At 44.1% G+C, this 71,678-nt stretch overlaps 2 protein-coding genes across 2 annotated transcripts; both read right to left on the reverse strand.

Annotated features, from left to right (window-relative positions):
• Positions 1-23,928: 23,928 nt before the first annotated feature.
• Positions 23,929-35,809, reverse strand: Mmp27 (matrix metallopeptidase 27). Its single transcript, XM_051199228.1, has 10 exons — positions 35,693-35,809; positions 34,590-34,828; positions 32,871-33,019; positions 32,660-32,791; positions 29,031-29,192; positions 28,736-28,859; positions 27,921-28,051; positions 26,326-26,485; positions 25,509-25,612; positions 23,929-24,184 (listed from the first exon to the last, which is right to left on the reverse strand). Exons 1-10 carry the CDS (start codon positions 35,792-35,794, stop codon positions 23,949-23,951), a joined length of 1,539 nt encoding a protein of 512 aa, XP_051055185.1. The 5' UTR covers positions 35,795-35,809; the 3' UTR covers positions 23,929-23,948.
• Positions 35,810-38,170: 2,361 nt separating this feature from the next.
• Positions 38,171-49,590, reverse strand: Mmp8 (matrix metallopeptidase 8). Its single transcript, XM_051199238.1, has 10 exons — positions 49,366-49,590; positions 47,196-47,437; positions 46,437-46,585; positions 46,232-46,357; positions 44,073-44,234; positions 41,596-41,713; positions 40,971-41,104; positions 40,261-40,414; positions 39,300-39,403; positions 38,171-39,152 (listed from the first exon to the last, which is right to left on the reverse strand). Exons 1-10 carry the CDS (start codon positions 49,546-49,548, stop codon positions 39,043-39,045), a joined length of 1,482 nt encoding a protein of 493 aa, XP_051055195.1. The 5' UTR covers positions 49,549-49,590; the 3' UTR covers positions 38,171-39,042.
• Between the last annotated feature and the right edge of the window lie 22,088 nt (positions 49,591-71,678).

Raw genomic sequence — 71,678 nt, forward strand, 5'->3', positions numbered from 1 at the left:
ACGCAATTCCATGGCAGCATTCGAGCCAGGCGGTTGGGTATCGTTAGCATTTTGTTTGTCCTGGTGGAAGCCTTGGCCTGTGATGTAGCAATCAATCACCTGTGTGAGTGCTCGCTGTTGGGTAGGAAACACACTGGTAGCTGGCTGCACAGAGTGCACTGTGTGGAGGTCTGATTAGAGTGTATTCCCCATTGCCCAAACATTCATTGAGTCAGTTCAAATTATAGACCTATTTTGGTACGAGAATCAGCATTTCTGGAAGTTGGTGGTTTGCTCTTCAGCTTCTTTGGAAAGTGTCCCTGCCCCCGAGCTAAGCATTGTGAAGCCTATGACATACCTGCAGTGTGGTGGCCAGTGTCCCAGGGTGAGGCTGTTAGGACACAGGGACTTTGAGAGTTGATTTGATTACGAGGGCAGAGCCATTGTGAGTGGTATTGGGACCCTTACAAAAGGTCACAGAGAGAAGCTTTTCCTTCTCTCCCATGTGAGGACATATTGGAAGCAGCAGTCTATGAATGAGAAGTGATAAGCCACTCAGTTGTGGTATTTTGTCATAGCATCCCGAATAGACAAATCAACCCGAATGATCTCATGACGCCAGGTAGGAAGAAGGGAGCTTAGAGAATGAGGAAGGCATGCTGAAGGAACTCACACCCACTCATCGGAGCTCACCGGATGAAATACTAACTTATGAAGGCGCAGTTACAAACAGACAAACAGCAGTGTCGAGAAGAGAACCTTGGGGACAGCAGAGATCCAGTGAGTGGATATTTGCAGATAGCGATGGTTTTAGAAAATAAGAATTAAGAAACCATCTTAGTGGCAGCCGCGTCAGAGAAATGCTAAAAACAGCAGGTAAGTGGGAGAAAAGGGATCACATATGTCCAAAGTACAATCCCAGATAAACCAACAGTGATTCATATACTAAGTGGATGTCACCTTAAGGGATAAACAGACGGTGTGGCACCCAACATGTTGGGAAGAGAAAAAAAAAAAAAAACAAAACAAAACACAACAGGTTTTTGGGTCATATTCTGTACAAAAGTGAAAAAACCATGCTCAATCCTGAGATTATGGCACACAAATTCAAATCCAGGAACATTCTACAGAATAAGTGAGTTATGGTTTTAAAATGATCAAGTCAAGAATGGAGAATGGGAAGTTGTATGAGCTTACAAATTCTCAGGAAAAATTACAGTGGTCAGAAATATAGTATTACTGTAGATGTCATCTAGGTCTGGGAAGTTATATAACGGATCTGCTGCTCTGTGGATTATTGGATATCTAAAAAAAATGTTAGCATTAGGTAATAAAAACAAGCAAGGGATGAGTATGTTGAAAATTTAGTGTGTGGGTACAAGTTTGTGTGCAGACTTGTGCATATATGTGTGTGCGTGTGCAAGTGTGTGTTGGGATAACTCCTCAGTGTGAGGTGGCAGCATCCAGACATTAAACCACAGTGTTGACTCCACTTACAAAGTCTATGATCTAGGTGCCTGGGACTCTAGTAATACTGGATAAGAGTGAAGGTTCATTTCCCAAGACGCCTCCAGGCTTCTGAAGGTTGGAAGGAAACACAGGCAGCCTTTCCACTGAGCTCTAGGGAAGCATATCAATAGTAACAAAATCCTTCCATCAGCAACTAGCAGGCAGAGCTCTCTTCTCTTTGAGAGCATCCTGAAGGCAGAGTACCAGGAGCTACCCATGGACTTAAAATCCAGTTGGGCAGAGCACTGTGAGTCGGGCAGAAGGGAGCAGGGTTAAAAGATGTAAGGGACACCAGAACTCCGTGCAGAACTCAGAACTCCATGCAGAATTCACCGTGAACAGCAGAACTCTGCAGAACTCACCGTGAACACCAGAACTCTGTGCAGAACTCATCGTGAACAGCAGAACTCCGTGCAGAACTCACAGTGAACACCAGAACTCTGCAAAACTCACCATGAACACCAGAACTCCATGCAGAACTCACCGTGAACACCAGAACTCTTCAAAACTCACCATAAACACCAGAACTCCATGCAGAACTCACAGTGAACAGCAGAACTCCATGCAGAACTCACTGTGAACACCAGAACTCTGCAGAACTCACCGTGAACAGCAGAACTCCATGCAGAACTCACCGTGAACACCAGAACTCTGCAAAACTCACCATGAACACCAGAACTCCATGCAGAACTCACCGTGAACAGAGCTGAATTAAATCACAGGGGGCTGAGATGTACCCAGTTGGTGGTGAGTGCGTGTGGCAGCCATGAAAGCACACACTCCACCCCTAGCACTGAAGAACTCAGGCAAGGTGGAACACCTGCTCTCTCAGGCTTACCAAGTGGGGGAGAACAGAAGTTTAGTGTCACTCTTCCCTTTACAGCAAGGCCAGACTGGGCTCCATGAGCTCAATCAACCAACCAACTGGCAAAAATAAGAATTCTTGAGATAATTCAGGACTCACTTTTTAGTTTCATCAATGCCCATGATCGCATTTACTGTTCCTGTTTAGGAAAGTAAAATGCAAATTTCTCAAAACCGAGTTTTGAGAAAGCAATATTTCAAAATCATAAACTGTATTTCAGTGGACCTGAGAAGCAAGTGTGGTGGTATTCACTTTTAATCCTGCCAATTGGGAGATGGAAGTCAGAGGATCAAGAGTTCAAAGCCAATGAGTTCAAGGCCATTTTGGGCAGCAGGAGACCCCATCTCAAACAATAGAAAGTCAGGCAACATAAATATTTGCATTTCTAGATAGGTGTCTTCCGATGACGAATAAATGTGGGTAGTAATGGCTTAAGAGGAGTGTATTTAACCATGTAATCATACCATGTAATCATAGCCATTCATGAACACATGATGATATAACCCAGGAAATTCCTACCATTTGTTCCAAGCAAACAAAAATGTATTCTCCATACATCAAGCTTCTTACACAATTTTAATTTTATGAAGGTAGAACCATATATCTTCATAGTCTATAATCAGAAAGTAATCATGTCAATAAGTCTCAAGATTCAAATAATGGGTAGCTAAAACCAGTTTTGCATTGTAACCTGTGTTTACTAATAAATTAGAACAAATTTAAAGAAAACAATTCATTAGAATCCAAACTAGGGTAATAGCCCATTTGGGATAGAAATTATCAGTGTGTGCTTGAGGTGTGAGTGATGTTTTTATAACAACAGTTTCAGCAACCTCTCTCTAGACCATGTGGGCCACGGTTTAAGTAGACCGAGCTAGCAATCTCTTGGATTACTTATACCCACATGAGAAACAGACACCATAGCCACACAATCTCAGCTAAGTTGTCTGGCTTTTCTAAACTTCAGTTTTTGGTTTATGAAACGTGAATGCTGAAATCGACTCTACCGAGTCATGTGGATTGCATGAGAATGTGTGTGCAGATAGATGCTTAGCATACATACAGTCTGGAACATAGAAAGTAATGGAGAGCGCATTGTGATTATTGTATGAAGTTGTGTTCACATAAAACACAAAATTATAGTTTAACATCATATTAATTATTACAACCACAAAGTATGCGTCATCTACGGAGCTTTTCAACGTCTCTCCCCCTTGACCTGAGTCCACAAAACAGGCTGAGATCCAGTGGAAGTGTGTAGCTTCACTGGGTGCCTCTAAGAGTGGGCTCTGCCTTTTTGCTAATGCTTTCTCCTATCCCAATCTTCATTACTGTAAACTAATGTTCTCTGCCCAGCACCCAACTATTCCCATTAAAGGGCTTCCTGGGTCTCCTTCCTCCCTCCCCCTCTCCTCTTCCTTCTGTTCCCTCCTCCTCCTCCTCTTGGTTTTACTTACATCCACAAGAGAAACAGACTCCATGGCCAAGCGATCTCACACGTGTCACTAATTTCCGACTCCTCTCACTCACAAAATAATATAACCCTCAGAGAGCAATGAGCAAATACTCACTCTAGTAAAGGGTTGATAGCAGTGGTAAAAAATATTGGCCTGGAAGCAAAATCCTATTTTGCAATCATAAGTATTTGCTGCCCCACCTCCCCGCCCAAAAGCCCTAGGATTTTTTGGAAAATGCTAGTTTGCAGCCTCAAGCTGTTTAGGTGAAAAATACGAGCAACATCAGCAAAAGAGATGAAGCAGGCACTTTTAGAGATGATAATTACACGCGAGGCTGTCTTTATTATAGCCCTGCAGGTTTAATCATGCTCTAGAGTCCACAAAATGTCATAGAATCAGGGCTGAAAAGGGCTCCGATGCCCTTCAGTCACGGTGTCTAAGGAGGCGAGAGTCAGGACTTCTGCACGCACGTGCTTACCCTGTAGTTTTCTTTTAAAATACCCAAGAAAGAAAGGACACATACAGGTCCAAACAGTTTATTAAAAATCAGAACAGTTATGTGCCTGTTTGTGACTGTGACTCAGTAGTCTAGTTCCTCTTCTCCTTCCTTTTGGGATTTTTTTTCCTCTCTCTAATCTCTTTAAAAATGGAGCTTTGGATTGTTTATCTTTTTTAGTAGACCAAACAATTCAGAGACTCATTGGCGTGTGTTTGTCTGTGAGTGTGCCGTGTATGTGTGTGTGTGTAAAAGTATGCTTATGTTTATGTGCTGGCACATGTGTGGGTGTGGGTACATTTATGTGGAGAATACAACTTCAGCTTATTTCCCAGGAGCCATTCACCGTGATTGTTTGTTTGTTTGTTTGTGTAAGAAAAGGAAGTATATTCCAACAGCAGGCTGGCGGTTATTAGAGCAATGTTTGCTTTGAGATAGGCATTCATTGAACAGTTCTGCTGTGTAGATCATGCTGACCTCCACTCCCCATTAGTCACCTGCCTCTGTTTGCAGGGTGCTGAGTTTAAAGGAGTGTGCCGCCACATCCTGCTGGGCCACTTTGGTAGTTTTTGAAACATGAGCTTTCTGAGGCTCCCAGTCTGTCCAGGTGTCCTCGACTCCCTGCAGCGCTGGGATTTACCCCAGTGTGCCTGGCTTCTTCGTGGATGCTGCCATTTGAACCCGAGCACACGTTTATACAGCATGCCCTGTGCTTGCTTGTCCTGCATTTGCGCATGCGCTTGTAGGAGGTGGGCCAGACTGCTTGGCTAGAGTATTAACAAGGGTAGCGACTCCAGTTTGTAGTTCCTTCACCATAGGGAGCATTTTCCCAAACAGTGTTTTCCTTCTCTTTAGTTCTCTGTTCAGGTCAGCACCTATCATCTAGGGTCAGATCCAGAACTGATTATAGGGTTCTAAAAACAGTAAGGCCAGTCCAGATTGTAGCATTTACGGATTGTCGTCAGTGCTCCTGACTCGGGTGCAGAGCTGCCAGGTGCCACAGCTCACCGTGCAAGCTGGGTTTCGTCATCAGAGCGTTGCCTCCAGATTGTCTTGCAACTCTTCCTCCATACTTTTAGATGTCTGCCTCAGCCATTTTGTTCTGCTTGGGGCTGTTCTTTTGTTCATGACTCTTTATGGCCGAAGGGTTCTGGAACTTAGAGTTGTAGTGTATGCGGTGGCTGTCTCACTGAGTTCTCATTGGTCGGGCCAAGATGTCGGAGGTTTGCCCACTCTGATCATTGGGGTGGGGTTCCACCTTCTGTCACATGCGGACCTTGGGTAACTGTGACAGAGGAATGCTGTGAGGGCTGGAGGGACAGTATGGGCTGGAGGGACAGTATGGGATGGAGGGACAGTATGGGATGGAGGGACAGTATGGGATGGAGGGACAGTATGGGATGGAGGGACAGTATGGGATGGAGGGACAGTATGGGATGGAGGGACAGTATGGGCTGGAGGGACAGTATGGGATGGAGGGACAGTATGGGATGGAGGGACAGTATGGGATGGAGGGACAGTATGGGATGGAGGGACAGTATGGGATGGAGGGACAGTATGGGATGGAGGGACAGTATGGGATGGAGGGACAGTATGGGATGGAGGGATCAGTAGATGCCTCGGACACGGCAGGGTTTTCAGAAGAGGCAGTTTTTACACTGCATCCTAAAGCCAGAGCAGAAGACGCAGGGGACAGAGTTCCAGAAGGAAGCAGTATGTGCGAAGGCCCCGGGGTGGGGAGTGGGGAGGCCTGGAGGTGGGGGCGGTGGCCACGTTTGCCTAAGCATAGGGCTGGGAGCATGAAGGAGGAGGCAGCAGGGTAGAGACCTGTATGGTAGTTTTGTTTTTCTTCTTCTGTGTTGTAAGAAAATACCCGGAAAAGCCAACCTAAGGGGGGAAAGGTTTCTTTTGACTCAGGGTTTGAGGATAGGGTCCATGTGGTGAGGGAGGAGTGACCCAGCTGACCACACCACATCCAGTCAAGCAGCAGAAAGAGGAGATGCTTGTGTACCGATCCGAAAGCTGTGGTTCCCGTGCATCCGTGCAGAGGACCCGGTGCAGCCCGGGCAGGCCCTGTTCATGCTGTTCATTCTGCCTATGTTCGTGTGAGCTTTGCTCAGGTTGCTGTAGAGGGCCTTGTTCTCCTGGTTCTCCATCCCTCTGGCTCATATATATACTGTTCCTGCCTCCTCTTCTACGGGGTTCCTTGAGCTCTGAGGGAGGGATCTAATGGAGACAGCCCATCTAGAGCTATGTGTTCGAGGTCTCTCCCTCTGTTGTAATGTCTGGCTGTGGGTTCCCATCTGCTGCAGGAAGAAGCTTCTCTGACAATGGCTGACTAAAGTGCTGATCTATGATGATAGCAGCTTGTCATTGGAAGTCACTGTTGACTTTTAAAAGACAGGTAGTATTTAGTCTTACTCTAGGTCCCTGGGCTTTCTAGTCTCTGGTTTCTGTCACCAAAGCATTGTTAGGTGTGGGTTCCATCTCATAGCGTGGACCTTAAGTGAAATCAGACACGGGCTGTCTACTTCACCATTGCCCCAGCATGTAGCATAACATCACTGTAGACAGAGGGTTTGTGGTTGTGTTGGTGTTTGTTTTTCTTTCGATAGCTTTCGTTAGGAACTTCTAAAGTTCATAGTTCTAACTCTCTTCTTGGTGTGTGTGTGAGTGTCTCTGTGTGTGTCTGTGTGAGTGTGTATGTGAGTGTGTATGTGTGTTTGTGTGTCTGTGAGTGTGAGTATGAGTGTGTGTGAGTATGAGTGTGTGTGTCTGTGAGTGTGAGTATGAGTGTGTGTGAGTGTGTGTGTGTTTGTGTGTCTGTGAGTGTGAATATGAGTGTGTGTGTTTGTGTGTCTGTGAGTGTGAGTATGAGTGTGTGTGTCTGTGAGTGTGAGTATGAGTGTGTGTGTGTGAGTGTGTGTGAGTGAGTGTGTATGTGTGTGTTTGTGTGTCTGTGAGTGTGAGTATGAGTGTGTGTGAGTGTGTGTGAGTGAGTGTGTGTATGTGTTTGTGTGTCTGAGTGTGAGTATGAGTGTGTGTATGTGTTTGTGTGTCTGTGAGTGTGAGTATGAGTGTGTGTGAGTGTGTGTGGTCTGTCCCTGCTGTGAGTGTGTAGTGTTGGTGAGTGTACAAGTGTGTGTCTGTGTATATATGTGTATATTTGTGGTCTGTGTCTCCCTCAGTGTGTGTAATATACACTTCTTTTTAGTCCATAGAAACCATCTAAATCTTTTCTGTGTGTATGTGTGTGTGAGTGTGTGTATGTGTGTGTGTGAGTGTCTCTGTGTGTGTCTGTGTGAGTGTGTATGTGAGTGTGTGTGTGTGTGTGTGTGGTTTAGAGTGATGGAAGTTCAGTTATTTTTCTTCTAACACTGTGCTGTACCTCTTAGAAAAACCTATGTGTATATGTAACTGAAACATAAATTCCCAGCACCTATTTTGCTGATACCCTTGGAATATAAGTAAAGGGTATATAGATTCCTAACCTTATATTAACTAAGAATCAAGGTGAGCAAACATGCAGACAACCTTTCTTCAGCCCTCTGGACTGCATCTCTGCCATGTTATCTCTAAGGTACTTGAGCCCTAGCTTGTAAGGTATATTTTAAAATGGAAACATGGTTATTATATCTCATTTTCTGTCTCTCTCACTCCAGGCCCTCTAGTTATGTTAGGGTTCAGGCACTTACTTCTATTGAAACTGTACATTTCAATTCTTTTTTCCCTTTCTTAGTTTCTGCAAATAGAACCTATTACAATATGCTACGGTTGTCTTATTTTTTTCTCAGAGTACCTAGATATCAGAAGCAGCTAGCTTTGAATGCTCACTATCACTTTTTATTTTGTGCTTTTCCATATTTTGTAATTATATTGATCTCTCTGAGGCCTTTGGAAATGGCGATGGATGACATGGAGCTTGTGCCAAGTTACATGTCAATTTACAAACAAAATAGAAAGCTGAAGCCAAAGCGAGTGTGTGCAGGCCTGGTGAGATGGCTCCGCACTAAAGGATCTGCTGCAGAGCCTGGCGATCCGAGTTCCATCCCAGGACCATGCAATGGTGTGCACATGCACGTCTCACACACACACACACACACACACACACACACACACACACACACACACACACAGATAAATACCAGCTAACTTAAGAGATTAAAACACCATGGCCTTGGAGAGCAGCAGATGGTGATCACTTCTGGTACTTTTTATCCTTGATAAAATGCCTGCAGTGGGACTAGGAAGGTGCAGGTCAGTCGGGAGCTCCAACTGTTTCTACTTCACAGCTGGTTTCTGCAGGTGTTTTTCCTGCCCTGTTTGGTGTCACTTGTTCTTTTACTGGAAGTGGCACCTGGAGGACGCTCTGCTCTGCTCTGCATCAACCCTCAGTTGGGATGTGCAGCTGACTTGTGGGGGATACTTGCCTGGTCCTGTTCTGACACTGTAACTTTTTATTTGGTCTCTCAGTGGGGTAAGCAGTCATCTCTGCTGGCTTGACGATGCTCTGCCCTCTGCCACTCACTAGTTACTCTTTTGTCCATTGCTTTTCAGGGCTTAATAAACTCAGTCACTCAAGACTGAAAACACAGTTCGGTCGCAGCAACGGGGCGGGGAGGGCACACCGGGCCAGTCCTCTTGACACAAGATGGAAGTATCCAGAGTTCCATCCCTGCTGTAGTCACACGAGGTGTCTGTCAACCAGCCATGGGTTAAAATGACACACATGAACTAATGATGATCAAGAAAGGGACACAATATCTAGAATTTGTGTTTTTCCTTTTTGCTAGAGTCTGGCGTGACACTCTGTGCACAGCCTCTGCCTGGCATAAACCCACATCTGAGGGTTCCAGAAAGCAAGCAGGGGTTTAGAGTAAACCGTGTTGTTTTCACAAACTGTTCAGGCACAGTAGGCACAGCGAGTCGTTCTTAGTCACTAGTGAGGGAACCTTGCAGATTCTGGGTTTCTGGAGGTCAGCTAAAGTTCCATTTTATAAGCAGGATTTCTTTATTTTTAAAGAACATTGATTTTGCTTTAAATTGTGTGTATGTTTGAGGAGGTGTGTGTGCATGTGTGTGTGTGTGCGCACGCATGTGTGCATGTGTGTGTGTGTATGTGTACACATGTGTGTGTGCACATGTGTGCTTGTGTGTGTGCTGCGTGTGTTCATGAGTGTGTGCATGCATGTGCATGCATGCGTGTGTGTGCATGCACATGTATGTGCGTGTGCATGTGCGTGTGTTACAGATGCATAGGGTCCACAGAGGAACTGGAGTCGCAGGTGGCTGGGAGCTTCCCAGCACGGGTCCTAAGCACTGAACTAGGTGCTCTGTGGTGAGAGTGCACACTCCCAGCCCCCAGCCACCTCTCTAGACTCTGTAAGACTTCCTAAGGCAGCCAGCACCCCCTGGCCACTTGTGGACATTTGCTGCAAAGAGGCTAGTCTAGCCCATGGACGAAGGCCCCCTTTGCTGCTTTTGGAGAGAGCCTAACTGTTCTAGAATCACCATTCTGTCTAACCCTGGAAGGATAGGAAGAGCCACAGAGTTATAAGAATCCATAGTTATAATAAATTAAAACAATTCTTCAAATGGGTCAAATGAGCATCGTGTCCACAGGGGCACCACAACTTGACCCAAGTAAATAGGCATGAAAGATCCTTCACCACAACCTTCCATCTGCCTTGACTGCGTGTTGGAACACGCTCGTGCAGGGCCCGGGCACACACACAGAAGATCCTGTGGCTGCCAACCTGCCCAAGTGCTGACCTCAGATTTAATGCATAGTTATCACATCAAACAGTGTATGCTTGCCAAGTCTTCGTGGGTCTGGCTCTTGTGGCAGCTTCTGTTTCCCACCGCCTCACCCAGACGCCCTAGCCAGCACACTGTCAGCCTTTGAGCTGTCTCACTGAGAGCTGCGACATTAAGTGGGAAATCCTCCAGGAAACCCTGCGAAACTAATACCAACATCTTTCTCCAGTGAGGAGGCAATTATGTAAGCCCATGGTTAGCAGAGAGATTGGGTGTAGACATCTAGAATCTAGAGCCTTCAGTGCTTATACTGTCCTAAGGTTTTTTTTTTTTTTTTTTTTTTTTTTTTTTTTTTTGAGACAGGGTTTCTCTGTATTGCTTTGGAGCCTGTCCTGGAACTTGCTCTGTAGACCAGGATGGCCTCGAACTCACAGAGATCCACCTGCTTCTGCCTCCAAGTGCTGGGGTTAAAGGTGTGTGCCACCAACGCCCAGCCACTGTCGTAATTTATGAACCCTGTGCATCCCTGTAACTTTCCACTGTAAGCGGCAGGTGTGTAGCTCCTGACTGAGGTAGGCATGCAGGGTGAGCAGGGAATGTAGACACAGTTTCAGCTTTCCTGAGGCTTATATCCTGAGGCAGGTAGCTAAATGCATAAAGAACGAGCTCTGTGATCGCTCAAAGGAAAGGTTCCTGGAAGAAGCGACCTTGTTAAGTACAAAGGTTTTATGACAGCTACAAACTCCATTAAGTGAGCCTTTGTGGATGAAGTCACCATTGATCTTGTGAACCCTAGCTTTCCCTTGTCCTTGAATTGCATATGAGACCCCCAATTTCTGGGATACTAAGGAAACAACCTTTGCAGAACCCCACCATACTTGGGGAGCTCTTACCTGGAGATTTCAGGGCCTGCCTTAGCTCAAATGTCAGGGTGTGAGTGCCATCTAGTGGTGGAGTGAGGGAACACACTTTGCAACCTCAGAAACGGATTGCAGGTGCTTTTCAGCTGGGTTGAGAAGCACCTTACCTCCTTCCTCAGTGAGGTAAGTACTAGCATTCCTTCTGACTTGTGAGGTTTTGGCTACAGTAAGAGAAACTGAAACACCTCCATGTATTGTCCGTGTTTTTGATAACCTTATGTCTAACCGCTGAGAGCTTGGTAAAACATCTTTGGGCAGACTTGGTTAAATGAAATTTGGCTGGTGAGCTTCAATTGTCTCCACATAAACAATTGTATCTTTCTCAATGCTTAGGAACATTCTCTGCTATTGGAATTATCTTTCAACCTCTTTGGCTTCCTCATCTTCGACCCTAGTAACTCGAATGTTTATCCTTTTCAAACGTTTATTTTTAATCCTGTGTGTTGCTCCGTGGATACCCAAAGAAGGCGTCACATCCTCCTAGAGCTGCAGTGACAGTGAGTTCGAGATGTCTCATGTGTGTACTGAGACCTGCACTCAGGTCCTGTGAAACACTGGTACATGTTCTTAACTCTGAACATCTTTCTGGCTCTGAACATTTGTTCTTTTCACACTGTTCCAAAGTCGATGGAAAACCTTTCCCTCCACCTGCCCAGTGCTGGCGTTATTAGCTTGTGCCACCACACCTGGCTCTGAATTCACCAACACTTTCTTTTATTTAGCTTATCCCATTATAGGTATTTTCTATCAAGTTTTAAATTTAACTGAATACATTTTCTACCTTAATGATTTCTATTTTTTATTATTTGATGACTTCATATGTTTCTTCTAGTATTTAAGTCCCTGTGTTAAAAAGGAAACATGCAAAACACTGCTCCGTGGTGTCTGTATTCTCTGAAGAGTTTCATCCTATCTGTGATACCTGTGCATAGATGCTATTTCCCTCGTGAAGAGACAGAGCTGAGAGGCCATAAGGAATGATACCCTAACTTTTTGCCACAACGATACACTAAGGAGAGGCTCCCCCTTCCCCCTCCATCTCCCCCCAACCTTCACCCTTTCTCCTCTGCCTCTCTTCCTCTTCCTTGCCTGGCTTGCAGTGGAGCTGTCCCTTTATGGGCAGACAGAAAGCAGGCACAAAGGAGTCTGTTGCAGAAGTTGATTTAGCACTCTGAGCACAGCTGAGTCCAGGGGCCACTTGGGCACTTATTTGTCTGCTCAGGATGGCCTCATAATTAAATATTCCCACAGTGGGACAGGATGATTTAGCCAGGGGACACATCTGTCATGATGAGGGGAAGGGAAGACAGAGTTGTTCCAGGCCGTGCCTTGTAAACATTTCCCTGCCTTGCACACCTGGCCTGATGAACGTTACCTCCCTGGACTGGTAGGCAGGCGCTACTCTCCATCACAGTGTAATCCATATGTGCTGTGAGAAATCTCTGCTATGTGCTTCTTCACAAATTTGCTGAGCTAGTAATTTACTGAGACTGCTTTACATTGTATAAGTTTTCAGTAGAAGGACAACGTAAATATCAGCCCGCTATTACCATAAGCCCCTCTTCTGCACAAGTAGATACAGATCTAAATGAGAGAAGGTCTGTGGCAACAATTGGCATCTACTGAGTGTTAATCACCAGTGACCTAAACTCTAGGTTTCCCAGTTTGGTGGCTTTGTTCATGTCCTTTCTCTCTGCCATTATTAGGTCTGACCTCTTTAATCTTTAGAAATGTCCTCTGCTCTCTGTCCTCCAGGACCACTTTGTTCCTTTTAGTCTGTCCCTTAAGAATCTCTACAGATACATGAGGGTAATGTGGCTGCCAGCTGGGGAACCTGCATGGGACTGAACTAAGCCCTCTGAATGTGGGAGGCAGTTATATGTAGCTTGGTCTGTTGTGTGTGTGTGTGGACGGGGCGCTGGCAGTGGGATCAGGACTTATCCCGAGTGCATGAGCTGGCTCTCTGGAGCCCATTCCCTATGGTGGGATTCCTTGCTCCGCCTTGATGCAGTGGGGAGGGGCTTGGTCCTGCTTTAACATGCTATGCCAGACTTTGTTGACTCCCTAAGGGAGGCCTTGCTTCTTCTGAGGAGTGGATAGGGAGGCGGGATGGGGGGAGTGGCGGGAGGGATAAAAGGAGGGAGGGGGAACCGGGATTGACATGTAAAATGAAAAAAAATTTAAATAAAAGAAAAACAGCAACGACTTCCAACTTGGCAGGGTATTGGCTGAGCCAGGAGGCACATCTGAGAGAGGGAGTTTCTAGATTTGGCTAACGTACATGTGAGCATCACCTACCCTTCATGTGTGCAGCACCCTTGTGTGTTAGGGTCCCGGCTGAATACAGCAGAGCAGGAAACCCAGGGCGCACCCTTTCTGATCCCTGGCTGCAGCTGTAAGGTGCTCGGCTGCCTCTAGCTCCTCTTGCTATTACAGGCAGAGTCTTTGAGCCACCATCCTATACAAACCCTCCCTCCCTCCAGTTGTTTTTGTCTTGCATTGTGTAATACTACCACAAAGCCTCTGGCTTAATTTCCCTGCCCCTCCCTCCCCCTCCCCCACTTCCCTTCCACCTTATGTTTCTCAATCCCTCACTGTTGCGGAGGTTCTTGTACCACCAGGTCCTGTTGCCTTTCTCAACCCCAAATAATCACACGGACTCTATATTAATTATAAAACTGTTGGCCAACGACTAGGGCTTCTCATTGGCTAGCCCTGTCTTAATTATTAACCCATTTCTATAAATCTATGTATTTCTATGTGGTTTTATCTTACTGGAGAATGTCTGGTGTGTCCTTTCTTCCCACTCCTTACATGGTGACTGTTTTGCCTACTTTCCCAGAATTTTCCTTGTCTGCTCGCCCCTATCTTCCTGCTTCATTCATCAACCAACAGGAGAAACATATGTACAGAAGGACCTCCCCCCCCCCACCTCATCCCCTCAATTCTGGCCTCAGCCTGGGCACACTCTCCCTAACGCTGGTCCCGCACTGTGTCTTCATGTCTGCTCTCTGGGCTCCTGCTTGCTGACCTCCAGGATACACTTTCTCTTCACCTCTCTCCTCCAGGAAGCTGCTGAGGTCCACAGCTTGCCCCTCACGCAGGGTTCTTTTTAAAAGTCCAACACAATTGTTCTCAGGTGTTAAACAATTCTTTATCACAGCTCATGAGGTGACCCAGCGGGTAGAGGTGCTTGGCACCATGCCCCATGAGTGTCTCTCGTAACTAATGTGTGTATGTGTTCAAGTATATCTTCAGTATAAATTTCCAGAAGCCATATGAAGCAAATTGAAAGGCACGCTTCTTTTAATTGTCCATTACCATACTTTACATCTGCATTAGCGGGGCAGGATGTGTCTTTAGTCTTTCTTTTTAAAATGTTTTTTATTATATATATATTTTTTTATTTTTTTACATATCATTCCCAGTTCCCTCTTCCTCCCTCCATTTCTCTCTCCCTCCCTCCCCTTCTCCCTTCCTTCCCTCCCTCCTTCCACTCTGCCTTTGTTTTACCTCGGCAACTATGCATCTCAAGCCAGAGAAAGTAGGAGCCATTAACAGGCAGCTAAGGAGATACCTAACTGACCAAGTGTGTTGCCTGAAGAGCCAGGAAAGAAACTGAGCTCAGGCCCACACAACGACAGAGAACAGAGTGGCAGCAATACAACACAGACACCTGGCCTGTCTTGCATAGGGGTGTGGTGGTGGCTTCCTGACTCCTGCTACTCAGAGCTGGGGAAACACAAGGATGGATAAAGGAAGAGCTGGTGGGAATCTCGGTTTAGAGGCAAGGCACACTAGGTGAACACCTAGTAACAATGCAACAGCAGTAGGTCTGGCTCCCAAACCAGAGAAGAACGGAAGTAAAAAGAAGATGGCCACCAGTCAAGGGATGGGAATGCCAACCTCATCTTTGCCATTGGTGAAGACTCAGTTCTCTCCTTTGTCACTAGATGGAGGGATCACCCCCTTTCTCTGAAGGGTTGAGACCCAAACAGGATCATGGGAATACAAAAACATTAGTAGAATATAAACTTTAAATAACGACTTGAATATTCCTACAACCCAGTTCTACACAAAACCCCTGAGAAACAATGTTTTCAGTCTCCTTTATTCTGAGATGCGAACGACTGCCTGTCCACATACAGCCAATGTTAGACCAAAGCAGTGGTTCGCAACCTTCCTAATGCCACAACCCTTTAACACAGTGTTGTGGTGACCTCCAGTCAAAATTATTTTGTTGTTACTTCATAACTGTAATTTTGCTACTGTTATGAATCATAATGTAAATATGTGATACACAGGATATTTAATATTTGACCCCTAAAGGGGGTGTGCTCCACAGGCCAAGAACTGCTGGATTAAAGAAACAATTTCATCCATGTCCAGCATAGCAAACAGGTTGGTAGGTTTTACCTACTGGAGCATGGGTGAGGGGTTACCTATAGGAGCACAGGGGAGACATTATTTATAGGAATATGGATGATGCCAAACAGGGGCATCACTGGAAAGTTCTCTGTGTTAGTGGAGCCTGCCCCTGTCCACTTAGCTTTCTATCTTCTGCATAAGCCAGGATGTCCAGAAACCATATGCATCTATGGCAGGATTATGTGCTGCTGAAGGGGTTGGTAGAGGCAGAGGTGACCTTCTCCACCTACCTCTACAGCGACTTGCTAATTATGGGTTGGATCTTGTGAGGCTATGAGAGTGTGAGCAAACAGCTGCACTGCCCATAAGGTAGCAGTGGCTTTGTCAAGGCTGGAGAGCTGAGCTGCACCCAGGTTCTCCAGAGCCTGTTTGTTGATTGCATTCTGCAGGAAGGTCTTCATGGACTGGGAACTGGTCTCAGCACAGTCTGCGTTAACCTTAATTGTACCGTACAGCATTGCAGAGTTGCTTAATGGGGAATGCAGTGTGCTTCTTTTTTCTTCACCCATGTCGAGAAAAGAGACCAAAGCGATAATGAAATCAGAACCCTGGTGAAATGCATTGCAGAAGAGCAGGAAACTCATCGCAATGGAGCCTGCTGGGCTCTGCTGCAAGTTCAAGGGTAAACAGGAAAGTCAGCTTCTCATGGGAAGCAGTTTGGTGAGTGAAGGGCTCCTGTCCTGCCCGTGGTGGTTGTGAGTGCAGTCCACGATGATGAAACAACACGACACAGATTTGGGTTCCAACATGACATTTGGTTTTAAGCGAGAAAAATGGCCTCCCTGAGTGGCATCTCCCCATTTTAAAGCAATAGCTCACATGCTGGGGAGATAAACGTCAGTCAGGAAAGCGCTTGCCTTAGCTTGAGCTCTGCAAAGCCAGGTATGGTGGCACGTGAGGTGCAGTGGTACACAAGTGCACTTCTAGAGCTGGGGAATTAGAATCAGGGAGGCCCCGGGCAGTTTCCAGGGACCCAGACCAGCGAGAGACCAGCAAGAGCCCCTAACCTCTTAGCCATCTTCTCCAGCCCCACCACTCTAATTTCATTTTAAATTTATAGTTTTAATTTGTATTGAAAATAGATTTTTCCATACAGTATAGTCTGATCATTGGTTTCCCCTCCCTAAACTCCTTCCAGATCCTCCCCACTTATCCAAATCCTCATCCTTCCTTTCTCTCTTTGCTCAAAACACAAACAGGCATCTAAAAATAAAATAAAATATAATAGATAAAAATAAATAAACCAGACTAGGACAAAAAAAAAAAAAAAAAAAAAAAAAAAAAGCAAACACAGAAAAAAAAAAAAAAAAGTAAAAGCACAAGAAACACACACAGGTGCAGACACACACACTGGAACTCACAGAAATCCCATAAAAATACAAAATTGGAAACTATAATATATAAGCAAAAGACCCATAGGTTAAAAATAATGCCCAGACAAAGCAGTAGGAGACAAAATATCATTGAGTTCATCATGGGTTCAGTATCAGGATAACTGAGAGCTCTTAAAAGGCCACGTTCCTTCTGTTCCTATCGCAGAATATTTTGAGGAATACCAGCATTAATTCTTTGAAGTCTCCTTTTGTCTGGGAGGATTCTGTGCTGAATCCACCTGGCTCTGAATTTTTGTTTCCAGTTAGGAGACATTTAATTACTTCTAGTCCACTAGGGATTACTGGTCTGTTTAAATTGCTCATCTTATTTTGATTTAACTTTGGTAGGTGGAATAAATCAAGGAATTTATTCATTTGTTTTAAGTTTTCCAGTTCAGTGGAGTACAGTTTCAAATCCTGTACTTGATCTCTGGATTTCCTTGGTGTCTGTGATTGTTACGAGCAGTTTTTCCACCCATCTGTCTGGTCCCACAGCTGCACCAGCCCCAAATAACACGCAGAGACACTGCATTAGATATAAAGCTGTTGGCCTGTTACTAGCATTTCTTATTGGCTGGCTCTGTCTTAAATATTAACCCGTTTCTTGCATTTCCACGTGGTCTCATCTTACCTCTGTTTTCTTGGTCCTGCATTTTGAATCTCCTTCCTCCTCCAGAATTCTCCTTTTCTCCTAGCCCCGCCTATCTTGCTTTCCTATTGGCCAACAGGGCTTTATTCATTAACCAGTATGAGAAACATATTTACAGAATGACATTTCCCATCATGTGATTGCCCCCTTTCATCTCTAACTTTAATTTGGATTTTCTATCTCCACATTTTAGTCAATTTGCCTAAGGTTTTGTCAATCTTACTGTTTTTTTTCAAGGAATCAACTCTGTTATTTTTTGTTTGTTTGCTTTGTTTTTGACTCTTTGTATTATTTTTATTTGTTTCTATCTTATTGATTTCAGCCTTGAGTTTGACTATTTCTTGTCATTCATTCCTTTTGAGTATGATTTCTTCTTTTTGTTCTAGATCTTTCAGATGTGCTATTAAGTTACTAGTATGAAATTGCTTCCTGTGGCTGGGGGCACTTATGCTACGAACTTTCCTTTTTGAACTGCCTTCATTGTGTGTCATAGGTTTGGGTATGTTGTATTTTCAATTCTAAAAGGTTTTAAATTTCTTTTTTATTTTCTGTATTGATTCATTCAGTGTAGAGAGCCACCGGTGGCATTCCCGAAGATGGCGCCGGTTTCCTGTCCATGAGCCAGCAAGGCGCGGTTGTTTTCCACCCAAAGGATAGCAATGCGCATGTGTAACGCACGTCACAAGTATCGTGGGATGCACCAATCAGTAACAGACACGACTCCTCTGAGCATATATAAGCAGAGCCCTTTTTCCTCCTTCGGGGTCCTTCCTCATCTCGCAGCCGCACAATAAAGCTACGCTACAGAAGAATCCTGTTGTTGAGCGTCATTCTTGCAGGCAAGACGATAGCGCTCAACAAGTGGTGCCGAAACCCGGGAACCTGACATCAGCGGCACAGGGGGGACCCTTCAGTCAGCTGGAGAGGATTCAGAACTGTGGCAGACAGGTAACAAAATAAGGTAAGTTCTGATAGACGTGCTATCAGGAGAGCATGTCAGAAGCAGAACGTGACGAAAAGTTGGGTGCGCGCAAAAAAGAAAAAGGCTAGCAAAGAGAAAGTGAAAGAGCCCTGAGAGACTGATCAAAAAAAATAAAAATAAAAAAATAAAATAGAAAAGAAACAGAATAATAAAAAAGCCACAGATGGAGAGAATCTGGATACTGTACGGTATTATATTGTCTTTGTATTGTTTGACTGCTGAGGAAACAACTGTTAAAGGAAATGTTGCTGGATTAATTCAATTTATATATTTTAAAAATGCTTTGACTCCAAAATTTAAGTTCAAGGACAAGTTACTGGGGAAAAGGATTTCTATTTTTGTTTCAACAGGAAATAAAAAGCTGTGGTTTGAGTAAGCCAGACCACCTGAAACAGAGTACCAGGTAATCCTACATTCAAAACAGCTGAACAAAGCAGCCTTGCAGACTACAGCCAAGATTTCTGCGTCTTCTCAGGATCTCCCATGACAGTGCCTCCCTGTCACCTCACTATGGGGCAATATTTGGAATGGAAAGCCATATGGCATGATCTTAGCCAATCACAGGCCTCCACTGATTCACGATTAAAAGGAGGATTGATGGTAGTCAATCAGAGAATTGATTTGGTGCAGGAACAAATTGACACACTCTGGCAGCTAGCCCAACTGGGCTGTCAATGGAAATATTCCAGTTTATGTGTCACCAGTGTACAATATGAAAATTATACAAGAGCTGCAAACCTTTCTAAACAACTTTTTCAGTATCTTTTAGGTGAATGGACAGGAGAATTTGATAGCCTGATGGACCAACTCCGAATGGCCATCGTCCATGTGAATTCCACCCGTGTGGGCGCCTCTCTATCAGAAGGATCCTTCTCCTGGATCTCCACTGCTTTTTCCCACTTTAAAGAATGGGCGGGTGTAATGGGGTTTGGCCTGCTGTTATGTGGTGGGGTGGTGCTCCTGCTCTGATGGTGTGTAAGCTACATGCTCAACAGACACGTGACAAAGTGGTTATCGCTCAAGCCCTAGCTGCTATGGAGATAGGCTCCTCTCCCACTGTGTGGCTAAGCATGTTTAAAAATGGACATTAATTGTCCAATAGGACAGCCCTTGCACCCTGAGTCTTCTATGACATTGCACCAGGTTAGGGTGTCCATTTTTTACCAGAAACAGCCCTAACGCTCTGCGGGGTTTTTTTTCCCATTGCATGCAGACAGGTGCTTCTTTAGTTTAGCCCACTGTAATAAATTCTTCATGCTCAGGTTGTTTGGCTTAGCACTGCACTCCGTGTTGACTCTGGCCATGAGCAGCTCTGAGAAGGGCAAGTCTGGTTGCAGGTGGGTTGGTGTCCAAGGCCCCACCTCCAGGGAAAAGATGTGGGACGGGTATGGCACTGACTTGGCTGACTACCAGGATTCAGGGTCATTACAATGTCCATCTCGTTACTGGAGATCAGACCACTACCCTTGCCTGTTGCGTTTATAAAACAAAAAAGGGGGAGATGTAGAGAGCCACCGGTGCCATTCCTGAAGATGGCGCTGGTTTCCTGTCCATAAGCCAGCATGGCGCGGATGTGCGATCCACGTCATGGGGTGACCATTATGAGCGTTGCGGGCTGCAACTGTCAGTAACGGACACGACTCCTCTGAGCATATATAAGCAGAGCCCCTTTTCCTCCTCGCCCCACACAATAAAGCTACGCTACAGAAGAATCCTGTTGTTGAGCGTCGTTCTTGCAGGCAAGGCGACAGCGCTCGACAATTCAGTAGAGAGCTGTTCAGTTTCCGTGAGTTTGTAGGCTCTCTATTGTTTCTGTTGTTGTTGATAGCCAGCTTTAATCATGGTGGTCAGAAACAATACAGGTTGTTTTTTAGTTTTCTGATGTCTGTAGAGACTTGCTTTGTGTCCAGATATGTGGTCAATTTCAGAAAAGTTCCCTGAGCTCCTGAGAAGAATGTTTGCTCTTTTTTGTTTGTGGGATATATTCTGTAAATATCTGTTAGGTCCATTTGGTTTATAATGTCAGTTAACTCCAGCGTTTTTCTGTGTTTGTCTGGATGACCTGTCCATTGGTCTTGATGTCCCCACTATCAGTGTGTGAGGATCAATATGTGATTTAAACTGTAATAGTGTTTTTAAAAATGAACTTGTGTGCCCTTGTGTTGAGTGCATAGATGTTAAGAATTGCAATGTCTCTTGAATTTTTCCTTTGATGAATATGGAATGTCCCTCACTATCTCTTCTGATCAGTTTGGTTTAAAGTCTATTTTGCCAGATATTAAAATGACTACACCAGCTTGCTTCTTGAGTCCATTTACCTGGGTAATTTTTTCATCCTTTTACTATGGGATGATGCCTATCCTCAATGTTCAGGTGTGTTCCTTAAATGCAACAAAAAGATGGATCCTGCTTTTCAATGCAATCTGTTAGTCTGTGTCGTTTTATTGGGGAAATTAAGACCATTGATATTGAAAATTGACAATGAGCAGTGTTTGTTGATTCCTTTTATTTTAGTGTGAGTTTTCCCCTCTTTTGAATTGTTGGTCTGGGATGATTCATTCCTTTTGTTTTCTAGGACATGGTTAACCTGAGCAGATTGAAGTTTTTCTCCTCACTCCTTTTGTGGAGATGGATTTGTAGATAAATGCTGATTACATTTGCTTTTATTTTGAAATAGTTTTCTTTCTTCATCTATTGTGATTAAACATTTTGCTGGATATGGTGGGCTGAGCTGGCACCTGTGGTCTCTCAGAGTCTGCAGTACATCTGTCCAGGTCCTTGTAACTTTTAGAGTCTCCATTGAGAAGTCAGGTGATTTAATAGGTCTGTCTTTATATATCACTTGATCTTTGTCTCTTGCAGCTTTTAATTTTCTTTTTTATGTAAATTTAGTGTTTTGATTGCTATGTGCCAAGGGTAGGTTTTTTTTGCTTTTTGGTTTTTTTTTTTTGTTTGTTTGTTTGTTTGTATGTGTTTTGTTTTTTTTTTTTTCTTGCCCAGGTTGGGTTTTTTTTTTTTTTTTTTTTTGTCTTCTGTGACCTTCTTTTATTCTCCCTTTTTAAATTTAAATTTGAAACAAGGTTGTTTTACTTGTCCATTCCAGTTCCCTCACCCTTCTGTCTTCTGTCATCCCCTGTTCCCCCTACTAGCCCCCATCCCATCCCCTTTCTGCTCCCCAAGGAGGGTGAGGCCCTCCATGGGGAGTCTTCAAAGTCTGTCATGTCATTCAGAGCAGGGCCTAGGCCCTCTCCCATGTGTCTAAGCTGAGAGATTATTCCTCTATGTGGGATGGGCTCCCAAAGTCCATTTGTATACTAGGGATAAATATTGATCCATTACCAGAGGCCCCACAGACTGCCCAGCTCTCCTAACTAAGACCACGTTCAGGTGGTCTGGGTCTGTCCTATGCTTGTTTCCAAGCTATTAGGCTGGGGTGCATGAGCTCCCCCTTGTTCAGGTCAGCTGATTCTGTGGTTTTCTCCAGCCTTGTCTTGACCCCTTTGCTCATCACTCCTCCCTCTCTGGAGAGAGGGGAGAGGGAGTTAGAAGGAAGAGAAGGGGAGAAGAGGAGGACATGAGGGAGCAGGAAGACTGAGACAGGGAAAGAATAGAGGAGAACAAGAAAAGAGATACCATAGTAGAGGGAGCCATTATAGATTTAAGGAGAAATCTGGCACTAGGGAAATGCCCAGAGATCTACAAGGATGAACTCAACAAAGATCTAAGCAATAGTGGAAAGGCTACCTTTAATGCCCTTCCATGATAAAGAGATTGATGACTACCTTATATCCCATCCTAGTGCCTTTATCTAGTAGTTGATGGAAGCAGAAGCAAACATCCACAGCTAAACACTACCCAATCTTCTGTAAGCTTCTTATATCTTGATAGGCATCTCTTTCTCCAGGTTAGGGACATTTTCTTCTATGATGTCATTGAAAATATTTTCTGTGCCTTTGGCCTGAGTTTTTTTGTGCCTGGGTTCTGTTGTTGAGATTTAATATTTTCTTTGACTGAGGCATCCATTTCTTCGATCTTGCCTTCGGTGTCTGAGATTCTCTCTTCTGTGTCTTATATTCTGCTGCTGAGACTGGTCAGGTTTTTGTTTGACTTCCCAAAGTTTCATTTCCAGTTTTGTCTCAGTTTAGGTCTCCTTAAGTGATCTATTTCTACTTTCATATCACTAATTTTATTCTACTACCTGATTGTGCTTTTATAGACTTCACTTAGGAATTTATTCATATCCTCGGTCAGGTTCTTGGACATACCCATATTAGCCATTTCAAAGTCTTTGACTTGTGCTTAGACTATATTGCATTCCAGGGGCCTAATGCAGTAGGTTTTCTGGGTTGTGACACAGACACATTGTCTTGGGTGTTTGTGATTGTGTTTTTGCACTAGTGTCTACGCATCTGGATTTAGGGTGACTGTGATTCTGGGTGTTGATACCTGATCTTGTCTTTGCTGGTTGGGTCCTTGTGGGTTTCTGTTGTCCTCTCTAGGTCTTAGGAAAGTGTGGTGGCTGTGGGATGTCTGGTAGGGAGTGCTTCTGAGTTACTGCTAGGTGTGGTCATTGGGGGTCCTGGGTAGAATGCATTTCTAGGTATGGGGGCTGACAAGAAGGAAAGGGGATGGGCTGAAAGAGGGGGACTGAGAAGACCCTCAGGAAGTAGGAAAGTAGGATCTGAATCTCTAAGGCATAGTAATTAAAGCTTAGAATGCTACTTTGGCTCTCACAGATCCAGGCTCAATATATCAGCCTATCAGAATCAACTTCAACTGGTAATCTTCCAACTTTGGGGTAAGAAAATTCATTAGGAGGACAGAAAGGTAAAGCCCAATTTTCAGAGTTCACAAACTCAGCAAATGCTTGGTGGAAAATGAACTTTTGGTCTGCAGGCTCATGTGGTGCACATATGAGATTAATGTGCACAAAACCTGTCTCACATTATGCAAGAAATTGCTACATACACTGGGCAATGTATTGAAGGACTAGGGAGCCCTTTCTTTCCTACTTTACCTAGTTCCTTAATTGTTAAGGACTTGCTTCAAGTGGGTTCATCTTACCCAGGTGGTCACCCTACTTCTGGGAGGTAAAATGCCTTATTCTATGGGTGAGAATGAGGGATGTGGTTTACTGGGCCTTTGACATGGCCTGTCAGGGCCAAACAAAATGGAATGCTAAAGACTGGATTAAGAATCACGTGTAGTGTGTGGTTTTAAGACACTTTACTTTTTCAAGCCTACAAAGCATGAAGTAGGCTTAAATAAGTCAGAGATTTTGTTCATATTTAAAATCCCGCTTTTAGAAGAAGCAGATGTTCTGACTGGTTACCGAGTCTTTACCCAGCTATTTAGTAGGAATAACAACTTGCTGTTAAAGAAGTGGCTCAATTTTCTTAAGTTCTCTTTCATTTTATTTTATGTGTACCCTCTGACAGAGCAGCCATGCTCTTAACCACAGAGTCACCTCTCTTGCTCTTGAGTCTTTGTGAAGTAGAATTCAGATGAAAAGATTTCTTTGTGGCATTTATTGCTAAATGTACATTTTTGTCAGCATATAGACAATACTGAAAACGAACAAGCTTACACTTTTATGATGTAATATCACTGCTCCAATTGAATGTGCTGTTTCTTTGATGTCCACATTAAATGATGAGCTTAATGGTTCTTTACACCGGAACCAAGTATTGGCTCTCATCACTCGGGTGACATTCTTTGCCTTAATGTCATACTCAAATTGCCTTGATCCACGGAAGAAATAGAAGAAGCCTAGAATCGGAGAGGCATGTTTACTTACCTTGCAAACTGCTCCTCTGTGTTTTAATTTTATCAATGTAGAGATCAATAGCATTATAAAGAAAAAAGTCACTATGGAATTATAAAGATGTATTGTTCTTTTACTCCACTCCATACAAATTATGGAGAAGGAAGCCTAGCACAAATTTCAAAGGGTTTCTGAGTGTGGTAGCCAGACCCCAGCTGTCAAGTTAGATTTCAACAAGGAATCTCCCTGAGGGGAAAAGAAGTGTCCTCTGGATTTCTTCTTGGACCCTACTCTCATTTCTATAGACCAGCAACCCTTTCAAACTATTTCAGACCTTGAGGTTCTGGTTAGATATCATGGATTTAACCAACTGTGGCATCGCATGTTTTAAAAAAATATTATTATTATCATTATAAGTGTGTGTGTGAGAGGACATGTGCATGCCATAGTATATGTGTGAAGGTTAGAGGACATCTGTGTGGATTTTATTTTCTCCTTAACATGAGATCCAGTGATTAAATTTGGGTCACAAAACATCTAGACTATCAGTTATTTCAGGTGTAAGCCATTGTCTTTGAGAATCCAGAATGTGGGCTTTGTGCATCACATTGAGTAAGGTTCTGAACTAAAAATGTAGCTCAGTGGCAGAACATTTGCCTGGTACAAGCGGGGCTCTCAGTTCAGTCTCCAGTGCATTGAAGAACTGTAAGATCAACTAAACAAAACCAACCAACCAACCAGCCACCAACCACCAACCAATCAACAACCAACCAACAACCAACCAACAACCAACCAAACACCAAACAACCAACCACCAACCAACCAACCAACCAACCAACCAACCAACCAACCAACCAAAGCAATTGCCAAATAGTCTTTTAAAAAATCTGGGCCTCATTCTGTTGCCTCAGACACTTGAAACAGTTTTCTTATACATGCATTCTAAGCTATGTATCTTAAATTCTCTCTCTCTCTCTCTCTCTCTCTCTCTCTCTCTCTCTCTCTGTATACATCTACATGTATGTTTGTTCATCTTATGAGTTTAATCACCTTTCACACATTGGGAGCTCTTTTGTGGGGGCTCTTTATCTTAGGTCAACAGGAACTAAAATTGACTTTGGTTCTCTTAGATGTGAAGAGATTTGGTTCTCTTAGATGTAAACTCTCAGAGTTCAGTTCAGCATTCCTGTCTCAGTCTGATAGTGTCTACAGGGGTAATGTTTATCAACTGGTGTTGAGAATGATAAAATTATACTAAAATAAAATGTTTGTTGCTTTCTTCTTTTGTGGTCTCCCGAGCATCCACACAGTAGAGGCATAAACACTCACCTTTGTGCTGGAAGGCAGCATCCACACGGAGACCAATTCCTGGGAAGCGCTTCACTATCCTCTGTGGGAAGCCTCTGTCCATGGCTTGTGCCATCTCATCATACCTGAATAAAAGGATTTCAAAGGGTTCTGCTTGATGTCTGCTTGGTGAATTTAATCTTTCTACTGCCCGGTTTAGAGTCAAGCAGGGTTATGGGAACTGAGAATCGTCTAATAGGACCAATGGTAAAAACACGGCAAAGATTGTGTTTGATTGAGTCATTCATGTGTGTGCACACACATGACTGCAAACGTACATGCATGTATGCTACTGTACCCAACTTTTGACGTAAGTTCTGGGAATTGAACTTAGGTTCTCACATCTGTTGACTGAGCCATCTCCTCAGCCTCCACTTGCCATCTCTTAAAAACAATATCCACAATGCTAGGGCCTAAGGACTGTAAGCCAGCACCATCACCAACAAAGTAGTCTAGGAAAAGGGCCACACCATCTGTCAGAGTAGCTCACCCTGAGGACTTGTGACATAAAGCAAGCAGAGGTTCCCTTTGTCCCTCTTCTAGATTCTGATTGGCTATGCTTCTGCCATGGAGAATCTGGTTGGCTTTGATAGAGTTATTATTTTTTCTTATTTTTATTTAAATTGGAGGGAGATAATCATCCAAGTATCTTAGTTTGATAAATGTCATACTCCAAAGATTGCCCTCTACACGATCCACTGGGAGACTACAGATTCATTTTGTTTTTGTGTGTGTGGGGTGATTCTGTGGTAGGTGACATCCTCCCTAGTCATGCAAAAGGGTTAATTGTCAGAGTTACCTCCAGCACCAGATGCCCACAAAAAAGAAGGTTTTCCTTGTGCTGTGGTCACAGACGGCCGCATCAATTTTCTTCACGCGTCTCGGAAACCCAAGTGTGTGGATAGATTTGGGGTAATCAGACAAGACAGCATATCCCCTGATCACCCAGAAATGCTCATCTAGAGAGAGAAAGGGATGTCTTTATATGGCTTCTGCTTCATGACTTACAGGGAGAAAGAGGTGACTTGGGAAGTGTGAAAACAACTGGGTACTCATTTCCTCAGCTCCATTTTCCTATTCTTTTTCTTGTTCTACTTTTTTTATTTGCTAAATATGACAGTTCTATGAAAGTGACATAGAGTGTCTTCTTTACTTGTGAGAAAAAGAATAGATTTCCATAGTTTAAAAAAAATATTTATTTATGGTGGGATCGACATGTAAAATAATAAAAAAAAAAAAAAAAAAAAAAAAAAAAAACGCTTTGACTCCAAAATTTAAGTTGAAGAACAAGTTACTGGGGAAAAGTATTTCTATTTTTGTTTCCACAGAAAATGAAAAGATGTGGATTCCTTCCAGACTAATGTGGTTTGATCACACCAGACCGCCTGAAACAGAGTACAAGCTGATCCTACATTCCAAACAGCTGGACAAAACAGCCCTACAGACTACAGCTAGGATATCTGAATCTTCTTCGAATTCCCCAAGACAGCGCCCCTTACCAGCAGGAAGTAGTTTGGAAAGAACGACGCCCAAATTCCCAAATATTGTGTATAAATGTTTGTTTTCATTTAATTGGACTTTGTTATATAAAATTAAATAAAAAATACTCTATATGCATAAAAAATATAAATAAATGAAATTAAATTAAAAAAAAATATTTATTTTTACACATGGGATGTATGTCTGCATGTCTATCTCTACACAGTGTGTGTGTGGTACCCATTGTCTTAATTATGGCTTCTATTGCTGTGAAGAGACACCATGACCAAGGCAACTCTTATGAGGAAAACAGTTTCAGAGGTTTAGTCCATTATCTCCTCGGTGAGTCATGCAGGCAGACATGGTGCTGGAGAAGGGGCTGAGAGCTCTAGATCTTGATCCACAGGCAACCAGACATGAACTGGCTGCCACACTGAGAGTAGCGTGAGCAAAAGAGACCTCAAAGCCCACCCCCACAGTGACACACTTCCTCCAAAGGAGTCATACCTACTCAAAGAAAGCCACACCTCCTAATAGTGCCACTCTCTTTGGGAGCCATTTTCTTTCAAACCTGTACACCCATGGAGCCCAAAAGATGTCCTTGAATCCCCTAGGAGTGTTGTAAGCTGCCACGTGGATTCTGGGAATCGAACCCAGCACCTATGAAAGATCAGGCAGCACTCTTCACTGTGGGCCAGCTCTTGACTTTCATAGTTTTTATCACATGTATTTCTTTTAGTGAATTTGGGGTGATGGAAATCATCACTGCCTAGAGAGAAACCTAGCTCATTGTTACTTAAGACAGGAATGTAAATTGGGGGAGAGGCTTTACCATTCAACTCATGGTGAAGATTGTATTTGACTGAAATATTGCTTGTCCTGTTTAAGAAAGACAGGAAGGGCAGGCAAGTTTACCTTTGAAAACAAGGATCTGATCTCTGGGGCTTTCATAGGCAGCTTGAAGGTCAGCTGGCAGAGATGGCCAGAAGGAAGCAATTAACTCAAATTCAACATCAGCAACATCAAAGTAGGTCCTCCATAAGTGCCTGGGTTAAACACAAAACACTTCATGGATGTTGTTTGGGTGTCTGTGTCCATCAACATGTTGCAGACTTTGGTTTGTCTTTTTTGTGGGATGTGTACCTATGTCTGGAATGCATGCATGTGTGCATGTATCTTATATTTGTGGGGCATGTGAATGCATGTGTGTGTGCCTGTGTGCGGAGGCTTCAGGTTGCATCTGGGTGCCTTCTTTGACTGTCCTCCACTTTGTTTATTGGGGAAGAATCTCTCGCTGTGGTGTGCCAATATACACAGGTGGGAGGAAGACATGAATGTTAGTAGATGAAGATTTTCAAGGTATAATTAACTACTCCCAACATGACCAGCTTTAAGTAGAGGGGAACTGATGTGAAAAGTTCCTCAAAGTTAAACAATAGGCTCCTAAATCAGCTAGACATTGACTTTGAGATACCTTTCAGACTAGTGTTCATCAAAGAGTCATTGAACATAGATTTTATATTATAATCTCTAGCAAGTTAAATTTGCTTAAAAATTTTCAAACTAACTTACCAAATGAGTATGAGATGTATGCATATAGGAAAACATTTAAATAGTATGCCATTCTAAAATGTAAAACGTATGTATTCTCACAGTGACCAGGACTTTCAGGTTACCCCAGTTCCTTAAAAAAAAAGTCTTTATATGAAGGTGGAATGTCAAGGGTTTACCTGCCTTTAAAGAACATAACTTCTCCACGGAAGGTAGTAATAGCATCCATAACCAGGCCAGGGTCTGTACAGGCATGGGGCTCAGGGCTTGTCTTTGGCGTGGTGGGTGTCTTGGGTGGACTTCCTTTGGGGAGAAAAGAAAGTTCAGGAGGAACAGGAACTGTGTCCATACCAGCATCTTACCTAAGCATGGGCTTACTTCATGATAATATTTCAGGAAGCAAGCATGTCAATTTCCTTTCTGAAGAGCTTTCTGTTTAGTTACCATACATCCAATTGCACAACTCTGGCTCACCGTAGATGGACTGGATCCCATCAATATCATCCTGAGAAAGTGGGTATTTGCTTGGATCCATGGAGACATAATTGGGGAACATCAAAGCTGTTTGATCACTGGAGTGAGAGAGCCCCAGAGAGTGACCAAATTCATGAGCAGCCACGAGAAACAAGTTGAACCCTTGATAAAAACAGAATACATGTCCATGTGAGTTCATGGAGAAATTTAACTCAGTAGACAGATGGCTTGAGACCACTTACTCAGAAATGGGTAGTATTACTTAGCTGGCAGGATAGTATACACTTTTATTTCCAGGATCCAGGAGGCAGAAGCAGGGAGATATCTTTGAGTTCAAGGCCAGCATTATCTATATGTATTCCAGGCTAGCCAAGTTTACATGGTGAGACGCTGTCTTGGAAACAAAACAAGTGGATAACATTATTTTAAGAAAAGGAGCAGCCAGTTTTGACTTTATCTGACCATCCTTATGTTCTTCTGTGGTCCTCATCAACTAGCCCAGAAAGCTCTAGTCTCCCCCCTTAGCCTTTAGCAATATAGCCTTTTCCCTTTTTCCAAACAGACACAGCTACACAACCCTCTGGCCTTTCTTCCCTGTCTCACGTTCATTTCTCATCTCTACTGAGTTATTTTCTTTTTTCCTGTTCTTGTTTTTGGAGATGGAGTCTTATGTTCACCTGGCTGGCCTTGAACTCACTGTGTAGCTGAGGATGGTCTTCAGCTCCTAATCCTCCAGCCTCTACATCCCATGTGGTAGGATTATAGACATGCACTGCCACACTCCCTTTATTCAGTCCAGGGTTGAGCTCAGAGTCCTGTGCACGCTAGGCAAAACTCTTGCATCCGAGCTTCATCGAGGGTTGAGCTCAGAGTCCTGTGCACGCTAGGCAAAACTCTTGCATCCGAGCTTCATCGAGGGTTGAGCTCAGAGTCCTGTGCACGCTAGGCAAAACTCTTGCATCCGAGCTTCATCGAGGGTTGAGCTCAGAGTCCTGTGCACGCTAGGCAAAACTCTTGCATCCGAGCTTCATCGAGGGTTGAGCTCAGAGTCCTGTGCACGCTAGGCAAAACTCTTGCATCTGAGCTTCATCGAGGGTTGAGCTCAGAGTCCTGTGCACGCTAGGCAAAACTCTTGCATCCGAGCTTCATCCCCAGCCCCGCGCACTCATTTCTTCTTCTCAGTCAGTGTATGTTCACCCCTACTCTCTTCTCCTCCAACGGAATGAAATGCAACTGGCAGATGGCAACTCCTCTTGGGCTTCTGGCCCATGAGGAGTCTACTTGAGGGTTTATATATGTCCTCTTCCTTAGAAAAAACAGCTTTTCTAAACTGGGACCACAACTCTGCCTTTTTGATAGTTCATCTCACACATCCTCTTCGGCAGAGGACTGGAAGTAATGGGCAACACAGCAATTAATACTAACCATTGGTTAAGGACAGACAGATAACACTAAGCATTGGTTAAGGATAGTCAGATAACACTAACCATTGGTTAAGGATAGTCAGATAACACTAACCATTGGTTAAGGATAGTCAGATAACACTAACCATTGGTTAAGGATAGTCAGATAACACTAACCATTGGTTAAGGATAGTCAGATAACACTAACCATTGGTTAAGGATAGTCAGATAACACTAACCATTGGTTAAGGATAGTCAGATAACACTAACCATTGGTTAAGGATAGTCAGATAACACTAACCATTGGTTAAGGATAGTCAGATAACACTAACCATTGGTTAAGGATAGTCAGATAACACTAACCATTGGTTAAGGATAGTCAGATAACACTAACCATTGGTTAAGGATAGTCAGATAACACTAACCATTGGTTAAGGATAGTAAGATAACACTAACCATTGGTTAAGGATAGTCAGATAACACTAACCATTGGTTAAGGATAGTCAGATAACACTAACCATTGGTTAAGGATAGTCAGATAACACTAACCATTGGTTAAGGATAGTCAGATAACACTAACCATTGGTTAAGGATAGTCAGATAACACTAACCATTGGTTAAGGATAGTCAGATAACACTAACCATTGGTTAAGGATAGTCAGATAACACTAATCATTGGTTAAGGGTAGTCAGATAACACTAACCATTGGTTAAGGATAGTCAGATAACCCTAACCATTGGTTAAGGATAGTCAGATAACACTAATCATTGGTTAAAGATGGTCAGATGGTGAAATCTGCTACTCTTGGAAGTGAGGCCTGCTGGAGGAAGGTTGCCAACTCTCAGTTTGGCAAGTGCTTAGGCCATTTCTTATAACTGGTTGAGCACATGTACTTTGGCTTTGGACCAAGATGAAATCCAAAGAAACAGGGGTTGTTCCTCTGTGTAGAAAATACACAACAAACAGTGTTGAGTGCAATGTTCCTCCTCCGTCCCCTTCTCTGTGCTGCTAACTCATGAGGTCATACCTCACCCCACATTCCTCCTGCTGCCTGGAGCTCAGCAAGTGCTGACTTCTTGGTCTGTATCAGCAGCACTGGAAGGCAACAGCTTTGTGTGCCCGGTGGAGAAAGAGGTCAGTCTTTGTAGAAAGTAAGACACAAGCAGAGTATTTGGGCTGGGAGTCAGGGATGATCTTCAGCCTTGAGTGATGCTCATCAGGAAGGTCACGACACTTACATCCCTGGGACCTTGGACCAGATCCCAGACCCCAAATTATTGAGTCACTGATAGTGATAAAGGGATGGTGAGAGCCAGAAGTTCTGCAGAGCCTGCTCCTTTGCTTAATAGACATAGTATCACCATGTTTGGGTGGTTTGGGAAGTTTGGGTGGTTTTTTTTTTTTTTTTGTTTTTTTGTTTTTAAATGACAGTACACTGAGGCTGGAGAGATTGGTCAGCAGAAGACCTGGGTTCAATTCCCCACAATCCCCTGTTCCAGGGGATCTGATGTCCTCTGAAGGAATCATGCACACATGTGGTAGGTACATGAGCATACGTGTAAGCAAAATACTAATACATAAAACAGTGCATGTCCAGTGCTAGTCAGGCCCTTCAAAGAAATAAAATAACTTACTTGCCTTAAAGGAATAGGTCAAATATAAGAAGTAGGGTCTAATCCTTTTGCAGGTGGAGGTGGTCAGTAGAGAAGGGCTATGCTTTCAAATTGACCATTTATGGGCCCTATACCCACAGCGTTTTCTTTAACCCCAGGCTTAAAAGCACCAACCATCTTAAGTTTTGTTGCAGCCTTCAAGCTACAGGTGACTGCAGCCAGTGTGCAGCCTGGTGGTGAGCCTGGGCTTAGAGCTTCACGCATCACAAAGGCGCATGAATAACTACAAGGGTGGAACATTTGAACACAACTTGCACAGCTTTATGTACACAGTGGAGCAGCAGGCACCGTGGGCTTCAGGGTTATGCTAATGAGCACACGGCTAAATGGCAAACGCTGGTCTGGTCTTACGTCAGGGCTACGAACCCTGTCAGAGCTCTGGTGGGACAAGACTACCCAAGTACAGCTGTTGTTAATGGCTGTTAATCACTCTAGTGACATGATATGAGAATATAGAAAATTACGGGAGACAAAGAGATTGGGACTCAGGAGGCAGCTAACTGCACAGAGACTCTAGATTAGTGCAGGTTTCATGGTGAAACTTGGACTCACCTTCCCCATCCTTGGCTGTCCAGTTTTCATCTTCATCAAAGTGAGTGTCGCCACCTAGGCCCAGACCAGGAGGAAAGGCGTGGCCAAGGACTCCCAAGGGACCATCGAAATAACGAGGACACCAGCCATGGACTGAGGTAGTTGATGGGGAGAAAAGTCAGCTTCCTGAGCTCTTAGCGATTGCCACACCCCCTCCCATTGCACACCTCACCTCCAGTCCTAAAGGCTATCATGATGTCTGCAACCCCCTTGGAAATCTTGGTAAACATCAGTGGAGTGACTTTGCTCCAAACTTCTAGAGCTTTCTGAATGGCCTCATCCACATCAGCTCGTGTCATATCTGGAGTGTAGTTCATTATTCTGACAAAATAGGCAAATCACAGCAATTGCAGATGTGTGTGTGTGTGTGTGTGTGTGTGTGTGTGTCTATCAAGTGATCTATTATCTTAGATCTATTATCTATATATTAAGTGGCCGATCTATAATCTACATATCTGTGTCACTTGTACTTTACTAGTCACAGGCTGTAGTACTGTACCATTGTACTGTCGTCTAACATTTACTGTCACTTTATTTGAATGAAGTAGTTTTACATCACCTGACACCGTTTCCTTCCCTTGCTGTAATAAAGCCCTTTGACCGAATGCAGCTCACAGGAGCAGGGAGGATTTGTTGGCTTATACTTCCAGGTCACAATCCACTCAGCAGGAACCCGAAGCTCCATGGAAGGCAGCTGCTTGTTAGCTCACTCCCAGGCTCATGCTTGGCTAGCTCTCTTGTTCTTTTATTTGTTTGTTTGTTGTTTATGGTGTGTGTGTGTGTATGTGTGTGTGTGTGTGCCTGAGTGTTTTTATGTGTACTATATGTGTGCAAGGGCCTGCAGAATTCAGGAGAGGGCATCAGATCCCTTTGAACTGGAGAGCTGTCATGTGGATGCTGGGAATTGAACCTAGGTCCTCAGCTAGAGCATAAAAGCTCCTAACTTCGTCATCATTTCCCTAGCCTCTAGCTTTTTTTCTCTTTTTCATTCAATCTCTTGTAGCCTCTTATCCTTAGACAGCTGAGGGAAAAAGCTGTTTTATACTGGGACTCACCCAAGATTTGAGATTTGACAATTTTAAAATAAGCACACACATCACACAGATACACACATACTAGACACATCACAAACATGCTTGCACACACACAGATACATACACACATCACAAACATACACTCAAAGATACACTACATACACACACCACACACATATCACAAGTGTACACACACAGATATACCACATACATACACCCATACACACAACACACATCACAAACACATGCACACAGATACACACATATCACACACATTGCAAACATACATGCACACACACACAGATACATACACACATCACAAACACACACTCAGAGATACACCACATACACACACACACATCACAAATGTATACACACACAAACAGATACACCACACACACACACACACCATATGCATAGATGATGCACCACATACAGACATCACAAACACGCTCAAATACACCACACACACCACAGATGCACACACACACACACACACACACACACACACATGCAGCCTTCCTATCTTTCTGCATACCTCTTCCTGCCTCCACACTGTAGCAGAGGGCGGAACTTCCCATGCTGCACTCACATTGGGGAGGAGAAACCTAGAGAGTAGCATCTTTCTGCCTAAGCCAGTGTCCTCTGCACGGCGCTGTAGGCAGTAGCCTTTGGATTTGGTTCCTCTGTGGGGTAGGCGGCAGTTAGACCCACAGTGTAGGTCTAAAGTGGGGATAGCATTCATGAAATCCATGAAGTGGAGTGCACTTGTGAGGTGTGGTTAGATAAGCCATAATTATGGTTGCTTCTTGGTGACTAACTGTTTGGGTTAGTAATGTAAGTTGGTAGAGACATACCTGTATGTGAGGTTGTGTTTTCTCCACCCAGGGAGGGTGTAGCCATATTGCCGCACATCGGGCACCCCACACCTGGGCACCTTCATGATCTCGAGGGTGTCTGAGTTCAGCTTTCCTGTCACTGCCAATCCAAAAAATGCCTGCATTTCCCGAAGCTGGCTGTCCGAGAGATTCCCGTTCCTGGTTTGGACAAGGTGACTGCCTTCTACTTCAAGAGAGTAGAACTGGTTGAGATAGGCCTGACCAGAAAAAAAAAAAGACAAAAGAGAACGAAGGCTACAAATATTAATATTCACATATTCTCCTCAAATGAACCAGAGGCCTGAGAGCTAGCTCCTTTGGCCGCAGGGAAGATAAACAGGAAATAAGCAGCAAGGGGAAGAGGGCAGGATGCACAGGGACAGGGGGAGCCACTTTTTCTTCCAGTGCCAGGAATCACTGATTTACGAGTGACAAGTTAGTCAAACCACACATGCCCACATGCCCGCGCCCTCTGCTAAGCTCTCTGCTTGTGGGGTGCCACGCAGCTTGTATGTTTTTGCTGTTCCTTTTATCTTGCAAATCTCAGGAGACATCAGGGTGATTATCTACTTTCACACTTACATGATTTAACCAAAATATGATAAATTAAGAAGCTTTCAGAAGGAATTGCTAAGGCCGCAAACTTTTCACATGTGCATTTACATATATGCATACATATGAACATATGCACATATACACATCTATACATATACATGTATTTATGTATTTGTCTGTATATACACATACACAGACACATAAAGTGTATGTGCCTAAAGGGTTCTAGATTATAGATTTGTGTGGAATGTATTTATGCAGAGGTTTGTCTTCCTAAACTCTTTCTTCTCTCATGTTAACTCCTTGGTGACCAGTTTAAGGTGCATAAATTCAGTCTCCTCTCCTCTGTCCCTTTCCCGCCTCATACCCAGTTCACATCTTTAGGCAACGGCAGGGCCCTCACTCTTCTGAGAACCTCTGGGATGATGCCAGAATTTGCTGTCTTGGGAGGTCGGAGAGAAGCTAGGGAGAAGCTAGACAAGGGACATTTTATTGCTAGTTGCTGACAGCACGTGTTGAGATCCTACCTGGGCCAGCTGATGGCTTCCCTCATCTTTGTCCTTTTGCTCTGGAGGAAATGCAGAAGACAGTGTCATAAGGTTAAGCAGCAGGGGCAGAAGACACTTCATCCCTACCTCTTCAGTTACAGCGTGTTCTGCTTTCATGAGATTTAGCAAGTTCTCAGTGAAACGTGGCACTAAGTGTTCATTTAATTACTCACAGCAAAGGACACTTGCCACGAAGCGTCCCGTGACTCCCCCCGCCCTAGAGAGCCTGGAATTTTGCAACCAGAGCCTGTGATTGTTTATCTAGCATATTATTGCTCACTTTTGAATTGAGTGTATTGCATAGCAAGGGCCCAGTTAGCTTTCTCTTTTCAAAATTGGTAGTTTTCAACATGAATTTCGAAACATTTTTCTGCTGGGAAGTGATAGCATATCTTGGCATTTGATGTGTAAAGACAATTGACTCAGGAATTAGGTTAAGCAAAATATAGCATGGTGCTACAGTCCCGGCTTCTATATGAGTTCTGGGGATCCTAGCTTATCTCTTCCATGTGTCCAGCAAATGCTTCACCCACTGGGCATCTGCCTGGCTCTGTGTTGTTAATTGTAAGGAGTGCTGTCTAGTGACTCACCCATTTGTTTATTTGTATGTATTATGGTTGGTATTTGGATGTTTTCTCTAATATGTCTTTTTCATGGTGGTGATGTTAAACATTCCTTATTTTGACTTTTTTTTTTTTTTTTTTTTTTTTAACCAGGATTGTCTCTCATTTCTCAGACTTTCTCGTTTGGTCTTCATTTTCCACATTACAAACTTTCTTCAAATGTTTGGTGGCTCTGTGATGTACAATGTTTGGACTATAGGGACAGACCGTCTTCTGGAGGCTGTTATATTCGAGGATGCACTGGGAAGTCAGAAAGGTCCCTTGCTGTGTCTTAGGACTTCCATGTATTAACCAGAGTGGGATTTAGTTGAACACAGCAGAAAAATTCACAACAGTAGATGTTTTAATAATACTAAAATTTATGTTTTCCTCATGGAAGAATGGCCTAGATTTGATAGTCCATGGCTTCTAGGATGACTCCATGTCACCAGGGTCTGAGAGTCACTACACCTGCATTGCAGGCAGCACAACACATCGAAGGAAGTTCTTAATTTCCTTTGAGAAATCACACGCAATATTTAGCTTACACATTAGATTCACGCCACACCTATCTGTAGGGGAGGCTGTAAAGTCTTAATGTGTGCGGTGCTAACCCTGACCCTGGATAGGGAGGGAAGTACATCTGCTTTCCCCAGACTGCTAAGTTTCTCCACAACAGACTCCTCCAATTTCCTGCCACCTCTGTCTCCTAGCAGCAAACCCACAGCAGGCATCTTTGATGTCCCCCCACCCCATGGCTTCCTCTCCACACACCTCTGCTTTGCACAACTCACCTTCTTGGGCAAACTGTGAGTCTTTCTGCCTCTGGGATGACATGGAGTTGCCAGTCAGTTTGAAATACAGCCTAGAAGTGTAGGAATTAAACACTCCCAGAAACAATTCTCTCCCAGTCAGGGCTGGGAAATGGTGACATATTCCCCTGGCTCCTGTATGAGAGATTCTGTGGGGTTCTCAGTAGGTCCTGGGGGAACCAAGAGCCAGATGCTCACAGAAGGAATCTTCATGACACACGCTGTTCTCTGTCTGCTTCCCCTCTCCTCCCATCTCGCCCACAGGCCGTCCTTCCTTTACTTCTGGAATCACACCACTCTCCCAAAATGATTGCTCCAAAGTCTTCATTTAGGGGTTGCTTTTGAACAAATTCAAAATAAATGTCGAGGAATGTCATAGTGTAAATCTAAGCTTAGCTCCTTGTGTCTCTTGTGCTCACATAAATGTGACAGCTAGAAAATGCCCATGACTCATCCCGAAATGTAAAAATGATATTTGGGTCAACAATCTGTCAAGACCAGTCCACGGATGTTCAGGCAAAAATGTTCTTCTTGCTTTTATACCTTTAAAAACTGTCATGTCAGGAAGTTTTAGAAATAGGGGACCAGACACACTGACGGTGGTTGACAGAGGAAGAGAAGAGACAGTTTATGAACGCCTGACATTGACGATGATTGACAGAGCAAGAGAGAGCTTGTGGGCTTTCTGCTCTTTCTGGTTTGGCTTCTTAAAGGAGGGAACAGAGAGAATGGGGAGGAAGTGAGCCTGTCCTTCTGTTACTGCTCTGGGAAGCCACCGCAGAGTCCTCAGCAGGGTGTGACTGGACCTTCTCTGTTGGCTTCTTTTCTTAACTGACGATGTCAATGCAGCTGAACTTGATGGTGGCATTTTCATTTTTGTTATTTTTGTGTTTTGTTTTTAATCCTGCTGCCAGAAATTGAACCTAGGACCTCATGCATGCTAGTAAAATGCTCTATCACTCAGCAGCATGCTCCAGTGGTCTTAGGTGCTGATGCACGCTGTTGGCTTTCCAGAGCTTCGGTAACAAAGGAACACATATTCGGTAGAGTAGAAAAACAAATGTATTTATTTTTTCACAAATCAGTAAGTGTCTCAGTACCAGGATCTGCTTGGCCCCGTCCTACCTGGCACAGGCTGGGGAAGAACAGGCAATCAGCCTTACAGATGCATCACTCCTGTGTCTGGTTCTCTTTGCTTGGTCTCATCCAATGTATAGTTCTGCCTCTGGTGGTCCTCTCCCAATGCTGTCAGAACCAAACATGCTAGGCAAATGCTTTACCTCTGAGTTATATGTGCATCCCTCTCCCCTTTCTATAAGGACACACATGTGGGCTCAGGGCTCACCCTTAATAAAGCCATCTTCTCCCGTACACACCATTAATTCTGTTCGAAAAGACTCCAGGTACAGATACACATCTGGGGTTAAGATTTCAGTGTGGTTTTGTTTTAATGTTCTTGGCATGAAGAAGAGCATGGCTGAATTCGAAAAGTGTGTTCTCGCAAGGGAGGAGACAACAGCACTTTTTTATTTTTCTTTTTGTAAAGACAGGGGCAGTAATCTCTGTGTTGTTTATAATCCTATGTGTAATCAAAATCCAGTGCTAGATTTTGTTCAAAGAGATTCAGGAATACTGGGAATCAGATAAGCAAGGTTTAGGAGGCCGAGGGCAGAAGGGCAGATAATGAAACAGCCTGTGTTAAGCTGAAGAGTGATTTGCTGTCTCTGTGTTTACTAGCTGGGCATGGGATGTGCAGAAGCAATCAGTCTAGAACAGGAGATTACAGACACCGTTTCTTCCAGGATGGCTACAGAGTTAGCCACAGTTGAGGAAAGGGTAAGTAGGACACACGGGATGTACATGCAGGCTGAGTTTTCCTTGTGCATTCATAGATCCAAGGACATTCAACGTTACTTCAACTCAATGGACAGTTAAGCCATACATTGCTTCTTGAGATTCTAGTGACTGTGTGAGTGACAAGATTAAATGCAAAATACTGTGATCCACTGAAGAAGAGGAAGAAGGCTGTAAGAAAGAGACAAATGCCAAGTTAGCTTAGGGATCCTAGGCATCTGAACGACAGTCCCGCCAAGTAGACCAAACAATAAACATACAGGCACAACTGTGCTCTTTTACACACTTGAACAGTTTTGTTAACTTTTTTCTACTTACAATCCTGCAGGAAAACTGCATCAATTCTACAGTTTATCCCCGGGAAAGCACTTGATATGCTTCTGGGATAACCTGGGTCCATGGATCCTCTTCTATTGTCATAGCTAACGAGAACAAAGCATCATACGACTTAGGAGCAATACACACGACAGCTTTCTTTTAATTTGTGTACATTACAAAGTGAAGTACTCACTTATAAATTTTCACATTAAATCTTCACTGTGCCCAGTTTGCTGAGATTAAGAAAGCTTAACTTCTCTACCTAATATTTTGTTTGTAAAACACGTGGGAGTCACTGAATCTGAAACAGCATTCTGATCACTAATTAGGGGTTATTTCCTCAAACTAGAGCCTATATTTTCCAAACATTTTACTTACTCAGTAAATTAAGCATAATAATCGTGTGTATGTATGTGCATGTGTATATAGTGTACACATTGTTTTATTAATATTTTTCTTAGCATGCAAAGTAATGGGTCTGATTATGGCCCTTTCACACTTATTCACCATTGTTCATTCATATTCACGCCTCCATTGTTCTCCCTTTTAGCCCCTCCCACCGGTCCCCTTCTTTCCTACAGAGAATCCCTCTTCTGCTTTCTTGTTTTAATAACTTCCTGTTGTGCACCAATGATGTGAACACATTCATTTGAGAACATCAGAACTCAACTCATAGTAAGAATCAGCCTTACTTCTTTCTCCATGCCCCACCCTCAAGCTTTACAAGGATTCTACTTCTCATGACGCAGAATCCTCAACACATTTGTGTAGGCACCTTAACGTGATAAAAACGAAAACTTCAAAGCCTGTGGCAACATCATCTTGTGTGAAGGTCACGTCCTCCCTAAGTCTATCAGAGAACATGTAGCGCAAGCTGTCTCTGGATGTCCATGCTGACGGTTTGTACGCAGGGCAGAGAAACACAGATTTCAACTTTAATGGAAGAACTCATTCCTCTCACCTCCAGAATTGGTTGTTTACGAAGAAGTACGTCTTCCCACTATAGGAAACAGCTGCATCAATGGCTTGGACGCTGCTTGGAAATCCATAGTTGGAAATATCTCTGGGGTAACCTTGCTGAATGTCATAGCCCCTTAGAGCCCAGTACTGTCTGCCTGCCAACAATGTAGGAAACGTCTTTAACAAAGTTCTTCTTTTTCTAGAATATGATACGTAGTAATGAAAACGGAGCAGTCTGTGAACAATGGCAGTGTCAAAGCGTAGCTCCTGCCTGTGATGGCGACCCTTATAAACAGCCCCTGCTCCTGAGTGTGGGGGCAGTCTCAACGTTTCCTCTCTCAACAGCAAACATTTCACCCTGCCATTCAAGGCCCCCAAACCAGATGTCTTCCTGGTGTGACTTACGTACAGAAACTAAACCACAGCTTTGAGTCGTCTTAGAAATTAATCTAGGATGAAGGCAGAGAGACATGAAGATGGTCTTGTGAGTTGTATTTGTGGAGGACAGTGCTAAAACCCAATAAGGGACCAGCCTGTGCAAATCCCTTCGGTTGTTCATGACCATGATGGGGCTTAAGCCTGAACTCCTGACAAGGGTCTGGCTAGCAGCATGTTCTTCCTGGATTGTCCTTCCTGAAGTGCTGTGGGGCAAAGAAGTTGTACCCCACTCCCCAGGAAGAACAGAAAACGGAGGATATAGTAGGAGGTTACCTTTGAATAGGAAAACTAGGTCTCTGTCAAAATCCTCATAGGCAGCCTGAAGGCCACTGGGTAGGAATGGCCAGAACAGAGAGATGAAATTGAGTTCGACTTCTCGAAGCTGAGGGTGCCGCCTCCAGAAGTATCTAAAGAAACATAAGGACCAGTGTGGGAGTGGGGAGGGAGAGAGTGACACTTTCTGTGATGCTTGGCTACAGCTGACCCTTGCCTGGTTTCCACAGTATATACATGTATAGCACATGCACGATTTATGGTACTGATGCTCATCTGGTGGTCCCTTGACAGATTTTGGAGGTCCCTAGCATGCTCTTATATGACCCCATTTGGCAATGTGCCCTCTTCCCACCCTGACAGACCTAAGTTGGATAGGGCCTCTCAGTGTTTAATAGGTTAATACTGAAAGAGCCTAACCACATCAGAAATGCTTCTGGATGTTGGATGTTTTAGTTCCCCCAGCCTTTGGATGTTTCATGATATCTAGAGAACACTAAGAATTTCAAGGAGATGTCTATGTGATGGGTCAAAAGGCAAGTTGACTGATGTTTCACTGGAATCCACTTTTAAGGTCTGAGAGAGAGATAGACATGTGCAAAGAAGGGACAGCTCAATTTTATACTTGTCTTTGAAGAAGTAAATCTCCCCTCGGAGTGTGGTAATAGCATCAAATCTCAGGCGGGGGTCACAGGCTGTGGGTGTGCTGGGCCCTGTAGGTTGGATAGGGCTGTTTGAAGGTCCTGGGGGAATGAAGACATTTAATTAGTGTTGGCCCGTGCTGCTTTCGGTGTGGTTCAGATGCTTAGGAAGATAGGGTGTCTCTTCATGAGGAAAAAGTCACCAGCTGATTCCACAAGACACAGAAGACTCTGTACATGTGACCCCTTACAGGCCAGGTCTGTTATCAAGAGTAAGATGGCTCCTACGTAAGCTGGAAAGTCATTGGAGTTCTGTGCTTCCTCGATTCTGATCCACCCTTCTCCCTCCTGTTTCCTCTTTCTGCCTCTTGTCATTGAGAATCCACCTTCTTGTTCCTTCGAAATCCAAACACAAGGATAGATCTCATATCGGTCTTTTACCCTACTGCATAAATCTAACTCAGGTTTTTGTTTTTTTAATAAAAATGTATATCTTGGCTGGGCATGGTAGCTATAGTGGTTTGTAAGAAAATGGCTCTCAAGATGTAGACTTGTTGGAGGAAGTGTGTCACTGTAGAGGTAAGCTCTGGTATGTCACTGTAGAGGTAAGCTCTGAGGTCTCATATATGCTCAAGCCATGCCCAATGAGACAGACCACTTCCTGTTGCCCACAAGTCAAGATGTAGAACACTTGGCTACATGTAGAACATCTCCAGCACCTTACTGACCTACATGCCACCATGTTCCTCCATGATATTAATGGACTAAACCTCTGAACTATAAGCCAGACACCACAATTAAATATTTTTCCTTGGTGAGAGTCACCTTGGTCATGGTGTCTCATCACAGTTATAGAAACCCTAAGATAGTATCACAGGTTTTATAATCCTAGCACTGTGGATACTGAGGCAGGAGGATTGTAGGTTTGAGACTAGTCTGGACACAGAGTGAGACAATGTCTCAAAATATTAAATAAACACACAGTGACTTATATCTTTCTGAATTTCCCCATTGTGAAATTAAGAGTTGTTCTTTCCACTAAGAAATACTAGAGCAGCAAGAGAATTGAAAGAATTGGCTGGCAAAGCAAGTGATTGCTGGCATGCGTTGGGGTTTGGGGATTCGAGTAAAGTTCCTTGTTCTTAGAAATTCTGCAGGGATGAGAACATTCTCTGACGTGATCCCACCGCAAGAGGAGAGAGGTCTCCCTCCCATCCCACAGCCTCCCATACTTTCAGGGAGCAGGGGCAAAGGGGGATAGATCCCTTCCTAGGTCCTCCACCTTCCTCCACCACAGATCATCCTCACTAAACATCCTCGAAAGGCCTCATACATGCCCACTTAGGGATCTATGTGAGGATTTCTCCAACAGATGATTCTGGGAGGAGATTTGTTGTGTGAAAAGGGGTAATACCATTTTTTTTAAAAAAAAAATATAAAATTGGAAAGCATAAAAATGGAGGAAGAAAATGTCCCTTCCATTTAGAAGCAATTATGGGGAAGCACTTCTATACATTTCTCCAAGTCTTCCCTCTCTCCCTTCCCTCCCTCCCTCCCTCGCTCTCCTCCCCCTTCCTTCCTCCCCTCCCTCCCACATTCCCCTCCTTCCCTCCCTCCCTCTCTCTCCTCCCCCTTCCTTCCTCCCCTCCCTCCCACATTCCCCTCCTTCCCTCCCTCCCTCTCTCCCTTTCCTTTCCTTCCTCCCCTCCTTTCTCTCACTTCCCTTCCTCCCTTCTTCCTCTTCCCCATTTTTTTTTTCTTGAGACCAAGTCTTACCATGTGGTCCTGATCCTCCTGCCTCATGAGCCTGAGTGCTATTACAGATAAGGGCCAACAGTCCTGTCCTCCAGCCTTCCCGTGAAGACAGTAATAGACATCTAATAACTAAAAGCCGTGCTGCAGAGAAATCCCATCAGAGGCTCAGTGTGGTGATATCTTGCTGCTTGTACAAATAAAGCCTCCTTTGCCACCGCTACATGGCTGGTGACTTTCAGAGATCAATCTGTTTCCCTTGTGCATAGTGTCCAGAGATCCCAAAGGAGACATGCTTTATGCTGGGCCTGCTGGGATGGGTCCCCAAGTCCAGCTGTGCCTTGCCATGCTCTCACATGACTTACCATAGAGTGTCTGAATGCCATGCTCTCACATGACTTACCATAGAGTGTCTGAATGCCATGCTCTCACATGACTTACCATAGAGTGTCTGATGCTCTCACATGACTTACCATAGAGTGTCTGATGCTCTCACATGACTTACCATAGAGTGTCTGAATGGCATGTTCTCACATGACTTACCGTAGAGTGTCTGATGCTCTCACATGACTTACCATAGAGTGTCTGATGCTCTCACATGACTTACCATAGAGTGTCTGATGCTCTCACATGACTTACCATAGAGTGTCTGAATGGCATGCTCTCACATGACTTACCATAGAGTGTCTGATGCTCTCACATGACTTACCGTAGAGTGTCTGAATGCCGTTGATATCATCTTGAGGCAGGGAGTAGGTGCTGGGCTCATTGTAAGCATAGTTGGGATACATCAAGGCGCCAGGATCAGAAGAGTGAGAGAGTCCCAAGGAATGGCCAAATTCGTGAGCAGCCACCAGAAACAGGTTGTAATCTGAAGTGCAAGGAAATATGGTGAATTCTCTAACTGGCTCCACAGATGGCAGAGTATGACCTTGAGGCTGAAACTACCCAGGAAGGACACTTTCATAAGTTCATCTTTTTCTTTTTCTCTTCAGGTACCTAAAGAAAGGCAATTAGGAGACATCAAAGTAGATGCCATAGCTTCTTATCAAATTTCAGAGCTGATGAAATCTGCCTTTCTTCCAACTGCCACGTTTTATGGGTGTGGAAAGCTAGTGAAATGGCGGCAGAGCTGTGGCTCTCAGCATGGTGAAATCTGTTTCTCGTGTACTCAGCATCCTCTGACCCTCAGGCTCATTAGTAGAGTCTCCAAGGAGAAGACAGGAAGGAGCTTGCCTCTTGGCCACAGGATTGGAATACACTGCCCTCACCTCTTTTCCTCACTCAGGCAGCCCAGCCCTCGTGTAAGGAGGCTCTTGAAAGGGATGCACTGTAACACAGACACACACTGCTGAGAAGGGAGACACAGTAGCTGCTAAGAGAGGAGGTGGCTGCTCTTTGAACAGGCTAACTTATCAAATGAACTCTGTAGTCCAACACTTCCAAAATGTCAAGAGCAGGCCTTTTCAAACATTAAACTCAGACTATTGGAGAGGGAGGGGGAGCAGAAAGAGGAAGGAGGGATGGAGGGATGGAGGGAGGGATGGAGGGAGGGAGGGATGGAGGGAGGGAGGGATGGAGGGAGGGATGGAGGGAGGAAGGGATGGAGGGATGGAGGGATGGAGGGAGGGAGGGATGGAGGGAGGGAGGGAGGGATGGAGGGAGGGAGGGATGGATGGAGGGAGGGAGGGAGGGATGGATGGAGGGAGGGATGGAGGGAGGGAGGGAAGGATGGATGGAGGGAGGGAGGGAGGGATGGAGGGAGGGAGGGATGGAGGGAGGGAGGGAGGGAGGGATGGAGGGAGGGAGGGAGGGATGGAGGGATGGAGGGAGGGAGGGAGGGAGGGATGGAGGGAGGGAGGGATGGAGGGAGGGAGGGATGGAGGATGAATGGAGGGAGGGATGGAGGGAGGGAGGGATGGAGGGAGGGAGGGATGGAGGATGAATGGAGGGAGGGATGGAGGGAGGGATGGAGGGAGGGATGGAGGGAGGGATGGATGGAGGGAGGGAGGGAGGGATGAATGGAGGGATGGATGGAGGGAGGGAGGGATGGAGGGAGGGATGGATGGAGGGAGGGAGGGATGGAAGGAGGGAGGGAGAGAGAGAGAGGGAGAGAGAGGGAGAGGATGAGTGTGGCCTCTCTCGGTGCAGCCTTGTGTGCACACCCAGGGCCTGCACAGGGTCTGGCTGTGGTTCCCAATGCTAGGTTCCCTTCCCTGCCTGCTGACTTGTGAAGGCTTCTTTCAGAGGTCATGTGTTAGAAAGTGAAGCAGTGATCCTGATGGGAACGGCTCTGGAATGATGCTGCTGTGAGAAGGGCTAGTGGCTTCAGCTTCACTGATTTGGTCTCCGCTGACCTTCTACCATGTAAAGATGCATTAGCAAGAACCTCAACCCCGGGCTTTCCAGTGCCTTAAAACCCGGAGACAGGGTCTGCCACTCATCATTTAGTTAGCGTCATTTATCCTGAGACAGTGACACACATGGACTTCGGCTCTGTGTGGGAAATGAGGTCAACAATTAGCTTCTGATTGTTTTTTGTCTTGTTTTGTTTTGTTTTGTTTTTGAGATAGGGTTTTTCTGTGTAGCCCTGGCTGTCCGAGAACTTGCTCAGTAGACCAGGCTGGCCTTAAACTCAGAGCTCCACCTGCCTCTTCCCCGACAAGATTAAAGACATGCACCACCACAGCCTGGCTTGATAGTTTTTCTTGGCTCTAAGTTGATTTATCTTTAAGTAACAAAAATGTAAATGGATGATTTGTGTGTTTGAAATATTATAGTAATGCAAATGGATGTTTATTTGTGAACACATATCTTGCTTTTAATGTGGAAAGGGGGAATTTAGAAGCTACATGTGAACCCACTTACTTCTGGAATCTTGAGTCCACGTTTCTTCTGAATCAAAATGGGCATCTCCTCCAATACCCTGACCCGGCTGAAAGGCATGGGCAAGGATCCCATTGGGTCCATCAAAGGGAGAATTGTCACCATGCTCTGAAATGAGATGGCTTACGGTTAAGCCTCTGCCTGTAGTCTCAGGTTAGCTAGGGAAAGCAAAATCCTTTGAGGCTACCTCTTGGGACAAAAGCAATGTTGATGTCTGCTTCTCCTTTTGAGATCTCGGTGAAGGTCAGGGGTGATGCCGCACTCCACACTTGCAAGGCTTTCCTTATGGCTGTTTTCACTGCGGCCTCTGACAACTGTGGGGTATGGTTTCTAATCCTTGAAAGTAAGAGCGAGAACGCCCTGTTATGGGCAATACCTTTGAATTACACAGTCACTCACTCCATTCTGGAGTGAGCTGCGTTTTCAATATGCTCCCACTTGGACAGAACACCAGCGTCCCCATTTATAAGATGAATACGATACTTTAAGATCCCTCTCATAGGTGGCTAAGGGAATTAAATACACAGGGAGCACTTAGTTGGTTGCTTGACAAGTAGTACTCCACAGATCCTACTATTATTTCTGTCCCCAAACATACAAGGAGGGCCCCAGATTCTCTCCGGCACTCAATAAGCCTCTTTGGACTTGGACTGCTACAGAGAGGCAGTCTCCTGCTGCCACAGGCATTTTAGATTGCCGGAGAGAGGCGATGCGGCGAGCTTTGCGGGTGAAAGACCCAGGGCCTTCTGCTTTCTCATCATCATGCTCCCTCCCCAGTTCACACTCCACTCACCCACTCCCCACACTCATTCATACTCTGCAAGGGAAGGGTGTTTGCCCATTCATCCCCAGTGGATCCCAAGGTCTGCAAGCAATGTCCCGGCTTTCACAGGCTCTGATACATCACTAGCCGGGTCGATGCATCAGAGGACTCTAGGAGTGTTACCTGTAGGTCAGGTCAGTGTGTGCCCACTTGGGGCTGCCTGGGGTTAGCATGAAGTCACCAGAGTCAGGCACTCCACATCGAGGCTTCCTCATCATCTCCAGAGTAGCTGTATCTGCCTTCCCCGTCTCAGCCAGGCCAAAGAAGCGCTGCATTTCCTTCAGCTTCTCTGCAACCATTGTGCTGTTCCTCCTTGCGGACCGAAATTGACTGCTTGGTAAGTGGTAGAATTTTTGTAGGTATTTCTGATCAAAATAAGCACAAGAGTCTTTGCTGTGAAATTGCCTTGGGTGTTGTGGACGTTTTGCAATTCTTTCTAAGTCACCACATAGTGCAAACAGGTCCTGACGACACAGGGGCAATAACAGAAATTGTAGGCTGGGCCAGTGTGCTGGCTCAGTGGGCAAAAGTGCACACTGCCAAGCCCGACACGCCAAGATCAACCCTCAACACCCACACGGCAAAAGGGGCGCTGACTCTTACAAGTTTGCTCTGACTGCCATGCATGTGCTGTGCATGCAATGCCTTCCACATATAAATAAATACATTTAAATAAAATAAAAAGATCCTAGATGGACTTTGAAAAAACAGTGCCCGTTGAGCATCCCTCCATTCATTGATCTAACTACCTTTTATTGTTTTGTTTGTTTGTTTGAGACAGGGTTTCTCTGTGTAGCCTGGGCTGTCCTGGAACTCACTTTGTAGACCAGGCTGGCCTCGAACTCACAGAGATCCATCTGCCTCTGCCTCCTGAGTGCTGGGATTAAAGGTGTGTGCCACCACTACCCAGTGAGAATCTAACTACTTCTTAGCACAAAAATTAAAGTCTTACAACAGGAGAGGAATGAATCCAAACCTCACACAAACACCTTGCTTTATTATTATGTGAACAATTAGCAGCAGCTTTTTGTTTTTACATCTGTTGGGGTGTTAGTCTCAAGAGCAAGGATTCTTCTTTTTTAAAATCCCTTTTAGCTAATGGCGAGAGTTCAGTCATCCTCACAGAGAAATGAGGATACCAAGAAGCAAGTGACATTTCAGGTCCTAGTTCACTACGCCATCTCTCAAATGAGGAGTGGTAGTCTCAAAAGGTATGTGTGATAACAGTAGCAGTCTATTCACCAAGACAATGTCCTGGAAGGGGCCAACTCTCATTCAGAAGTACTGTTTGTGAGGGCTGTAACACGTCAATCAACAGCAAGGGTTCTTCGCCTTAACATATGTAGCCTATGTGTATATTCTGCGTGCCGTTTGTGTGTGTGTTTGTGTGTGTGTGTGTGTGTGTGTGTGTGTGTGTGTGTGTGTGTGTGTGTGTGAGACCACCTGGTACTTTGGAGATGACAGAAGAGCTCACATTTTGAAATCTGACAGGCTTAAGCAAATCCTAGTACGTTCTTTTGTCTCTGACATGGAGAAAAACAAGATGTGCTTAGAGGGTCAGCTTCTACAGAATAAACTTCACCCACCCTGAGTATAACCTTAGGGATTACTGTGCCACTCACAAAAATTACCAAGAAAAGAAAGAGCAAGAAGGACGCTTTGCAGAAATTTCAGTATAAGAAAATTATGCACAAGAAATTTGTGATCACCTTCCTTTGCATAAAAACAAAAAGCAAGCAAAGAAAACCAACATGCCTCACTATACAGTATACTGACTTTAATTCCTTATAACCCACCCCAATCTCTAGTCTATCTTCTACCCATCATAGTGCTTCTGGCTGCAAAGAAACATCCACACAGGAAACAGTAGGCAGGTCATCATCATTGGATGGCCCCTCACGGTTGTTTTTTGTGTGGGAACACTAGCAAGCATTCTATCAGCCTAGCACTGACCGATAGAGCACAGAACAACTTGGCTACAGGGTTCCTGGAAGAGGAAAACATTAGGTAAAAACTTCAGTTAGTGTTATAAATAAACACACTCTCTCTGACAGGGGCGCAGGCACAGCAGACAGCAGTGGTCCTCAGCCTTGAAAGCCTCCACTGTTTTCACAACTAGATTCTCCTGGGCCTCACCTCATCAGCTTGGAGTCCTCCAAGTCCCAGCAGGTGCTGCTGAGCCTCACACAAGGCATCCAGAAAATCTCTTTCTGGCTGTTTAGATCAAGAAGGGGAAGCCACCCTCTGAATTCTGCAGCCATCTGCAAACACCCACCAATGAGAGTTCGTTTACCTCAACAGTTTTTATGTTTTCCTCTTCCAGATCTTCAGGAGGCACCGGAAAGGCCTTGGCAAGCTGTGTGTGGAGTAAGAACAGAAACGGAAACATCTTCAGACAAAGCATGACCTTTCCTTCCAAGACAACCTCTCCTGCTTTCCTCTGCCTGTCTGGCAAGAGCCCTGAAGCTCCCAGCATCCCTTGCCAATCAGTGCTCTTGTCTGGTCTCTTATAAAGCTGCACCTTGAGCAACGGCTGCCTCAGCAGAGTGAAGCAATGCAGTTAACCAGACTCAGATAGTTCTGCAATGTTCGAATGTGTTTCGGAACCTAAGAGTGGGGTGGTCCTTCAACAGGGGAAACGAATATGGGTTGCTACTGAAAGCTGCCAAGAACAGGAGGTGGCGGCCGAAGGTGATGTGTGTGTGTGTGTGTGTGTGTGTGTGTGTGTGTGTGTGTGTGTGTGTGTGTTGGGGAGGGGGCTTTCTATGGCTAGTTGGCCAGCCAGCCTAGTGTCACAAAACAAACAAAACCCATATGACAGCATTTAAGGAATGGTGCTCAAGGTTGTCCTCTGGCCTGCACATACATGTGAATGTACACACAAACATGGACATTTAAATGCACACATGAGTATACATAAACAGTGGCATCTGTAGGGCATGGCTTTGCCACAATGTACTAATACATTCACTATCCATAAGGAGGTTCTTTTTTTTTTTTTTCCAGAGAAGGGACAAAGATTGGGATATTTATGACACAAACTAACATTTGTTAATGTTGACAATGTTTCACACATGTTCATGTTCATTCCACCTACATTCCCGTCTCCTCTCACACATCTGGAGGAGAAGCAGAGGTCACAAGTTCCATTGTGGAGGACTCAGCCCCAAGGGTACAGAGAGAGAGAGAGAGAGAGAGAGAGAGAGAGAGAGAGAGAGAGAGAGAGAGAGAGAGAGAGAGAGCCCATCCGATGGTTCATCAACCCCCCATTTGGATCCCAGGCTGGACCACCAGTACCCGCGGGCTCACATCGAGTAGAGAAGCAGCCCGGATTCCTGGATGAAAGACAAGGGAGACCATGATACTGATGTCTTGCACCGTCTTCACTGTTCTCTCCGCCCACCTGGCCGCCCACACCGGGGTTCCGGGGTCGAAACCGTGTCTTCATCTTTGCAAGCCAAGAAGTGCTTCACAGATTATGTTATCTTCTCAGTCCCTAAACTGAACTATAAAATGGATTTAAAATGGATTTTACAGAGGTGTCTAGGACATAAGCATTCAGTACAATTTTCATGCTCTGTGATGAACATGGCAAAGGAGAACCAGCGGCCCCACTTGGAAGCCTGAGCTCAAAGGAAGCGTCCAGGCCTTGTGTCTTCCACTCCACTCCCAGTGGGCTCCATTGTTTTCCTTATCCTGCTACACATGCACAGTTCCGGAGCTGGGACTGAGGTGAGGGTGTCATCACCTGAGTGTCCCCACCTCGCCTCTCTTTCCCTGCCTTCTTCTCCTATCTCCCCTCTGCGCCCCCTCCATCCACTCCCCCATTTCTATTCGGAGGCCAAGCCTCCCTGAGGCATTTCCTTTGCTTTCTGGCTATTGGGCGCCCCCTGCTGGCCACAGGGAATATCATTAATCCCCTTCATTTACCTCCTTTTCTCTTGTGTTCTCCTCTCTTGTACCCTTCCTCTCCTGCCCTCCTTTCTCCCTCCCTTTCCCCTTCCATGTCTTTAACATCCTCTCTTACTCCTTTATGGGATTGTCATGAAGGATATTGCGAAGGTTACAGATGAAGGGACACACAGAGAGGAGTAGAAGGCACATGGCTCTCTTATGCCCTATGTCTACTCAGATACCTGTCTTCCCTCCCTTCCTCCCTCCCTCCCTCCCTCCCTCCCTTCGCGCGGCTTTTCTGTGTAGCTCTGGCTATCCTAGAACTAGCTCTGTAGACCAGGCTGGTCTAGAACTCACAAAGATTCACCTGCCTCTGTCTCCCGAGTGCTAGGATTAAAGATGTGCGCCACCATTGCCTGGCCATCTTCTCGTTTTTGATAGAGATTAGTTGCATATGCAGAATTGCTAACAGATTGTGTGGGGAAATTCAGCAAGCCTTGTCTATCTAGACTGCTCTTGTCTACAATGCGTTGTTGCAGAATGTTTGTTTGCACTGTGTGAGGATGCGTCACTGTGATTGGTTTAATAAGGAGCTGAATGGCCAATAGCTGGGCAGGAGAGAGTAGGTGGGCTCTCTGGGGACAGAGAGGATTCTGGGGCAAAGAGAAGCAGGGAGAAGCTAGAGAGATGTGGGCCGAGTAGGACATACAGAATGATGGAGAGGTAAAAACAGCCACGTGGTAGAACATGGGTTAAAAAAAATATGGGTTAATTAAGTGATAAGAGCTAGCCTCAGCTAAAGGCCAAACTTATCTAATAAGAGGTCTCTGTGTTGTTATCTGTGGCTGATGGTCCCCATGAGAGAGTACAACTCTAATGTGAACACCCAGAGAGAGGTTACTCAAGGTTCTGTTATGTTTTCTTTTGTAGCAGTCATTTAGCACAGTGACAGGCAGACATGCATGGGTGCTTGGCTGTGGATCTCTGCATCTGACTCCATCAGTTACTGGGTGAAGGCTCTATGATGACAGTTACGGTGGTCGCCAATCTGATTACAGGGGATGGCCAGTTCAGGTACTGTCTCCACTATTCCTGGGAATTAATTCCCCGAGCTTCAGGTTATTCCCTAACTCCAAAATGGCCCCTTCTATCAAGATATCTCAGGGGATGGGATGGGAGTTGGTGGGGGAACAGGAGAGGACAGGAGGGCCTGGGAACTGGGATTGACATGCAAAACAAGCTTGTTTCAAATTTAGATTAAAAAAAGGAAAAGAAAAAAGATATCTCTTTCATTGTTCTCCCCCAATGTGGCCATCCCGTTCCCTCATACCCCTACCCCGCTCCCCTCCACTCACAAGTTACCCAGGAGACTTTATCTATTTCCCCTTCCTAGGATGACTCATGTGTGACACTCTTAGGGTCCTCCTTGATACATAGCTTCTGTGAGCTGTAGATTGTCGCCTGGTTATCCTTTTTACACCAAGTACCCACTTATGAGTGAATACATACTGTGTTTGTCCTTTTGGGTCTGGCTTAGCTCACTCAGGATGATTTTTTTCTAGTTCCATCCATTTGCCTGCAAATTTCATGATGTCATTGTGTTTTACAGTTGAGTAGTACTCCATTGAGTAAATGTATCACATTTTCTTTACCCATTCTTCAGTTGAGGGGCATCGAGGTTGTTTCCAGGTTCTGGCTCTTATGAATAATGCTGCTATGAACATAGTTGAATAGATGTCCTTGTGGTATGACTGCACATTCTTGGGGTATATGCCCAAGAGTGGAATTGCTGGGTCTTAAGGTAGATTGATTCTCATTTTTATGAGGAACCACCATACTGATTTCCAAAGTGGCTGTGCAGGTTTGCACTCCCTCCGGCAATGGAGGAGTATTCCCCATTCTCTACATCCTCTCCAACCTAAGCTGTAGTCCATGTTTTAGATCTTAGCCATTCAGACAGGTGTAAGATGGTATCTCAGAGTTGTTTTGAGTTGCATTTGCCTGATGATTAAGGATGTTGAGCAATTCCTTAAATGTCTTTTGGCCATTTGAGATTCTTCTGCTGATAATTCTCAGTTTAGATCAATTTAATCCATTTCTTAATTGGGTTATTTAGTATTTTGATATCTAGTTTCTTGAGTTCTTTGTATATTTTGGAGATCAGCCCTCTGTCAGATGTGGGGTTGGTGAAGATCTTTTCCCAGTCTGTGGGCTGCTGTTTTGTCTTGTTGACTGTGTCCTTTGCCTTACAGAAGCTTTTCAGTTTCAGGAGGTCCCATTTATTGATTGTTGCTCTCAGTGTCTATTCTAGTAGTATTATATTTAGGAAGTGGTCTTCTGTTCCATTGCTTTCAAGGCTACTTCCCACTTTCTCCTCTATCAAGTTCAGTGTAACTGGATTTACATTGAAGTCTTTGATCCACTTGGACTTGAGTTTTGTGCGTGGTGATGGATATTGATCTATTTGCATTCTTCTATGTGTTGATATCTAGTTATGCCAGCACCATTTGTTGAAGATGCTTTCTTTTTCCCATTGTACAATTTTGGCTTCTTTATCAAAAATCGGGTGTTCATAGGTATGTGGATTAATGTTAGGGTCTTTGATTCAATTCCATTGATCCACATGTCTGCTTTTATACCAATATCAAGATATTTTCATTACTATAGCTCTATAGTAGAGCTTGAAGTCAGGGGTGATTCCTCTGGAAGTTCCTTTATTGTACAGGATTGTTTTAATTATCCTGAGTTTTTTGTTTTCCATATAAAGTTGAGTATTGTTCTTTTGAGGTCTGTGAAAAATTGTGTTGGGATTTTGATGGGAATTGCATTAAATTTGTAGATTGCTTTTGGTAAGATTGTCATTTTTGTTATATTGCTCCTACCTATCCAAGAGCATGAGAGATCTTTTCATTTTCTGATATCTTCTTTAATTTGTTTCTTCAAAGACTTAAAATTTTTTTCATACAGGTCTTTCACTTGTTTGGTTAGAGTTACTTTAAGATATGTTATATTATTTATGACTATTGTAAAGTTTGATGTTTCTCTAATGTCTTTTTTAGCCTGTTTTTCATTTGTATATACTGCATTTGTATATTTTGTATATGCTACATTACTGAAGGTGTTTATCAGCTGATAGAATTTTTGGGGTCACTTATGTTTACTATGATATTTGCAAATAGCAAAAATTTGGCTTTTTCCTTTCCAGTTTGTATCCCCTTGATCATCTTTTGTTGTCTTATTACTCAAGCTAGGTTTCCAAGCAGTATACTGAATAGATAGAGAATGGACAGCCTTGTCCTGTTCCTGATTTTACTGAAATTGCTTTATTATGTTTATGCATGTTCCTTCTATCCCTGTTTCTCCAAGATCTTTATCAGGAAATAGTGTTGAATTTTGTCAAATGTTTTTTTGTCCGAGTCTAATGAGGAGATCATGTGATATATATATATATATATATATATATATATATATATATATATCATTGACAGATTTTCATATGTTGAACGATAGCTATCCCTGCATCTCTGGGATGAAGCCTACTTACTCATGGTGGATGATTTTTTTTTCTTTTTTATGTCTTCTTGGATTCAGTTCGCCAGTATTTATTGAGTACTTTTGCATCAATGCTCATGAGGGGTAATGTTCTGCAGTTCTCTTTCTTGGTTGTGTTTTTGTGTGGTTTGGATATCAGGGTAACTGTATCTTCATAAAAGCAGTTTGGCAATGCTCCTTTAGTGACTGCTTCTATGTCTGTAGGGGTTGTACATCTATTTAAAATGTTTGTCTAGTTTTGATTTAATTTTGGTATGTGGTGCCTATACAGAACATTGTCCATTTCTTTTACATTTTCCAATTTTGTGGAGTACAGGTCTTTTGAATTATGACCTAATGATTCTCTGTATTTTCTCAGTGTCTGTCGTAATGTCCCTCTTTTTATTTCTGATTTTGTTAATTTGGATATTCTCTCTCTGTCTATCTTGTTGCTTTTCTCAAAGAATCAACTCTTTGTTTCATTGATTCTTTGTATTGTTTTCTTTGTTTCTATTTTATTGATTTCAGCCCTCAATTTGATTATTTCCTCCTGTCATCTACTCCTTCAGAGTGAGTTTGCTTCTTTTTGTTTTAGTGTTTTCAGGAGTGCTGTTAAATTGCTAGTGTAAAATTTCTGCAAATGCTTTATGTGTTCTATGAGCTTTCCTCTTAGTACTACAAGTTTGGATAAGTTGTGCATTAATTTTCACTGAATTTTAGGAAGTCTTTAATTTCTTTCTTTATTTCTTCCTTGACCCAGTGGTGATTCAGTTGAGTATCATTCCGCTTCCATGAGTTTGTAGGCTTCCTGCAATTTGTATTGTTGTATTCTAACTTTAAGCCATGGAGATCTGATAAGATACGGGGGTTGTTCCCAATTTTTTGTATCCATTAAGATTTGCTTTGTGACTAAGTATATGGTTAGTTTTAGAGAAGGTTCCATGAGATGCTGAGAAGAAGGTATATTTGTGTTTGGGTGGAATGTTCTATAGATGTCTGTCAAGCCCATTTTAGTCATAATTTCTGTTAGGCACCTTATTTCTCTGTTAATTTTCTGTCTGTGGACCAGTCCATTGGTGAGAGTGGGGTGTTGAAATCTCCCACTATTAGTGGTTGTGGAGTGTGATGTGTAACTTAAACTTTAGTTGTTTCCTTTACAAATGTGGATGCCCTTGTACTTGGGCATAAATATTCAGAATTGAGACTTTATCTTGGTGGACTTTTCCTGTGATGGACATGAAATGTCTTTCTCCATCTCTTTTGATTAATTTTAGTTTGAAGTCTATAGATATTAGATAGTAGGATTGCCACACCAGCTTGTTTCATAGGTCCATTTGACTGGAAAATCTCTGAGTTAATGTCTGTCTTTATAGTTGAGGTGTGTTTCTAGTATGCAATAGAAGGACAGATCCTGATTTTGTATTCATTCTGTTAGTCTATGTCTTTTTTTTTTTTTTTTAAGGAGAACTGAATTCATTGATATTAAGGGATATTAATGACCAGTAATTGTTAATTACTGTTATATTTTGGTTTTATTTGTGGTGGTGGTAGTGTGTGTGTGTGTGTGTTTTCCTTTTTTAGGTTTTGCTGCTGTGAGATTATCTATTTTGTCTGTGTTTTTGTGGGAGCAGCTAACTTCTTTGGGTTGGAGTTCCCCTTGTAGTACTTTCTGTAGGGCTGGATTTTTGAATAGATATCGTTTAAGTCTGGTTTTGTCATGGAATATCTTGTTTTCTCTGTATATGGTGCTTGAAAGTTTTGCTGGGTATAATAGTCTGAGCTGGCATCTGTGGTCTCTTAGTCTGCAAAAGTCTGCCCTGGACCTTCTGGCTTTGAGAGTCTCCATTGAAAAGTTGGGGGTATTTCTTAGAGGTCTGCCTTTATATGTTACTTGACCTTTTGACCTTTGCCCTTCACAGCTCTTAATATTCTTTCTTTTCTTTCTTTATTCTGTATGTTTAGTATTATGTGGTGAGAGAACTCTTTTTTTTTCTTTTTTTTGGTCCAGTCTATTAGGCATTTCCTTCATAGGTGTGTCCTTCTTTAGGATGGAAAAGTTTTCTTCTATAATCTTGTTGAACATACTTCTCCAGATTTTCTATTTTCAGAATTCTCTTGGTTTGTGGTTCTTTTTAATTGCCTATATTTCAATTTTCAATATTGGGCTGTTTCCTTCACCTGTTTGATTACTGTTTATTGTGATTCTTTACTTTCTTTAATGGATTTATTGGGGTTTCCCCCCAACTTCTTGTTTGTCTTTTCCTTGAATTCTTTAAGGGAATTTTTCACTTCCTCTTTGATGGCCTCTATCATCTTCATGAAATTATTTTTAAGGTTGTTATCTTCTGCATTGGGATGTTCAGGTCTTGCTGTTGTAGAACCACTAGGTTCTGGTGGTGCCGTATTGTTCTTAATGATTTTGAATGTATTCATACACTACTGTGTATCCTTCTGGGTTTGGTGTAACTGAAGGTACAGGTGTTGATTCTTCCTCCAATCAGTATGGTGGGGCCTTTGCCTCCAGGGGCCTCTGAATCTGCTGGGGATGATTGGCCTGGTGGGGTAGGGGATGGGGGCAGGGTGGTGAGGCCATCTGCCCGCAGGGGTCTTACCTGCTGACTGACTGCTGGGGTGTAATTGGTGGGAGAGGGCATGGGATGGGCCCTGGGCTATAGGACCTAGATACCAGTCCCTTCCTCCTTATATTTACTATATTTACTTTTCTATTGGAGAGACACCATGACCAAGGCAACTGATGGAAGGGAATGTTTATTAGTGGCTCACAGAGAGTTAGTCTATGCCATTATGGAGGGTGGAGCATGGAAGCAGCAGGAGACAGGCATGGTGCTGGAGCAGCAGTTGAGAGAGAGAGAGAGAGAGAGAGAGAGAGAGAGAGAGAGAGAGAGCACGAGAGAGAGTTCTTTGGCTATTTAACTGAAGAAAAAGGTAAAAATAGGCTAAATTATTTGAGGTAATGAACTTATTCAATATGTTTTCTGCCTTTGAATTCATTTTCTGGGTGACATTCTTTAGTTGAAATTATTCTGTCTTACATCAGCACAGTAGAGCTTTCAGCTTTGTGAAAAGCAAGTCCTAGCAAGAGAGAGCCAGAAAGCAGCGTTTCTCCTGCCTTGAGTCCTGGCATCCCTCACTGATGGACTGTAACCCAGGAATATAAACCGATAGCCTTCCCTCCCCTGAGCTGTCTTTAGCTACGGCATTCCTTACATCAATAGAATGAAGCTAGGGCACACAATTTATCCCCTTCACCGCCAGCCTCCTAATGCGACTGTGGTGATACACCCTACATCTTCTCCATCTCTGTCCCCAATCCCTGTGTACACCACACTGATGACCAGCACAACTCTCAGAGATTCACTGCCAACAAACTCTTCAAAGGGGACGCAATTGCCAGATAACTCTGTAGCCACCGCTAATGGACTATCAATAGAAACTGTCGCGTTAAAGTGATGTCAGCTCCATGAGAGGCAGAGAGAACTCTCAACTCCTATTGGCATTTCACACATAGAGTTAAGTATCCTAGCCTTTGTACGTTTAGTTTTATTGTCTAGGAAATGCAGTGATAGCTTTCAAGATGCTTTGTGGGAGGGGTAGATGAAGTAGAGTGAGAACTATATTCCACATTGAAGGGCATTCAATGATGGCTGGTTCACCTTGGGGTGGACAAACATCCTTTTCCTCCAGAAAACACCCTTTAAAAAAAACAATCACTTAAAACCCCTCTCATGTGACATGGTAAAAATGAAACTCAGAATGTTGTTTCATTTCTTAGAAAAGTGTACATAAAAAGAAGTTATTTGAGAAAATGAATGAGGTCATTTGAAGTGGGTTCCAACCTCTTAAAGTAAATTTCCTGAGGAAACAGTTTCTTGATGGTTGCATGAATTTAAATGGAATTTTTTTTAGCTGAATCAACTTTATGAACCACAGAATAAATCATCTCCTGTATAAACTTGGAGCCTGTTTAGGGAGAGAGTCACATGACCAGAAATTCCCACACCATCATCATCGCCATGAGCTGAACATTGAGTAAGAATGTCATAGTTCCAAAACAAATACTCCCCAGCCTCAATCCCAAACTTCTACAGCTGAGCTTTGGGTGACCATTCTATACAATCCAGTCGATCTTACTGTGAAAGCTCAATCAATGCCATGCTTTCTCACGAGTCCTTAGATAGCTATAGTAAAAACGATTTAGAGTGCACTCAAATCCTATTTCCCCTCATTTGGGAGATTAGGTCTATGTCCTTTCCTCTTAAATTTGGGTGCAATCTATTGGTACTTTGGCTACAAGAATAAGCAAAAGCAAGACAACACCGGAGACTGGGGACCTCGCATGGATTGCGTCAGAGCGCTTGCGTCTGTGGGAGGAGGAGGCTTAGCTGAAGTCATACACTAAGACCGAGTCCATCTGAGTGGATTGAGGCAGCTGCAGCCTTTCCAGCTAGGTACTGGACATGTGAGTGAAGAGGCTGGAGATGAGTCCACTCCCCTAGCCATCTGACTGTGACCACACAAGTAAGAACCCCACAGCTGGAAACCGTCAGCCGTGTAAACATGGGTGACTGTAGTTTTCAGTCAAGAGGTTTGGAGAGGCGTTTTGTTGTGATTATTATTTCTTTATAGACACATTTTCTTTTTATTTAAATTAAAAACAATCTTATTATATATACCAATCGCAATTCCCTCTCCCTCCCATCCTCTCATGCCCCCCCCACCAACCCCCTGTCCCACCCCCATCAACTCTCCAGGAAGGGTGAGGCCTCCCATGGGGGGTAATCAAAGTCTGTCACATCATTTGGGGCAAGGCCTAGGCCCTCCCCCATGTATTTAGCTGAGAGAGCATCCCTTCATAGGGAATGGGCTCCCAAAGTCCATGCACTAGGGATAAATCCTGGCTCCACTGCTAGAGGCCCCATAGACTGCCCAGGTCCCCCCACTGACACCCACATTCAGAGAGCCTGGTTCGGTCTTATGCTGGTTCCTAGCCGTCAGGCTGGGGTCCGTGAGCTTGCTGCAGTCAGCTGTCTCTGTGGGCTTCCCCAGCATGGTCTTGATCCCTTTGCTCATCACTCCTCCCTCTCTACAACTGTTAGTAAGATCCAGAAATTTTCCTGGCCTCAAACATTGGGAAACTAAGTTTCTGCTTCCACTGCTCACCTAGTTTAGTCTTGTTGACCTATCAAGCCATGGAGAGATCCAGTATGCTCACAGTAGAAGCGCTTTGCGCTTTGGGGCATGCTAGTGGATGAATTGAGTCTTTGTTTTAATGTTTTTCTTTTCTAATCTGTGTGTGTGTGTGTTGCACACATGTGTGAGGCAGGGAAGTGCCACAGCATGTATATGGTCATGCAGAGGTCAACTTCAGGTGTTGGTCCCATCTTCCATCTTCTGTGAGAAAAGCTCTCTTGTTGTTCACAGCTGCATACATCAGGCTGCTGGTCCTCAAGCTTCCGAGGATTTCCCTTGTGCCTCCCGTCTAGCTCTAGAAGCACTGGGTTCGGACCAGCACTGTTGCGTCAAGCTCTCCACGGATTCTTGAACTGTGAAGCCAGGTCCTCACCCTTGGGCATCTGGAGGCGTCTATCACTAAACCACTTCCCCAGCCACTGTTGCCGTTTGAGTGTGGGTCTTGCTCTGCACCTCAGGCTGACTTTGTCTTCTCAGTCTGTCCCCCTGCCTCACCTGAGTGCTGGGGACACAGGCATGCTCTACCATGACCCTTTATTGTTGACTTATAACCTAGTAACTGAACTCAAACGATTGCTGACTGAATAAATCATTAAGCACAGTGGAGACCTTCAATGCAATTGTTTTTGCTTATTAAAGGTTCATACTCTCAGCTATTAATTGAAAAAAAAATGAATGCTTCATTTTTCCCCTCAAAAATATACCCTACCCCACCCCGCTCCCGACTCTCCGTGGAATTTCCCAGATACAGCCTGTCATCTAGGACCTCCCAGCCATGGCTCATGGCATTTCTTGGGACATTCTTCCTCTCCAGACTGTGGCCCGACAACCCCCACACATTCTTCCATTCTTCATGTTAATACTTCCTCCCCAGACTAGCAGGCAGTGCACCCATTCACCCACCATCACGGACTGGGCACACTTCAGCGGACCTCTCGACGGAGCACAGCAAGGAATTCAAAGAAACATCAGTTTGATGGAGAAATGATTTCAGTCGACAGTTACGCTGTAGTATGGTGAATATTTGGGGAGCACATCCAAGCGATTTCACAGAGCCAGGAGTACTAAGATAAGGATATCTCAGTAAGTATGGGGTCGTTGCAATTGAGTCAAAAGGTTGCAGTAATGAAATTCTATGAAGGTCAGCACCTTCCCCCAAGTCCAGTGCTCCCAGCTTTCCCAGTTCCAGCTCCTGAAATCCCACTGTCCCTATCAGAATTACTTCTTTCCTAGTAACAAGTGTGGTGCGGATTCTACTGTAGCAACAACCACTCAAACTTGTAGAACTGGCTTTCCGCAGCCGACGAAGATGTCTGCAGAACAGGTTCTGCCAGTAGAGGGCTCCAGGGCTTTTGCCGTCTGCAATGCATAGCTTTACTTACGGACTATAGATGTTATTAAAATATAGAGTGTGCGGGCTCACAGATTGTTTGCTATTATTCTATAATGGGATTTATACAAAACTAGAGAATCGGTACCTAAAAAATAAGTACTTATAGTAGTCTGGCAGGGTGACGAATATCTATGAATATAATTATTTAAAAACAGGGCTAGGCCCACAGACTGGGAAAAGGTCTTCACCAACCCTACATCTGACAGATGGCTGATCTCCAAAATATACAAAGAACTCAAGAAACTAGGCAATAAAATACCAAATAATCCTATTAAAAATGGGGTACAGAACTGAATAGAGAATTCTCAATAGAGGAAATCAAAAAGACTGAAAGACACTTAAGAAAGTGCTCCACATCCTTAGCTATCAGGGAAATGCAAATGAAAACAACTCTGAGATACCATCTTACTCCTGCCAGAATGGCTTAAATTAGAAATACTAAAGTCCACTTAGGCTGGAGAGGATATGGAGAAAGGGGAACACTCCTCCACTACTGGTGGAAGTGCAAACTTGTACAGACATTTTGGAGATCAGTATGGTGGTTCCTCAGGAAAGTGGGAATCATTCTACCTCAGGACCCAGCAATCCCCATCTTAGGCATATACCCAAATGATCCACATCCATGCAACAAAGACATCTGTTCAACTATGTTCATAGCAGCATTATTTGTAATTGCAAGAACCTGGAAGCAACCTAGATGCCCCTCAACTGAAGAATGGATAAAGAAGATATGGCACATCTACATAATGGAAAACTACTTAGTGGGAAAAAACAACAGAATCTTGAAATTTGCAGGCAAATGGATGGAACTTGATGAAACCATCCTGAATGAGGCAACCCAGTCACAAAAAGAGGAACATGATATGTACTCACTCATATATGGATTTTAGACCTAGAGCAAAGGATCACCAGCCTATAATTCACACAGCCAGAGAAACTAGGATAGAAAGAAGATTCTAAGAGATTCATACAAGGTCCCTCACAGAAAGGGACAAGATCTCCTGAGAATATTGGGAGGGGGCAGTGAGTGGAGAGGGAGCTAGGAGAAAGAGAATGGGAGGAGAGAAAGAATGGGGGACCAGGAAGATTGAGTCAAGGGAGGAATAGATGAGAGAGAGAAAGAGAGAGAGAGAGAGAGAGAGAGAGAGAGAGAGAGAGAGAGAGAGCATAAAAGAGGTTTGAAGAGAAATCTGACTCTAGAGGAATGTCCAGTACAAGATTGACCCAAACTAACAATCTGAGCAACAGTGGAAAGGCTACCTTAAATGCCCTTCCCTGATAATGAGATTGATGACTAACTTATCCACCATCATAGAGCCCTCATCTAGTAGCTGATGGAAACAGAAGCAGACACCCACAGCTAGACACTGAGCAGAACTGGAATCCAGATGCAGTGAGGAAGAACAAGACCAGACCACAGAAACACACAGACAGCTGACCTGAACAAGGAGGAGCTAACGGCCCCCAGACTGATAGCTGGGAATCCAGCATGGGACTGACTCAGGCCTCCCTGAACATGGGTCTCAGTTAGAAGGCCTGGGCAGTCTAAGGGACCTCAGACAGTGGAAACAGTATGTTATCTCTGGTGAATGAAAGGATTTTGGGAGCACATTCCCCATGGAGGGATACTCCCTTAGCCTAGAGGCAGGAGGGAGGGCCTAGACCCTACTCTAAATGACTTGACAGATTTTGTTGACCCCTCCTGGAAGGCATCACCCTCCCTGTGGAGTGGGGGTGTGTGGGATGGGAGGGTAGTCGGGGGCATGGGAGGGAGGGAGAGAGATAAAGGGAGGAAGGGAGAGAGGGGGAGGGACAGAGAGGGAGGGAGGCAGGGAGGGAGGGAGAGGGAACTGGAATAAGAGGCAAAATAAAATAAAATAAAATAAAAATAAATAAAAACAGGGCTAGGGACATAGCTCAGTTGGTAGAGTTCTTGCCTGGCATGCACAAGCTCTCTTCCCAGCAAGTCATAAGCCAGGTTTAGTGGTACTCACCGGTAATCCCAGTACTCAGGGGGTCGAGGTAGGAAAACAAGAACTTCAATGTCATCATCAGCTACATAGTGAGTTCAAGGCCGGCTTGGGGTACTTGCCGGTGCAGAGCAAACCTATGTGACATCTTTAATATCTTTGTAATTTAATTTTCTTACTAATTTCTCATCTTTATTATTTTACAGAAGTATTATTCTGTGACTTATTGGAAGTGTTAAGCTCGTAGCCCTTCACCAAAGATGGTTTGAAAAATGCTGGTAGACACTAGACCTGAACATCCTCTGCCGTTCCTGTCCCTTGGGCACCACCCGGTCCTCCCCCTTCCCTCCCGCGTCAGGCCCCAAGGAAACCAAGGCGAGGTCTCACTTGGCACCTGTGGCTCTCCCCAGCACGTCTTACCCCACCCTGCCCTAAACCTCTGCAGACCAGGGGCCAGGCTTCACTCCCTCTCCCCAGCCTCTAAGTCCTACAGGACCGCGGAGATTCTGGCCACGTGCTGGCCTGGTTCTCTCTCGGCCTCTTGTCTCTCTTGGCTTCATTCTCCGCTCTTGCTTTCCCGGTTCCCATGCACTGTCTTGGTTCTCTCTCTACGTCTCTCAGTCTCTGGCCACGTTCGGTCTGGACTCTTCCAGACACCTCTGCGCGGTCATGTGCCTATCTTCATTCACGGTGCTCTTGCAGTTTGCTTTCCTGCGTATGTGCCTGCTGCCCCGGAAGAATTTCTGTGACTGTGCCAATGTGACATTGTGAGGGTGGAGCCCTTTCTGAGTGGATCCTCGCCTCTGTGTGAGTCCCCAGTATAGCTAAAACACAGCGTGTACATTTCTTACTATTTCACAGAACCCCGTATCAGGACTAGACCAGTATTCCTGACGAATTGATGGGAATTCGTAGAGAGGCAAGCTCGTGGTTTCCATGCTTCTACCTCTGATGGCTTCCAGCTCAAAGATTTGTGAGCATGCCTGCACCTGCGGGGGGGGGGCAGTGACTTCAGCTTTAAGAGACACCAACAGTGAAAATGAAAAGAAAAACAAAGGAAACAAAAAAAGCATATGGCCATCCTGTGTGAGTCCGCAGTTAGTTTTCTCAACTAAAACTTCAGGATGGAAATGCAGACCTATTGGAAGCCCCGAGGCAGACGCTCTGCAGAGGATGCAGCTGAGTCACACCCTGACTGCAGAAGCAATGTTGTCATCTGTGGAAGTTGTGGAAACTTTTTCTTAGCAATGGTCATTGTAAAGAGAGAAGTGGTCTTATGTGGGTCACACCTACAGAGCAATTATTCATATTCTCAAACTCTAGTCCAGTTCTGTTTAAGATCTGGAGGCAGAACAGTTCCATCGGTTTTGAACCTCTCAGTCTGCTAATAACATTCTTGGCATATGATTAGGATCAAGGTGGCCACTAAGACAAATTGGGAAAATTAGTCCTTAATGTCCAGGCTTAATTTGGAATGTCCCGGGTGCTAGGATGACCATTTGTTCTAATATTTAGACTCTCTCCTATTTCCTGAGATAAGGTCTTAATACCCACACAGACACCAGTGGTATAGGAATGTTTTATTCTAGTAGCTGGTCTTTGGCTGTGAATCCCGACACACGTCTGCCACACCCTTAGCATTTCCTGCATGATGGGAGCTTCTTTTGTTTTCATGAGGTGACATTTTGTGGGATCCTGGGCAGGGTTGGCCATCAGAAAGATGAAACTTGGTTAGAAAGCACACGGCACCATCTTCTGCAGAGGGAGATGATACTAGCAATTGATCACGCCGTGCGAGGGAGCCGTGGTAAAAATTCCTCGGGTGGGGACTGAAGAGATTCCCGGGTAGTGAACAAAGCACACTGACATCTGAGAGGATCATGTTTGGGGAGAGTTCAGAGCTCCGTGCTTCTCATAAGCCTTCCAAGAATGCCTCTCTAAATCCTCTTTGATGCTCTTTCGACAATAGTAATATTTCCCTGAGCTCTGTGAGCCATTCTAGCAAATTATTCCACATAAGAAAGATAATAGGAAGTCCTGGTCAGGGTCTGGTCTCCAGAGCCTCAGGCGGCCCAGCTACACTCTTGGAATGCAAAGTGAAAAGCAGTGTTATATGACTGCCTACACGCTAGGTAGGCAGTGCCATACTTAAACTGTCGGATACACAGTTGGCATTGGGACACCTAGAGAACTGGTTAGTGCGGTAGAAAACCCCACCTATCTGGTGGCAGAGTGTAGTGAATACGGAGGAGAAAGCAGTTTGGGTTTTCCACGCGGATCCAAGTCTGTTCAAAAGTCCTTGACTGGATCCCAAAGTGCCAGGAGGTTGTGTTATGTCCCTACTACCAATGTTTCCCGCTGTGTCCTGTTCAGATGCTTGTTTATACCAGGTTAGCTATACAGCTTGTCGAATGAATCCTCAGATGTCTGCTCTATACCCTATACGTCCTTCCTTTAGCAGCCTTGTTAGTCAGTGGCAGCTGGCCTTTTGAGTCCTATGATCTACTCCTCTCCCTACACAATTTACCTCTGGTTGTATCAGAGTGATCTCAGTGTCTCTCCCACATCCTGGGATCTCCATTACATCATCAAACCTCACCTGTTCCACTCAGTTGAGATTGGACCCCAATTTCAACCTCACTTATTTCCCTGACAATGTTTCGCTCTGTAGCCCAGGTTAGCCCCAAAGTTGCCACTTTCTTGCTTTGACCTGAATGACTACTGGGATTATACTCCACATGCCTGGCCTTTCACCCAATAAAACATGTGTTTGCCCACGAGACTGGGACTTCCTGTCAGCACCACGCCCGGGCTGTTTTCAATACAGGTTCAACTATGTTCTCTGTTCCAAGCAGATTCACCATGCGTTCTTAGGAATTTGTCGTGCCCAAATTGATTTTAAGACTTGATTTTTACCGTGGAGTTTAATTTCATCTGACTAACATGGACAAAGAGGGAAAGGAGCCATGCTTTGAAGGAATGAGAGCTTTCTGTAGAAGGAGAAGCTTGACTTGGAGGTAGACTGTTACTAAGGCTGAGTAGCAGCCCTGTAGTCTCTTGTCCACTCTACCATTTTTACAGTGTATCCCTTAACGCCCCCATCCCCTACCCCGGGACAAAGGTGGAGGGCATCGGCTGTGGTAAAGCATGGAATATGGTCTGTGAGCAAGGTCAAGACCGAGGTTTCAGGACAGAAGAAGGATATGGTGCCGTTACTGACCCTGGGAGCGCGGAGGAAGGAGCCGCTCTGCAGAAGGGTAGATTTGTTGAAGAGGACTCAGAACTTTTCAGTTTTAAAACCACGAAGGGCGCCACCTAATAGTGCCGAGTCTAAATCGGCAAGCACAACAAAGGGCACAACTGAGCTACTCAGCTAGTACCCCGAGGGTGAAGTCTGAGTGACATCTACTCAGCTAGTGCCCCGAGGGTGAAGTCTGAGTGACATCTACTCAGCTAGTGCCCCGAGGGTGAAGTCTGAGTGACATCTACTCAGCTAGTGCCCCGAGGGTGAAGTCTGAGTGGCATCTACTCAGCTAGTGCCCCGAGGGTGAAGTCTGAGTGACACCTACTCAGCTAGTGCCCCGAGGGTGAAGTCTGAGTGACATCTACTCAGCTAGTGTCCCGAGGGTGAAGTCTGAGTGACATCTACTCAGCTAGTGCCCCGAGGGTGAAGTCTGAGTGGCATCTACTCAGCTACTGCCTGAAGTCTGAGTGACATCTACTCAGCTAGTGCCTGAAGTCTGAGTGACATCTGAGCATGTCCTACTGCTAAGGTCCTCACGGTTTTGATGCACTGAGGACTGTAAATTCAGAAGCACCATGATGGAGGCAATTCAGCCTTCCCTCAGGATCCGGGGGTCACTAAAAGTCTGCAATGAAAAAATGCAAGACATCAACTAGAGAGCAATGACAGCAGAGTTAAGCTCAATTAACTCACTTTCTGTTTATCTGACTCGAGAATGGCGAGCCCTTGGAAGGCAGAGTTCTGGGCTGAGGCTTGCTTCGGTGTGGCTGATTGAGGTCTGGAGTTCTCCATAAAAGGCCTGTTCCACAGTCACCATGAGGGCCAAATAAATCACATTTTTAAAAGAGCCAGCAAATTTATGTTTCTTTTAATCCATCATCACCTAAGCAAACTAAATAAAGGCACACACACACACACACACACACACACACACACACACACACACACACACTCCCTTTGTTTTCCTGAGTGTGGCTTATTTAATGTGATGATTTCCAGGTGCATCTGGTTTCTTGCAGATGTCATGAGTCCATTATCTTAAAGGCTGCACAAAATCCTGTTATGTACATGTACTACTTTTTCTTTCCCCTGGTTGATGGCCACCCAGGAGGGCGTTTTCCTAGCCATGTGGACAGTGCAGCTGTTAGCAGGGGTGTGGATGTGTTGCTGTCATATGGCTCTAGGTAGACCCCCGTGTTGGTATAGCTGGGTCATATGATAATTCTATTTTTAGTTTGTTTGAGGAACCTCTGCTCTGCACAGGTTTATACTCCAAGTTTTCCTTTCTTCACATCCTAGCTAGCACGGGAAGATGGAATACCCATGAAATTGTAATGTGCATTTTTCTGATAACTGGTAGCTAAAGATATCAAACATTTAAAAATGTATTTATTGGCTATTTGTATAGAAATAGATTTTTGGCAGGGGTGGAGGAAAGCCCCAGAAGGTTACTGTTTCCCTATCCCCATTGTTAGAAAACATGCAAGTTCCTTTGTCAATAAAATGTGGACAAGTCATGTTTGTTTCACCCACAGGATCTTTTAAGAGTCAGTATAATATTTACCAATAACTCTTTCCCTTCCATGGAGATGGGCAAGGCCAAAACAGTTCCATTAGACAAGTCATGTCTAGTGATTCGACAAATAAAATAGAAGAAATGGGCATAACATTGAAATCCTATAGGGAAAAGTGTGTTCTGTATCTAATGATTCAACATGCAGAATAGAAAAAGTGGAACATAACATTGAAATACAGAAAAAACTTGTTCCATGTCTGATGTTTCAACAAATAAAATACAAAGACTGGAACAGAAGATTGAAATTCTAACAGAAAGAATTTGTTCCATGTCTGAGACTAATGACAAGCTAGCAGAAAGAACATTGTTTCTGGAAGACAGTTTGCATGCCATTCAGATAATATCTAAGGATGACAATATTAAATGTTTAGGATCATATATATGCCAGACCCACTGGCAGGTAGGGCTGTCTCTTCCTGGGGCTGAATGGGAAAGAGAGTGTTGACGACCTAGACCCCTCTCCCCCAGTCACCAGAGAGAACCACACTGAGTTGGGAGCCTTGTCACAGCAGGAACTCCTTTTATTGTAACAGGTACTTATATATCATTAGGGGTAGGAGCATGGACCTTAGGATGAGGTGGAGGTATTGGGACCAATTGCAATTCACCACATCAGCAGTAGCTAGGCAGAGGCAGTTTTGCTGAATCACTCCTATGCAGAAGTGATAAGCCAAAGACGGGTTGGGTTGCCAAGCTCTAGCCAGGCTCAGGAAATTCCACTAGACCTTGTGTCTGGGCCTTTTTAGGCCCAACATATATAAGTCAAGAGAACAAGAAACTGACTGATTCAATGAAATCTTTAGAAACTTATAATGTCCAGGAAGTTCAAACACTCAGAGAAACAATAGTGAATAGATTACAGGCCTTTGAAGACCTTCAATCTGATACACCAGAAGTAGAGATACAAACAATAGGGCAAGAAAAAGACTTAATATTACCTGCATCTTTCAGAGTCAGGGAAGACCTTCCTAAGGTCATCATGTCATCTTCTATGGCTTTCCCTGTGGCTGTTACGGAAAAAAACAGCAACGATAAAACACCCGAAAGGTTTTGTAGAATGTTAGTGGGAACCAATACCTATGAAAGATTTAAAGGTACAAAGGAAGCAGTAGGTAGTCTCTTATGGCACGCACTCACCATATGTGAGGCAATTAGTAATGGGCAAAAAGTAATAGGGTGACCCCCTAAGGATTGGGGTCAATTATTATCAGCTGTCCTTGAAAATTCATCTAAAATTGAATGGAGGGGTTTATGGAGGGAAGAAGCCAAAGCTCTTGAGCTTCAGGGCTTAAAGAAAGGTTACAAAGATCCCCAGATAAAATTCTTGGTGAGGGTCTTTACACTGATCCAGACACTCAAGCTGCTGCTGCTGAACACTGTAACCAGTAAGGTTTTTCCCCCCCGCCGCCACGCCAGCTTTGTCCCTCTGCCGCGCCTGCCCCAATTAATGCACAGAGACTCTGTATTTGATACAATGCTGTTGGCCTGGTTACTTGTTTCTTATCGGCTAGCTCTGTCTTAATTATTAACCCATTTCTATGTATTTCCACGTGGTCTTACCGAGAGCGGAGGAATGACAGTTCTGTTCTTTCCAGGCTCTCCATCTTGACTCCTCTTTATTACTTTCTATTTCCTCCTTGTCTCCTAGCCCCTCCTATCTTCCTTTCCTATTGGCCAACAGTGCTTTATTATTAACCCATATGAGAAGCATATTTACATAATGGCATCTCCCATCAGAACACATCTTGTCTCTATGCAGTGCAGCAGATTTGAATGCTTGGGATAAGGTTCATGAACCAGGGGGAGAGAATTGAACCCTACACCAAGGAGTTGCAGGAAGTGAGGGAATGTTACACCACATTTTTGCAAAGATTGTCTAGAGCAGTACAAATAGGGGTAGCAGATCCAGAATATTCATAGAATCTTTAGCTTCTGAGAATGCGAATCCACAATGCAAAAAGGTGTTTTGGCCCCTAAAGATCAGATCAACACCATTAGATGAAAGGATCCTGCACACAATCAATACTGAATATAACAATTATAACAATGAAGCTTGGGTAGGAGAAGCAATCTCTATAGGTTTGACAAAATATCAAAACACCTGATGTCTTAATTGTAGTAGAATACAACATCAAGTAAGAAATTGTAGGCAAGGCATTCCTAGAAATAATGCTTCTTCTAGTAATGAATGAAACAAAAGGCCTCAACCTTCTGGATTATGTAGAAGATGCAGCAAAGGCTGACACTGAACCAATGAATGCAGATCGAAGGGACAAACAAGGAAACCTGTTAGGAGTAGTTTTTCTGCTGGTCTGGTTCCAGAGCCGCCACAGCCACAAATAGCACACAGAGATGCTGTATTAGATATAAAGCTGTTAGGTATCGGCTAGCTCTGTCTTAAATATTAGCCCATTTCTATTAATCTTAGTATTTCCACGTGGACTCATCTTACTGGAGAGTGGGGCCCGGACTTCTGTTGTCTCAAGTCTCTACATGTTGACTCCTCCCTACTTCTTCCTCTCTCTTCCTAGTTTCCTAGTCTGCCTATCTTGCTTTCCTATTGGCCAACAGTGCTTTATTCATTGATCAATATGTAAACATATTTATAGAATGACATCTCCCATCAGAAACCCTTTACAATGGGAAACTCCTTGGGAGACCTCTCGAAGGCCCCATGTTGAAAGTGGTTTGGTCATTCCCAGTCACTGTGGAAGACAACATTCCCCAGGACAATTAGAAAACCCAGTGCTCTAGAGGATAGATTAGCTACAGAGGATGAATCAAATGTACATGGAGGAATAAAAAAAAAAGAAGGAGATTTTTGGCAAACTTCTATAAATGATCAAAGACCTAAATTAAAACTATAAATAAATAACATTATGTTAATAAGCTTTGTAGAGACAGGGGTAGATATAACTATTATAACAAAACATCTTGGCCTCCAAGATGGCCCCTGCAGGAGACAAATGTTCAATTCTTAGGGATTGGAACCCTATCTCAAGTAAAACAAAGCAAGAGATGGGTTGAATGTGTAGGGTCATAAGAACAAAGAGGAAGGCTGAGACCACAATAGCAATAAATATAGCAATAAATCTATGGGGTTGTGATATATTGTAGCAATGAAATACCCAGATTGACATTCCTTCATTATTAGATATGAACCATAAACAAATTCATGGCTGTAGAAAAAAATATTAAGCACTATATAAAACAGATGCCAAATATCCAGGCTGTGGAAAAACAGAATACAAGTGCCAAACTAACAGAGGAACCTGAACTTCTATCTTTAAAATGGCTAACAGATGAACCTGTCTGGGTGGGACAAAAGCCTATGACCCCTGCAAAGCTAGAGGCTCTAGAAAAGCTGGTTCAGGAACAGCTAAATGCAGCTATATGAATCTACCAGACCTTGGAATTCTCCTGTATTTGTTGTCAAAAAGGAATCTGGAAAATGGAGAAATCTTACAGACCTGAAAACCATGAATAAAGCAATTCAGCTAGTGGGATCTCTACAACCTGGAATGCCCTTGCCTTCTCTGATACCTAAAGAATGGCCTGTTTTAATTATTGATTTAAAAGATTGCTTCTTCATCATACCTTTACAAGAAGAAGATAGAGAAAAATTTGCCTTCACGGTACCTACTTACAATTCTCCACCAGTCAAGAGATATCAATTGAAGGTCTTACCATAGCGAATGTTAAATAGTCCCACCCTGTGCCAATATTTTGTGCAAAACCATTGGAAATAATTTGTAAACAGTTTTCACAGTCCATGTATTTACCATTA

This window comes from Phodopus roborovskii, unplaced genomic scaffold (genome assembly GCF_943737965.1).
Source record: "Phodopus roborovskii unplaced genomic scaffold, PHOROB, whole genome shotgun sequence".
NCBI classification, from domain to species: Eukaryota; Metazoa; Chordata; class Mammalia; order Rodentia; family Cricetidae; genus Phodopus; species Phodopus roborovskii.

Bases quoted from the DNA above. Each gene is read 5' to 3' on its own strand.
- Mmp27 (XM_051199228.1), bottom strand. From the start codon at position 35,794: ATGAAGTGTCTTCTGCCCCTGCTGCTTAACCTTATGACACTGTCTTCT. The intron at 32,792-32,870 runs GTGAGGTGTGCA...CAACTACCTCAG, and splicing joins GATAGCCTTTAGGACTGGAG to TCCATGGCTGGTGTCCTCGT. The intron at 24,185-25,508 runs GTGAGTGTTTAT...CTCCGATTCTAG, and splicing joins TGCTGCCTTCCAGCACAAAG to GCTTCTTCTATTTCTTCCGT.
- Mmp8 (XM_051199238.1), bottom strand. From the start codon at position 49,548: ATGCTGGGAGCTTCAGGGCTCTTGCCAGACAGGCAGAGGAAAGCAGGA. The intron at 41,105-41,595 runs GTATAAAATTGA...ATGTTTCTTTAG, and splicing joins ATTTACTTCTTCAAAGACAA to ATACTTCTGGAGGCGGCACC. The intron at 39,404-40,260 runs GTGAGAGGAATG...TGTTCTCGTTAG, and splicing joins GTAAACAACCAATTCTGGAG to CTATGACAATAGAAGAGGAT.